The 52,900-nt window shown below is 43.6% G+C and overlaps 1 protein-coding gene and 1 pseudogene across 5 annotated transcripts; one reads left to right on the forward strand and one right to left on the reverse strand.

Annotated features, from left to right (window-relative positions):
* Positions 1-1,919: 1,919 nt before the first annotated feature.
* Positions 1,920-52,664, reverse strand: DCP1B (decapping mRNA 1B). 5 transcript variants are annotated; one of them, XM_047787904.1, is made up of 9 exons: positions 52,507-52,664; positions 48,717-48,757; positions 44,753-44,880; positions 16,552-16,618; positions 14,078-14,231; positions 7,250-7,378; positions 6,275-6,958; positions 4,274-4,450; positions 1,920-2,147 (listed from the first exon to the last, which is right to left on the reverse strand). In XM_047787904.1, exons 1-9 carry the CDS (start codon positions 52,651-52,653, stop codon positions 2,067-2,069), a joined length of 1,608 nt encoding a protein of 535 aa, XP_047643860.1. In that variant the 5' UTR covers positions 52,654-52,664; the 3' UTR covers positions 1,920-2,066. The 5 variants fall into 5 exon arrangements, with proteins under 5 accessions (XP_047643860.1, XP_047643859.1, XP_047643862.1 ...); XM_047787903.1 differs by having other exon boundaries at positions 4,274-4,522; XM_047787906.1 differs by lacking the exon at positions 4,274-4,450.
* LOC125131384 (MOB-like protein phocein) lies at positions 26,498-27,083 on the forward strand (annotated as a pseudogene).
* Positions 52,665-52,900: the final 236 nt, after the last annotated feature.

Genomic DNA, 52,900 nt, shown 5'->3' on the forward strand with positions numbered 1-52,900 from the left:
GACTGCAACCAGCCACATGGAGGAGGGTGTCCGCGATGGTCTCAGAATTTGGGGTGAGGTAGGAATAGGGGAAGTTCGTTTCTATGTGAATTCTAATTCTGGGTGCTTAGATAACCCTGCAATCCACTTCCTGGGCCTTCTGGAGAAAGGTCTTGTATAAAGCAGCTCTCATCTGCTTCCCACATGGAGGAAACAAGCTGTCTCCCAGTGCCCATTGAAAGAGGGACTCTGTCTTTGGTCTAAATGAATTGGGCTGTCACTTTTAAAGTGATTCATTCCATTAAAGGATGGAGAATTCATTTTCAAAACAGATCACCTGGTGTTGACCTAAAAAGGCCCAGTGAAGCCTGTGGTGTAGGTCTGACCACGCCGGGTGTGTGTGTGGGGGGGTTCCTTCCAGCCACAGCAGAGGCGTATCTCTTCACAGTAGGTGCTGAAATGATATTTTTATTTTATTTATTCAAATAAAGTAAAAAATTACATATTTCAGAAATTAGCCGTTTGCTACCACAAGTATATTAGAAAAATCTTCAATGGAATTCATTTCTCCCCAGCTAGAGAATCAGCTCTAAACATGTAATTAAGATCAAAGATACGTGTATGTATTTTAAAGGCTAGCCAGCGGTTTGGGTGGTTGATTTTGTTCCAGTGTGAGTGTGTGCTGCTGAGGTGAGCTGTGTGTCACTGACCTGGGGAAAATGGGTCCATCTGTGTCTCTCCTCCACCCCCACACTCCTTACAAGGACCCTGAAATACTATACATGAAATCATGAACTTGAAGTATTCTGTGGGAGTATCCGTTGTTAGATGTTGTTGGGGAAACAGAGAAAACCATCCCTTCCTGACACGGGAAACAAGAGCAGGCTCCTGGCCTCAGGGTGCCTGGGCTCAGCAAGGTCAGCTCCTTTCTGGCCTCCTCTCCTCCCTAGAAGGGCATGCTCCTGTGCCCACTGGAGACCCTGGCCTGGCCTAGTGCCTGCATCAGGGCTGAGCCTCAAGCCCACATCCGGGCATCAGAAGCTGCAAGGACATCTGCTTCCCCCGCCTCCTATGACCTCTAAGATGAGAATGAAGCCGGCTCCTGTTGCAGGCAGCTAGAGATCTTTTTATGGTCCAAGAATAAACAGGCCATGGAAATGGAAAGCTTCGTTTATCACCAAGGCTCAGCAGGGGATAATTTCCAAGCCGACTCCTTTTGGCGAGGGCTCTCCTGCCTTCTCCAAGAGTAAACGCCTCATCTCATCTCCGTGAACTGAAGTCCGTCTGCTACATGGCTTGAAGAACCTTCTTCGCCGAGCCCAACAACCCACTGCCTCTCCGAAGGGGCTAAAAGATGGCTTTAAAATCTTCTGTGACTTTCCTCTCAGCACGTTTTGCTGAAAATGACAAAATGTTCATTTGGAAGCAGAGGCAGGCTTCTGCTGGTTGGGTCCAAAAGAAATGACAGGAGCTGGGATAGATGAAGTGTCATAGAAATCTGGGCCACTTGTGGACTCCTAGAACAACCACCCCCTAGGAACAAGCTATAAATACCTTTAGAAATTATTTCCCTTCAAAGGCCTGGGGAGAATGGGCCAACTGATTTTTACAAATGAAAGGTTTACTTTCACTTGTTAGGTGCCAGGCTGGTGAGGCTGGCGAGGCCTGTTGGTGGTCTCGGGGCGACACTGCCACCTGGTGGTCAGCACATTCTCCAGGTTCCAGAAATAACCAGAGCTGCTAATAAAAAAGAAACCAAGTTCCCAGAAGAGCCCTTCCCATGGAGAGGTAACTTGTTTAGAAATGGCCGAGTATGTGTAAAAAAAAAAAAAATCATTTAAGCTTGGCATTTACTGTGTGATATGAGCAAAGGACTTTTCCTACCCACTCAATTCCTAGTACCAGGCGCACTGAAGGACGTAATTTAAAAAATGCTTGACTGAAAAAAGTCTGAAACATTTTACTTCATATAATACATACTTTTCTTTTTTTTTTTTAAAAACCCAGAAACATTTAGGGTAACAACATGGATATGAGAGAACCTGCAGCTGGAGGACTTTGAAAATCAGCTTTAAAATGTTTTGCTTTCACAGAGTCTTTTTCATGGCCGCTTGTGTCATGCTGAAGAGATAAGCTTCGTAGATTATATTTAAGAAGCTGTCGTCATTCTGGAAAATAAAATCAAGAGACCCAAGGGGATGTGATTTGGTTGGAGGAAACCAGAGGCTTTGTCTGTCTGGAGCTGAACTGGCATTTTGATCCTAAGATGCTCACCTCTACCTGTTTGTGCGAGCAGCTGGTGGTTTTTGATTGCATGTGTGAGCATTAAGTGGGGTTGCAGGCAAGGCCAGACAGGGTCAACTGCTGGTTCTCAGTGGTCAGCGTGTGAAGCAGCCAGTGCTCATGGGCTGCACAGAGCAGGGCTGGCTCCTGAGAAGCCTGGTCTGCTTTGTGGAAGGACACGGTGCTCGGAAGTTTGCATGGGGAGGAAGTGATCCGGCTGAGTCCTCTGGCCTGGAGAGGAGGGTGCTGGTGGCTCCAAATAGTCCCCTGAGTCCCCTACTGGGGTGAATTTCATTTGGGGCGTAAGTTAAGATTTCACTTGGGGTGTGCTTTGCTGACATCTCATCAGAGCCAGTGCAACCCCCTATGGTTATGGGAAGCTCTGGCCTTAGCCAGCAGGCAGCCCTTAGACGGTAGGCTTGGGCTCTCATGCCTGACTAGGGGCCGAGGGAACCATGGGCTCATGGGTTGTTTTCTGTGTTTGATGCTGGAGCCGTCTCCCTCCCACCCAATTCCTTAACGCTCTGGCGATTCACCCATGTCTCACACTCTGGCTTGGCCTCCGCACACAGGGCCAGCATCGTTCTCACGCAGGGAGAGTCTCAGGCAGGGAGAGGGAGCCACGCTAGCCTGGTTTTCCTACATGGTCTGTGCATGAGCCTGTGTCCTAACAGCAGGTGGAGACTAAAGCAGAAGGCTTGACTTTCAACAGCTCATCTAACGCGGGGAAAGTAAAACGCAGATCGAGGGGAGGGAACGCACATATGACCTCTAACTACCAAGGTCCAGGAGTCTCGGTTCCTGCACTGAGATCTTTGGAACAGTGTTATTTAAGTGGAGTAAGCCAGACAAAATATGGAACTTTCACATTCAAATTTAAGGGGTTTTGTTTATTTCTCACAAGAAGTTTACAGATGTCATCCGTCTGTGCTCATGAACTTATCACAAGTGGCTTCTAGGAAAGGTGGAAAACGTCATTCTTTCTGAGCGAGCATGGAGCGACTGCCACTCTTTAGCAGACTGCCACTCTGCTTTTCACACTCAGAGGCTGAATTTTGGGGCCATGCCTTCCCTTCTCTCTGAAATATGTTATCTTTAAAGAAATATCCTTACTAACAGAGACCCCTGTTTCTCTGAGTAGGATGAGATGCTGGGAAAAGGCTAGCCTGCTCTCTCAAAGCCAAGCAAAGTCCCACACAATCTTAAAGGCTGTCTACCTAAAAGATACCTAGCTACGTGAACTGATGCGTGGGAGGTGTGTCTGGGTACAAGCACCCACTTTTCAGGGCCTCTCAGTGTGTGGGGTGCACTTGGCGTGGCCTGCAGTCACTGCACTTCTGTACGCAGTGGGGAGGGCGCTCAGGAGCCAGGCTGGCCCCGTGACCTTGGGTCAGTCACTCAGCCTCAGTTTCCTTTTCTCCAAACAGGGCAACACAACAGGGCTGCTGTATAAGGATTTCTACACAGGTAAAGCCTTCAAAACAGTATTTGGCACAGAGCTCCGTGCAAGTGTTACTGTTTTGTTACTTCCTAGGGACTAGGGAGGCAGGTGGCTGACAGAGATGTCATCCCACCCTGCCTTCACCGGCAGGTTTCAAAATGATCTATAAAACGTGCTCTTTGTTGTCACAGCTGGTACTGCCACCCCAGCCAGTTGCTGCCATGGGCTCAAAACACCTCTCACCTCAATATGCGTCTAGCTCCCAGCAGCAGTGGGCTGCTTGGGGGCCCTGCAGACCTGGAGCCTCCTGTGCACTTAACTGCACAGTGTCCGCCTCCTTCTCTGCTGACAGGTGGCAGCTGGAGGGCTTGGTCAACCCTCCGAACTACAACCCCCTGCGGGCCTGAGAGGCTCAGAGCCACAGTCATTCCTAACACTCACCAGCAGCTGAGCCCTGCAGCCCTGGGTTCAGCCCCGTCTTACTCTTGGGAAGCACTAGCTGGCATGGCTCACACAGCACCTCAGGGCGCCAGCGGGTCAGCAGCTAGAGCAGGAGGGAGGGGCTCCTACCTGGATGAGATGCAGCAGAGCTTCCTGGAGCTGTAGCTTGGTCAGGGGGCTTCTGGGGGTCCCAGGAGGCTCCGGGGTCTGCAGAGGCAGGAGGAGGCTGCTGGGGGTGGCCACTGGGTCCTGGCTCCCTGGGGGCAGGAGCCCACTGCACCTCTCCTGTGGCGGGGCCCAGGTGGGCTGTGTGAACACCATGGGGGACATGAGCAGAGATGGGGCCACCGCGGCTGGGATGCGCTGGGGCAAAAGGACCTGCGGGGGGGCAGACATGGACACGGTAGGGTGAGGGGCAGAGGGTGTGGACATAAACAGGCTTCTGTTCACAGCTGCTCGAGGCAGCCGCCAGGCTCCACGATCCACCACTCTCCCTGGACGTCGCCGGCAGCCTCGCGCCTGCTGGCCTGACTGTGAGCCACTGCCCTGCCAGGGCCCCACATTCCTGCTATGAGAGCCCCCCTCACCGGGCACGGGAGGGTGTGGGGGCCCACTTCGCCCCGGTTCCAGATTCTCTGCCTCAGGTTTCAGGGGCAGCACTGGGGTGACCTGTTTCTCTGGGTGGGGCTGTCTGCCTCTCTGGGGCACCAGACCTAAAACCGAGTTTTCCAATAGTGTTTCCAGATGTTCACGGGACAGCTGACTCCATGTGACCCGTACAGCCACCTCTCACATGTCTCCAGGTAAGGTGAGAAGAAAGAGTGTTACTGTCAGGCTCCGAAGCCCCAGAGACCTCAGGAGAACAAGGCATAAAGGCCGGTGAGCTGGGGGCTGCAGTAATTTCATAACCACTCCCTCGGTCTCTCCCAGGCAGGAAGTGGCCAGGAGGAAGGCGGGTTGTCTGTTTAACTGTCCCCCACTGCTGTTTTGAGGGGAAAAGCTGAGAACGCTGGTCCAGAGGAGGGCTTGCGGGCGCTCTGGGAGCAGGGCACCGGGAGGGTGTGCGCCCGCAGAGCACGAGACCAACCACGCACCCCTACTTTCCTGTGTCCCAGCTATGAAAGAGAAGCAGCAGCGAGTGCGGCATAGCCGCTGTCTCTGGGGCAGCAGGTACTCACACCGCTGTGAGCTCTTCCTAAAGGTGAGGCAAGAACTCTGGCCCCTGGTCTCACAGATGCCAAGACTGCGACCCAAACTGTGCATCTTGTTTTCACAAAGTGAAAGATTCCGGAGGCACCTCTCTAAGCTACTTGCCGGAACACAACAGGAGGACCGATAACCATGTATACTGAAAATAGGGGGAACCTCCTAATTTTTGAACCTGGTGCATTTTCAATGAATTTGTACCAATCCTAATGGAAAGGGAAGCCAGTCAGATCTCCAGATGTTACCCAGTGGTGATCACAGATGGGAAAGTTCTGGCTTTCTGACTGTTCTGAGCTACCAGCGACCACAGAGAACCATCTTCCCTGCAGGACAGAACATTTCTAAAAATTACAGTATTTCCCCCGCTCTGGCCATCGGTGTGTGTGTCAGGGGTCAGCAGCAATTTCTTCTCCCTCTCCCGCTGCCATTCCACCACACCCACTGAGACGGAGGGGAGGCTGCACCTCCCGGGGGCAGTGACCTGCTTTCCTGCTGACTTCTAGCACCAGGGCTGAGGCTTCCGTGTGGCAGGGCACCCAGCCCCACGTCTCCTCAGCCTGAGCAGCACGGCCTGGCACGCGGTTAGTGCTCGGACACTTACTGGGTAACAAACACGCAGTAATTTACTGTGGACCCAGGTAACCAGATGAGGTCAGAGCTGGCATTCTAGAAGAACCTCAAAACAGACCCTAGGTTTCTGAAGTCAAAAATGTGGGTTTTCCCCACATGCTTGTCCACACCTTCAAGCCTTGTAACACAAAGACTTGACTCTAGGAGAGAGGTATCTCTGAGGGGGGCTCCCGGATTGCTGAGCAAAGACAGATTCTCTCCCAGGCAGGAGGAGAGGGAAGGAGATGCGCAACCAGGCCCGCAGCTGCACACATAGAGTCCCTGGCACCACCTCCCACCTCTACAGACACCTACCTGCAGGAGCGGAGCCTGCTTCTCATTGCAGGGGGTCTGGTCCCTCCAGGACTCCAAGGGATTTGGAGCTCGGGCGCTGGAAGTGGCCAAGGGAAACTTCGCTGCCAAGGCAGGGCGGCTGGGCACTGGCGGTTCCTGCTGTGCCCCCTGCAGCTTCCGCAGCAGCTCCCGCGGGGACACCTCGCTGGAGCCCACTGCCTGACTGCCAGGCGCGGGCGGCGCTGGGGCTGCAGGGGTGGCGGCCGAGCTGGAGGGTGCAGGTGCAGCAGGATCACACCTGCTTGCAGTCCTGGGGCTGCTCTGGAGCTTTTCCAGCAGGTTCTGCGTCCTGGGGGCCCCGAGTGTGCTGCAGGGGGACCCGGGCTGGGCGGCTCCAGTGCAGGATTCTCCATCTCTGCAGGGCCGGTTCTCTGGCAGCTCCGACAGCGGGTGCAGGTCTGCACTCCTGACCATAAGCTTCTGGATGGCGGGGCAGAGCTGCTTCTCAACAAGAGGTGAGTGTCTCCGGGGGTCCTCATAGGACATGGAGTGTACGACCCCCTGCTGGCCCTGCTGAACCCCCTTCTCTTGCTGCAGCTGCTGGTGAGGGGTCTGTGGAGGCCCCACAGTTTGCTGACACGCAGCTTTGTCCTGCTTCCCAAAGAGAGCCATCAAGGACAGGTGCTGAGGTTCGGGGTCTAAGGTCTGGAAAAAGTGACCACGTCATTTGGTTATACTGGGGAGGGGGCAATGAAACAACTTACCTACCCGATTTCTTTTCTTTACAAAGAATCAATTAGAGAGGATGAAAAAGCTTAGTCATAATACAAGTGACAATTACAACCCCTTCCTAGGATGAGTAAATTAATAATAATAGTAAAAAAAATCTCTACTTTGAAATATCTCTTTCCTGGATTGGCCTTAGAGACCCTGAACAGCATAGCCCCACCCCCACCCCCAACTGTACCCTGGGCAAAGGGTTATCAGGAACCCCACCTGGCTGGGTTGGGGGATGCGCTGCTGCCGGTTTCCACTGGGCTTCACTGGGATGGGCTTGATGAGATTGGGGTTGTTGTAGATGGCAGATGAGCTGGTGATCTGCTTTGGCTCAGAACAGGTTTTACACTGAAATGGAAAAAAGAAAATTTGAATCATTTTTTGGTGTAAAGAAAGCTTTAATCTTTTATTTTATCTTTTTGACGTTTTAGGGCCGCACCCATGTCATATCGAGGTTCCCAGGCTAGGGGTCTAATCCTAGCTACAGCTGCTGGCCTACACCACAGTCACAGCAATGCCAGATTTGAGCTGCTCTGCGACCTACACCACAGGTCACAGTAACTCTGGATCCTTAACCCACCGAGTGAGGCCAGGGATTGAATCTGCATCCTCATGGATGCTAGTCGGGTTTGTAACCACTGAGCCACGACAGGAACTCCAGTTTTAATCTTTTAAAAAGAACATACCTTCCTTCTGTTATTTAGTTGGTATTTAAATAGATTTCCATGGACAAAGGAAAAGCTCTTCTCCTCTGATATGAGCTATGTTTGAGCATAAATCAAATTCAAACTTAATTTTTCTTAGTTGCACAATGCAGTGCCCTAAAATACTACCCACAGTGTCAGCCTGCAGGACCTAGGGGGGGTAGGGGGGCTAGGGGCCCTGAGATGCTTGAAGGTGTTAAAGGCTGTGGGTCCAGCAGTTTAAACACAGGGACTCCTGCTCTTTAGCAATAAACTGATGGGATTGCCCCTCAACGCCTCGTCTGGGTCCCTCAGGCTCTGCTCACCATCAGCTATTGACTTAATACTGGAAAGCTGCACCCTCAAAGCGACTAGTCGTTTTTGGTCTTTATTATACAGCTGACTCAAACCACTGATTTAAAAATTACTAAATCATCTTTATTTAATAAATGGCTCTTTGCATAAATGGAATAATTCGAACCTGAGTATTCTGAACCACTCAGTACAAATTAGAATTTCACAGAGAAAAAGAACACGTCTCATCATTTCAAATACTGAATCATTATCACACATTAATCTAACCAACCATGCAATTGCTCACACAGTGGGATTCCTAACAGACAGAGAGCAGTGATGTCCGTGAATCCCTCATGGAAACACCACACAGAACTGACTGTGAAAATGCTGCCTTCCGCACTGCACACTCTCTATGGCATTGTCAGCTTCTACACACACCGTGGCCTCGGGCCAGAAGACACCTCTCCGTGTCTCTGATGGGGAGTGAGCTCTGAACCCAAGCTTGTCCCTTGGGACCCTGGTTCCAGTACACTCCACCGTCATTGGGCTGTATTTTCTATTTGAGTGTGTAGGGATATGGGGCAGATTACCACCGCGCTCACCTAGGTTTGCAAAGGTAACTGTACAAAAGACTGTTTTCCACCAAGAATCCTGCCAATAATTTGCATACCTGGCACTAGTATTAAATGGCATGTGAAGTCACTTTATGTTATTTCTAATTCTTTCTTGGTGAATGGTGACTGCAGGACCCACTGGCAGAGTTTTCAAGACTTGAATCACCAAAGCAAGACAAGAGTACAGCCTGAGACATGGCCATTGAGCAGAGGCTGGCCGGCAAAGCCTTCGCCCCTGCTGGCTGCAGACTTCACGTTGTTGGCAAGGGGCTCTCTCTGTGCTCAGGGCCTCTATGTTGCAAAAAACTCCCCTCTGCACAGGTGCATCTGGGCGGGAGGCTGCGGGCTCCCCTTGTGCGCGCACAGACAGCACTCCCCAAGGAAGAGGCCAGAAGCTGCTTTCTGTGTCACCACAACTGACTCTCAGCCCAGCAATGAAGCTTCACTTTCATGTTGTAACTGCTCAGAACTAAACACCACTGACCTCGATCGTTTGCAGCTCATTTTCCAGTTGTTTAATTTTCTATGCTTCTCCCGACCCAAAATAACTTTAAAATACTTGGAAAAACACACAGAGTTGGAAAAAGTGCATAATGAATTCTTCACTGGGAACCTGAGGCGCTTCTTGAAAGCCTTAAAACTATGTCACATGGGGAGTTCCCGTTGTGGCACAGAGCAAACCAATCTGACTAGTATCCATGAGGATGCAGGTTTGCTCCCCGGCCTCACTCAGTGGGTCAGGGATCCCATGTTGCTGTGGCTGTGGTGTAGGCCAGCAGCTGCAGCTCTGATCCGACCCCTAGCCTGGGAACTTCCATATGCTTCAGATGCAGCCCTAAAAAGCACAAAAACAAAGAAACAAATAAAAGAAACTATGTCACATGATCGATCTTGTTTTATCACACGAACACATCTATCTACCAGGGGAGAAAAGTCTGAAGGAAAATGAACTAAAAGTGCTAAAAGCAGACATCGTTGGGTGACAGGATTACGTGTGGTTTTGTTTTCTTTCCTATACTCTTGAACTTTTCTCATTGAATATCAAGACAAAATCATTTCTCTAATTTCATAAATAAGTCACAGCTCTACCTAGAAGACAACTATTTATCTCTCCTTAAATGACAAAACACAAAGTGGTTTTAAGTGTGGAAGTATTATTTTGTTTTATTGAAGTAGAATTGATTTACAACGTTGTGGTAGTTTCAGGGGTACAGCAAAGCGAGTCAGTCACATATGCATAGTCTTCAAAAAGGTCCACTTCTGAAAGCTCAGCACTTCAGTCTGCAGCACAAGACCCCCCGGCCCTGCGGCCCTTCCTCCTGAGTTACCCTCCTGCTCACCTGGCCACCAACTACAAGGACACCAGGGAGGAGGTGAGGGAGATGAGGCTCAGGTTCACATTCCTGCTACTTTATAGCAGATTCATAGAAAGTTATTTCTTTGGGGGAAAAAAAAATATTGGCCAAAACCGGTTTTCAAAGTATTAACCTTATGTAAAAAGTTGTATCTGGTGTCACAAGGATTTACTTTATCAATATCATCTACCTCTAGCCCCAAATGTTTCCTTCTCTTCCTTTTCTGGATTTTCTAGAGGTTTAGGGTTGGAGAAGTCACCCAGAGGTCATTCTGTTCAATGCTCATCCAGAGATGTGCAGTTCTTAGGTAACAGTCCCAGCATCAGCGCTCTGTCTCTTTGTGAACACTTCCGAGAACGGGAAATCCATGTCCTCACAGCCAGGGTGCTGAGGGAAACGGTGTTTCCATGTCCCCGTCTGGTACATCGGCACCCCCTTACCCCCGTCCCCATGTATTTGGACATGTCCATGTGTGCTGGGAGCAGATGACACAGACGGAAGGCGAGTGCAGAGCAGGGCTTGCCCTGCTCAAGGGGACTTCCTGGGGCATTTACGGCTGGTGGAGACCAGAAACAACACAATGGACAGAGAGCAGGAGACATGAGCCTTCGCAGACTGGACCTGCCGACAGGTTAAGGAAAGGGCGGCCTGGGGAAAGGCACGGAGGCGGCTCAGGAAGCAAATACTGCTCAGGTTGGGAGGAGATTCAAATATCTGCAAGGGTGGTGGGAGGAGAAGGCAGGGAGGCCTGGGGCCGGCACTGCGTGGTAAGAAGCCGAGAAGCATGCGGATCCAGGAGTACTGAGCACGCAGGTGCTTCTGGACGCTGACATGACAGTGCCTGGCTGCCCATGGCAGAAGGAATAGTTTCTTCTGTTATTTATCTCACAGTTGGAGCAATTAACACTACACAGATAACATGTATTTGATTTTACAGGAAAGCACTGATCTAACACCTGTCGGCACTTCCTGTCAACACTGTAAGAAGCAATCCACAGGGAAATGAATAGAACACTGTTTCCACCTCAACAAGTTTAAGGTGCAGTGGGAGAGGTTGCTGTAAATATAACAAATGAGGAAGAACAAAATTCCTTCCAAGGAGTAACTGACTGGCGAGTTCAGTGAAAGAATAATCAGTTCGAATGAAGAGATCTGGGAAAACGCCATCTAAGAAGTGGCATTTTTACAGGGATCTACAGGAGATGGAGATTCTGAAGGCCAAAGAAAATGAGAGGAAAACACTGCAAGTTGTGGGTATGGTACAAAGGGGTGGCCCAAAGCAAGTCTCCAGGAGAGAAGCAGAAAGCAAAAGTGAGGGGAAGCAAGGCTATAGCCTCTGTTGGGGTTTCTGCACCAGAGGATTGGCTGGTCTCAATAGTTTCAGGGGCTGCAAATGACATGACTGGCCGTGAGATGATGGTGCAGAGGGATACTGCCTCCAGGCACACTGGCAGACAGGAGTCGTGTTCCAGCTCACAGGTGTGCTCCAGCTCTGGCGTGGCCCTGGACCATCTCCAATAACTGGCTGGTTGTGGAGGGGCAGTCTCCCCAGTCAAAATGTCATAAAATATAAACAATACAGTAAGTGTGTTTGTGTGTGTATGTCTGTGCGTTTAGAGGAGAGAGGGAGAAGAAAGAAATTAATTTTTGTTCAGTGTTTGCATTTCTCCTCTATCGGCCATTTTTATGCTGTCTTCACAGAATTTAAGTTCCCAGAGGGCAAAAATGTCACCTTTAAGATTAATTAAAAAAAAAAAAACAAAAAAAACCCCCAAAACAAAACAAGATGGAGTTCCCGTTGTGGCACAGCAGAAACGAATCTGGCTAGGAACTGTGAGGTTGCAGGTTCGATCCCTGGCCTCACTCAGTGGGTTAAGGATCCGGCGTTGCCCTGAGCTGTGGTGTTGGTTACAGATGAGGCTTGGATCTTGAGTTGCTGTGGCTGTGGTGTAGGCCGGCAGCTACAGCTCTGATTCGACTCCTTGTCTGGGAACCTCCACATGCCCCAAGTGTGGCCCTAAAAAGACAAAAAAGACAAAAATAAAAAAGGAAAAACTTTAAGGAGTTCCAGTTGTGGCTCAACAGGTTAAGAACCTGACATAGTATCCATGAGGATGCGGATTCGATCCTTGACCTTGCTGACTGGGTTGAAGATCCGGTATTGCCATAAGCTGTGGTGTAGGCTGCAAATGTGGCTTGGATTCCACATTTCTGTGGCTATGGTGTAGGCTGGCAGCTGCAGCTCTGATTCAACCCCTGGCCTGGCAACTTCTATATGATGCAGGTGTGGCTGGAAACAAAGATTAATATCTAACGTCACAACTACTAAAGTATAACTAAGTCACTGGGATATCTTTTTTCTTTTTTTTTCTTTTCTTTCTTTATTTCTTTTTTTTAATGGCCGCACCCACAGCATATGGAAGTCCTCAGGCTAGGGACTGAATCTGACTTGAGTTGGAGCTGCGACCTATGCCCCAGCTGCAGCAATGCCAGATCCTTAACCCACTGGGCCAGGCCAGGGATTGAACCAGCGCTGTCAGAGATAACACTGGATCTTAACCTGATGTGCCACAACAGGAACTCCATGGAATATCTTTTAACGGCTGCTGAAGAATTAAACAAACTAAAACATGGATCCAGAGCTCGTTGTTCCTGATGGAAGCTGGGGAGAAGGCATCCACATCGGGGCCCTGTGACAGGCGGAGGTGGTTTGTTCATGTTCATTCAACAGCCTTGGGTTGGTGCTGGCCATGTGCCAGTCTCTGAGGGTGACCTGGGCACAGAGGTGACATGGGAAGCTCCTGTCCCCCAGGAGCGCACCTCTAACCATCATGTCCAAGGCCGGTTGCAGAAGCCTGGTCAGCTGTCCTGACTGCTTCCTACCTGCCTGATCCCCTTGAGTCAGTGCTACAGACAGACTCAGGAGCAGCTCCTTTGCCTAGCACATCCTGAAGAGGTGCTGAGTACCTGATGTTACATGGTGGTGGGCAGCTCGGCACGTTCAGCAGGTGGTCAAGTTTCCATCAACCCTTCTCAGGGCACTAACATTATTGATCATCTTCGTCCACGTCAATTACTTCACTGGGAGTTTAAGTTCTATCGTTCCATCCACATGTAAGAGCTGGAGGTCTTGGGCAGAAGGCCTTTCCCTCATCAACCGGGTTAGGTAGTGCCTCTGGCCAGGCAGGATAAATGCTTGCTTCTTTCCCACTGACCAGCAACTGTGAGAGGAAGAGGCTAGCTCTCCTTCCTACTTCTGGTGTCCTAGTACCTCCAAGGACAGCCAGTAAATATTTCATACAGGCTGTGTTCCTTTCTTGTTCATTTTACCCCAGAGCATTTACAATTTTTTTTTTAATTAAAGTATAGGAGTTTCCATCGTGGCTCAACGGAAACAAATCTGACTAGCAGCCATGAGGACGCAGGTTTGATCCTCATGTGGATTAAGGATCCAGCGTTGCTGTGGCTGTGGTGTAGGCCAGCAGCTGTAGCTCCAACTCGACCCCCAGCCTGGGAAACTCCATATGCTACAGGTGCAGCCCTAATAAATAAATAAATAAATAAGTAGAGTTGATTTACAATGTTCTGTCAATTTCTGCTGTACAGCAAAGTGACCCAGTCACACACATGTATACATTCTTTTTCTCATGCTATCTTCCACTATGTTCTATCACAAGTGACTAGATATAGTTCCCTGTATTACACAGCAGGATTTCATTGCTTATCTATTCTAAATGTAATAGTTTGCATCTGCTAACCCCAATGAGAGCATTTTTGTTGGCATGCATTAGTTCCTGGGCCAGGGATCGAACTGGTGCCACATCAGTGACCTGAGCCACAGCAGTGACAACACTGGATCCTTAACCCACTGTGCCACTGGGGAACTCCCCCAAAGTATTTTCTATGAATTTGTTGATACCGTCAGCGAAGTCTTCCAACACATCTTCTGAATGGAGATTATTTGTATACATGAAGGCTACTGATTTCTCATGCTGCCTTTTAATCCAATTAAAACCAGTCTTTAGCCTATTAAATGCCAATAAAGACTTTATGGTGTATAATTTTGTCTGGCTTGGTGCACAGGGGAGATGGACTCACCTTTGTGTACTCGTCCCTGGCCTTGGTGAGCATTCGTAGGATGTCCACCTCCCTGCTCTCCCCTGAACCGAGGGTCATCGTGGGGCCTCCTGCTCTGGCTGCTGCTCCTGCCCCAGCTCCGTGGTGGGCTTTCAACTGTTCATACTGAGTTAGGCTGTTAAAACACAGGGGAAAGCCACATAAAAAAAGCCAATTCAATTCAGTGCAACTGTTTTTTTAAACCATCCAATTCTCACCCAGTTATTATCTTGTTATAATCATGTTAGAAATAAGCCTGCTTAGGAAGTGAGAGAAGGAAAATGGGAGTTGAGTTTTGAGTACACTGACCACATGGATGAATCTGGAGGGGGTGGGGCCCAGCCCCTGTTTTCTATGGCAAGTTAACAAGGACACCTGTCTATGCATTGTCTGTAGGCAGGTGCCACATAGTCAGGGAAGGGCTGAGTGGCTGAGACAGAAACCCGGTGGCCTTGCAAAGCCAAAAACAGTCACTGTCCGGTCTTTTTCAGAAAAAGTTTGCCAGCTCCTCATGGAGGCATTTGAAAGGATGCAGTATTGCTGAGGAAACCCAATTCAGGGCTGTCAAACACTGAGCAAGCTGTGTGGCAAAGCGAATTTTTGCCTTGGTCCAAAGTGCCTGGAAGTCAAAGCAGGGATGATCCCAGATCCTCTGATCCCATGTCCCAGCCAGTTTAGAAACACAGTGAAGATTCAGCCCAGAAGAAGGGCACTGAAGCAGCAGCAAAGAGGAGTGTCTGCGTTTTCGGGAAAACAGCACAGAGGGGAGGCAGACTGCTCCTGCAGGGCACAGGCACACTGAGAGGGACTCACCCTCCCTCTGAGCTCCAACTGCAGCTGAACCTCCACTAAAACTGCCCTGAAGTCTATGGTGACAGGTGACAGTGATGGGGTCTGAGAATTTACTGAGAGGTTCAATGCTAACAAGAACAGGCTTGGAATCTACGCAAACTGGAGGCTCATTGCTCAACGATCAATTTCCTGCCCCAGCTGTTGAGTAATCCCTGCAGATGCTGAGAATTTTTCCCCGCCCGGGCTGAGCCACAGGGTATTTTTTAATCTAGATGAAATCCTGCTATTATTATCCATTGCAGTTTACAATACCATGAATGTTCTAGGAACCGGTTGTTATGGTGGTAAATATTGGTTTGAACACACTTAATCACCAGCTGCAGCTTGAGCTAGTTACCTAAAATTAGCTATCACAAGCTAGGTTTTCCAGAAATCAATCTTATTTATAAAAAAAGTGCTCACCACAGTCCATATTTTGGGGTCACTTTTCAGCTATTTCATTGATTCAGGATTTAAAACTGAAAAATGGCTCTTTTGCAGATGGAGCCACTCTGTGTTCAGACGAGTCCAGTTGGCACAGATACAACACAGGCAAGAAACACATTTCCTTCGAGGCACTAAACCATCTGCGAGAATGCAGGGAAAGACCTGCCTCCCTATGAGCTGCCTTGGGGCTCAAGAACTGGTCAGAGCTGACAGACCCCACGGGAGACAGCGTGCTGCCCTGGGCCTCCTTTCAGTGTCATCGGTGGGGCTGACAGTGGGACAGCCAGATGGGAATTTAAGTTTCCCCAAGTGCAGGCTGGGACTAATCACAAGGCATCATGTGATTAACAGAAAAAGAGACTAGTCACGAGAGAGAGATGTCTACTGATCCCTAAACTGGTATTAGCTCAGGGATTTCCAAAAAATTGAAAACACAGACTCTCCTCAGCACTAGCAGAGTCTGAGCCTCACAGGAGCAGGTAGAGGAGAGGCTCAGGGCTGCAGGAAACAGGGCAGCCATTTAGAACGGCTCTGGACACTCTCTTCACTGACGACACCTCGAAGGAAAAAACTGCTAATTTACAAATGAGGATAATATTAAGGAAAAACTGCCATTTGGAAAAAATTCATATAACATATTTCACATGTGCAGGAAAAAATGAGGTGAACCATTCTATAACTTTACTTAGTGGAAATATAAAATGTCATCCTTTTTATTGATTGATTGATTGATTGATTGTCTTTCTCTCTTTTTAGGGCCATACCCTCGGCATCTGGAGGTTCCCAGGCTAGGGGGTCCAGCTGGAGCTGTAGCTGCCAGCCTACGCCACAGCCACAGCAACACAGAATCTGAGTGAGCCTCGTCTTCGACCTAGCCATGTCTGCTGACCTAGCTGCCAGCCATAGGTCACAGCAAAGCCGGATCCTTAACCCACTGAGGGAGTCCAGGGATCGGACCTGCGTCCTCATGGATGCCAGTGAGGTTTGTTAATGGCTGAGCCATGATGGGAACTCCTATTTATTTTTTATTTATTAAGCAATAGTGACTGTTTTGCTAACCACTGTGAAAAGGACTGCTGTAAGAAGTGTATGCTGCTAAGATGACAGTGTGGTTAACACACTTAGAAATACAAACAAAAGCACCAGGTCCTGACAAATACTTAGCCTGCAGCACTTACTTTTTCATAAGCTCTGCAATTCTTTGGCATTCTTCCTTGTCATAAAACCAAATTCCATATATGGACACTGCAAAAAACACATCCAGCAAATTATGAACATCTTCAAAACTACACGATGCAAAGAAACTTCCTTTCCATCTTGAAGGAAATACAAACTCACTGAATAAATGAAACCAGTCATTCGAGTTAAAGCTTGAACACCTCACACTGGGGCTTTTTAGGCCCACGGAGAAGTCTATAGAGGGTCTATGCACGCTTATGTGTGCGCACACGCACATGCCCACATGTGAGCATATTCCACTTTCATTTGTTTTTTCTTTTTAGGCGTTCCCTTTGGCATATGGAAGTTCCCAGCTAGGGGTCAAACTAGAGCTGCAGCCGCTGGCCTACAGCTGGATTCAAGCCAAGCCGCGTCTGTGATCTATGCTGGTAACACCAGATCCTTACTCCACTGAGTGAGGCCGGGGATTGAACTTGCATTCTCACAGAGACAACGTTGGGTCCTCAACCCACTGAGCCATACTGGGAACTCCTGTCTTTAAAGTTTTCGGAAACCTGATGTACAAAGTAGGCCTGGAAGCGGAGAGGAGCCCTCCTCTTTCTCCCAGAGGGGGTTAACTGAAAGACTAGCTTTGTAAGCCCTAAGCGAAGATAGGGAGCAGGAAAAACAAAATTCAATAGGAAACCTCTGACTTCAAAACGTCTGCACAGAATATTTACAACTGCTGAAAGATTAGATATGGTTATGACTTAATGACTTTGTGATGAAAGAACAATGTGGTGTAATATAGCTGCTATTGATGCATGTAAGAATCTTCAAATAAATTATATACTTTAGCATGTGCCTATCCATGCCATTTTTACAGCAAAGGCTAAACAGTTCCAAAACACACTGATAAATATCCGGTTGTGGGTCTGGTGGTATTAATCATATAAATAATACATTAACTACAAACACATTTAAAATAATCTTCACTGAAAATAGCTGCACTGTTAACATGTGGTGATAAAAACCAACAAAATATATTTTTAAAAGGAAATTATTTTTAAATGTAAACTTGCAAAATATTTAATTATGTGAATATTATTTGGTCATTAAAACAGCTGTAATATTTTGACAACTTTTTTCCCCTGCTCACCTAACCAATGGTTCAGTGTGGCATTTCTGCGTCTTGTCCGTAAAGATTCTGATATCAAAAGGTACAGGAAATGTCCTTTTGGTGCTGTTTTAAGCAGATGTCTTTAACAGGAACCTATAGATCTGAATTACCAGCCTGCTGACAGGTGGCAATGGGGTGTAACTCTTCATGTAATTAGCGCACCAGGAATCTTTTATCTTACCTACATGTGGCGGGAGAGGGGGGGAATGGGAAAAAACCCAGCTTTTTCTTGAATGGGACTGTTGTACCTTCCGAGAAATACGTATGCATACTCTCTGATATACTGACATTTAAAAACAGAATATCTGCGTTGGAAAGCCTATGTGCTGAGAGCCTCAATATCACAAAGAAATTCTTTCATCCCAAGATCATGAAATGAGTACCTTAGAATTTGACTCAAGGCTGCCCTGGTCCATCGACACTAATTCCCAACGCTGGGTGTCTCCACAGATTCCCCTAGGCCGGCCCACATCCCCATGTTCTCCTGAGTGGGTGGACTGCATCACGGGCACTTGGCCATGAAAATCTAAAGATGATGTGCGTCTTGGAGGCTTTAATCCTAGTTACAAAACCAGGATCCTGCTCTATTCTTTGGTTACAGTGAAAACTTCCTTTCCTTGGAGAATGAATTTTCCAAAACTATCAGAGGAGAAGAGTGGTAGCAGGGGAGAAAAACACGTAACTAAGAGATTTGAAACCCAGTAGCAGGGAGGATAGCCACTTGTGTCTTATCAGTAGAAGACAGACGCAGAAATATTTTGGGTGCCATTGGGGGGATGTTACACATTTGTGGCCTTTGACATAAGGAACTAGCTTTCTCATAGGAGAGGATGCCAAGGAAACTGCTGATACAAAGAGAAAAGCAGTTTGAAGAGGTTATTACCACGGGGAAACTGACAGGGATGGAAGGAGGGAGATGGCGGTGAAACACAGCTTTCACAAGTTAGGCAGGATGAAGCGGAGCCTGGGTGTGAAGCAGCTGGTTATCCAAGACGCTGCAGAGATTTCCTTAGCACCTGACCACTTATCTCTAAAGCAACACGACTTTGACATTAAAATGGGATCGTTTTCGAACAGCTCTCGTCATCCCAGTTAATACATAGTTTGAATGAAAAGTTAAATTCAAGGGGGGTGAAAACAGATTTACCAACAGTGCTGCCTACTGATAGGTAGCACCAAGATAAGATATTGAACTGGGCCTAAATTTTCCTCCTTAAAATAGTTTTACGACACGAGCACATTCCACGGGGCAAGGGCGGTGAGTTGCCCTGGATAAACTTATCACTCTCCTGCACCGGGGGAAGGGGGAGGCATCAAAGCGGCTGGTGGTGACTATGAAATCCAGAGCCCGTCACCCCCTGGCAGGTGATGAGCTGACGGCTGACAGAAACCATCACATCTCACTCTCAGTTTTCCTGGGCGGCCACAAGGTGAGGCCAGCCTGGTGCAGGCAGCGGGTGCCGAGGGAAGAAAGGAAAAGACCAGGTTAAAGAGAACCAAAGAAGGTGTGGTGTTGGAATTCTGAAACTTGAAGTGATTGCTGTAACCTAAACCCTGAGATATGGGACACAGGCTCATTGGGCACTGAGATGTCACAGCAGGGACAGTTTCCATGTTTTAGAAGGTGATCAAGAGAGAAGTGCACAGCACGTCCAGACCGGCCATGTTTCGAGCCTTCATCCCGCCTGCAACGGCCGGGTACCAGCCGCTGCCCAGCCGCTTGGCCCAGAGCCAGGTGGGCTTTAAGGGCACTTTGGTGCATGAGGCTCAGCTCGGCGCTTCTTATAGCTCTTCTGAAGGTAAGAAACCCCAAAATGGAGTCAAGACTTGGAAGGCCCTGCTGAAATTTACTCTATGACAGTCTAATAATGCTGGAACTCGACTCCCCTGTGCTAAGAACACATCTTCAGGGCAATCATCCTCACATGGATGAGCTGCAGGGTTTGCAATTTTGCCTAAAACTGCACTGCCCTGGTTGATGCCATGCTTTGGAAATTCTCAGTTGAGAAAAGCCATGTTTGAGGCAACAGGCAATGTAACATCGCCTAGACAGGTCTATTAAAACATCATGTATTAGACACTGTCTACTTTCCTTTTAATTCTTCAAGAAAGATTAGGAAAGCAAAATTTCCATGTTAGACCTCTTGTCTGAATATTGTAGGTACAACAGAGAGAGAGGGAGGGGGAGGGAGAGGGGGAGAGAAACAAGCTAGTGGGATGTGATAATATTTTCTAATTTCTCCAGCAAAAAAACCTAAAGCTGATCAAATTTTAAGAGGCTAGTTGAGCGTTTATAGAGGGAATATCAAATGTCCTCAAATGTACACTCATTTGGAAACTGTTGATTCTCATTAGCATGGTGCATGGAATTCATTTTGGAAGTTCTTGGGAATTTACCTTGTGTCTAGATTACGTTACTAATGAATATTTCTATAAATCTATTCTCTGAAGACATGTATCATTTGTTCTATATTTGACCCCAAACAACTTTCAACTCCAAATCATGAAGATGGCCTGCAATCTTTCAGTAAAGGATTCACTCTAATGTTTGTGCAACTTTCAAGAATAAGGCATATTTCCATATAGTTGGTAGGTAGATAGGCCACAACTGCAGGGGTGAAGGTGAAGGAGGCAGGGTTAGGTGTTTGATTCGGGGTGCTCTCGTGCGCTTTAAAAATAATCTAAGTTCTCTTATAAGGATAGGAAATATATATATATATTAGTCAATATACAGCAAAGGAGATGTGTAAGTCCTCTCTTTTTGCTAGGAAAGCCATGGAAACCAGGCAGTGTAAATGACACAAACCTCTCCTGGGCACTTAAAGATAAGCCAAAAATTGAAAAATTCCTTCAAATTCCATTCTTTCCTGAAGTCTTTCACAAATGAGTGGAACAATGGAAGGAGCAAGAACATCTCATCATATATTTGGTGTGAACACTTGTTTTGAGACTTTGCTTGAATACAGAACTTCTTGGATTATTGTACATTTATCCAGTTCCAGTTTTACAGCTTGAGCCCAATGATGGTGACTGGGCACTGGGTGTTCAGTAGGAAGCACACACACACACTGCTACTAGCCTTCCGAAAGATCACAAGCTGGTTAAACACTTAGGAAATGGGGCGGAGGAACGCTAGAGCTGGAGGCGGTGCAGGGGTGCGGATCAACGCCTCCCCCCTTCCCGTCACGAGTTAAGGAGGTCTGCTACAGCCACAGTCATGTGTCCCAGTCCGATCTGTCTCCATAAAATATGCCCCTCTCCCAGCCTGACAAGCGAAATATATAAAGAAACAGCAACACAATTTTCACGTTTGATTGATTTGTAGGCTTGGTTATCAGAGATAGGAATCTGACTTGTTTAAAATAAGGTTTAAACTCTCAAAAGGATGCTGGGAAGTAGCTGGGCACGAGAGGCCAGGTGCTTGGGGTGCTGGGGGTGGGGTGCCTGGCTGGGTCTGTGGGCAGGACCGCAGTGCCCAGGCTTGGCTGGGGGGCTGCTCGGTACTAACTTGGTACTTCTCCCCATCTGGTTGCTCTGTGCTGAGGCCACGATCCTTCTGCACGTTCTTTAATGCCTTCAGAACAATGTTCTTTCATTCACCGTCTGCCTTTGCTTCACTGTCCAAACACGGACACGATCTTGTAAAAGGAAATCTGCACTGGCCCCCTCGCGTCTACATAGCACTGTTATCTTGGTCTGGTTCTTTTCACATGACATTGTTTTACTGCACCTCACAAATCAGTGGTCCCATGACCTCCAAATACTGGAAGGTACACAGGAGACGAGAAGCAGTTTCTATTTGATGAGTGACTAATACTCATGAACATTTGGGGGGAAACAGTAGAAAACCTAGACAATCTGTGAAGCAAAAACCACCTCCCCTTTGTGAAATAAATTAACTTCATTACAAAATTAACATCATAAACAACAGCAACAAAAGCAGCCTCTCTACTAGAGCAGTACATTACTTTGGATGAAATTAATATGGATCTCCAACTATAAATGAGAAGTTTTATCATCAAAGAACAAGATGGATTTTTCCTTCAAAATGTGCTCATTTGTAACAAATGCGTGCCACCACATAACTAGACCAAGATCCCCCATGGGAATCTTCAGGTCCACCCCCACCCCCAGGTTCATGAAAGGTTTCATGGAATCTTCCTCATTATACACTAACTTTCTAATTTTATTTATTTCAAGGGAAAGTAGCTTTAGTCTAAGAGGTTTAACAGAGTATAAACATTTAAAAAATTAGGAAGTAGGAAAAGTCACAGGTAACAGTAAATACGAATTGGAACAACTCATTCTGTTTTGTTGGCCATTTAAGTTTATATCTTCATTTTGTCCATAACCTTGTTGGCTAATCCCCAAAGCCCCCAGGGTGCAGGGTCACGAGCCTGTGCTCCCTAAGGCATCTTCCCTCCCCAGATCTTCTGCTCCTTCAAGGCTCCTCTAGGGGGAAACGGTCTCAGATGTTTCTTTGCTCCCACGGTTTTTGGTACACCCTCCCCAGCTAGAGAAGAAGCACATGACTGAGTGTTTGCAGAAGTGTGCCCTCCACTAGACCTGAGTCCTGGTGGGCAGGACTTGAGCACATGATGTCCAGCATGTGGCAAGTTCAACAGGTGTCTGCTGACCAGAACAGGAACCTGAGATGTCAAGATCTCGTGGCACGTCTATGACAGCGCTCACTGCTCCGGCTTAATTAAACGTGGTCACCGCCCAGATGCTCACAGCGCGGGGTGCTCCTCATGTTGTCCTTTTTATTCTCCCCACCCAAGTTTATCTGATAATCTTGGGCTTAAGCTGTGGTGGTGGGGTCTTGTCACCAGCTCCCTAGGACTGTACATTCCATTGATCTGGCACCGTGCAGGCACTGGTGTCATTTTATGTGTATTAATTTTTGCAATATTTCTTCCAAATACCAGTCTTCTTGATGGACTACCCGTGAGGCACTGGGAACTAAGAGCTCAAAGAGCGTGCAATTCATCTGCAAAATCACAAGCATTTCTCTCCAGATTATAAGTAACAGTACTTTGATCCAGCAGAACACTGATATTCATATTCCAGTCAAGTCTCACGGTGGTATTCTACAGCTTATGTGTGCAGGTCCTTAAATTATCTTAAAGTATCACATGCAATGTCACTTACCCCAGCAACACATGAAAATTATCTGACGTGAATCTCAATAGAGCAAAGTGAGTCTTGTCTCATAGAATTGTAGTTTGTGAGAAATACATGCTTAAGTTAAACAAAATAGTGTATTTCTACAGGTCAAAAACTTGTCCCAGTGAAAAACAGACTTCCCCATATTTGAATCAGATTATTTAATCAAGGGTTTACTAATTACAAGAATAGCTTTGCTGAAATACCCTAACTATAAAAATACATGGGAGTTCCTGCTGTGGCTCATCTGGTCAAGAACCCTACTAGTATCCATGAGGGTGGAGGTCTGATCCCTGTCCTGTTCACTGGGTTAGGATCTGGCATGGCTGTGGTGTAGGCTGGCAGCTGCAGCTCCAATTTGACCCCTAGGCTGGGAACTTCTATATACTGCCAGTGCGGCCGTAAAAAGAAGAAGAAAATATATATATATATGTGATTGCTGAAAAATTTCTAAGATTTTACAGTGGTTTAGCAAAGAGCCAAATGCTACTTCTAGAGCCAGACTTTCTATACTTTTCTTATTTTGACCTTAAAGTGTAATTTTGGATATAGCAGACAAAAGTCCTTTCTGTTATAAATAGTTAAATCATGGTTTGGTTCTACTACGAAATAATGGCCCTAAGGTTGAATAGACGATAATTCTAACACCAGTTCTTGCCTAAAATTGTTTTCTTCCTCCACAACCCCTAAGAATATGAAAAAATTGTAATTTTTCCTTCTGTGGGTTAAGAAGTAATGATCCAATCGCTTCAAATTGATTACTTGCAACTACTTTCTAAGTAATTTTTGGACAAAAAACAGTAATATAAAAAATAGACTCTAAAAGAACACAACGAACACTCATTGCAGCCATACTGAGCACTTCCCACATGCAAAGCACTGTTAGGGAAATAAAAAGATGCTCACTCATTTAAGCATTTCAGAAAATGTTTTGGAATCCAGTTTTTCTCTGCCAAGATTTAGACTTCTAACATATCAAGCTGGGCTCTTAAAAAACGAAAGATAAAAAACAGTCATCTACAAGCTGCAAACGCAGTACATGAGTCCAAATAGCATTACGATGCATGTTTCCTGGGTAAGGATGAGAATGTTAAGTCTTTATGGTCCAGGATAAAACAAAGCGACCTCTCTTTAACTTTACTCTCACATGGTGTCTGTCACCTGACATGATGCGCTGCATGGTCTGTCTCATGTAAGCAGGCCAGATGGTTAAGTTAAATAAGCTCAGAGAGAATACACATTTCCTGTCTAATTCGAGAGAAGGTCCTGCCTGCACTGAGTCCCCTGATCACAGATGATGGCGTGTGGAGGCTGTGAGGACGGCATGGTCAGGGCGACAGCACCATGGACCCAGACTGTGTGCTCCAAGGTGCTGTCAGGTGTCACAACGCAACACAGGGGAAACAAAGGCCCTAAAGTGAGACTGCTTCCACCAGGCTGTGAAGAGCCTTCTTTAATTGCCAGGATACTGGTTCTGTAGACACAGAATTTAGAGCGCTTCCTTTCAGCATGAGCTGAACACTGACGAGACAGCAAGAAAGCAATTCTGGGCTTAAGGTCAGAGAAACAGGGATCATCACTCACGCCCCAGCAGGTGCGCAACCTCTAATCACAGATGAAAACACTTTAGCTTCTAGGATGGCTTGTGGTAAACAGGCCAGTTTTTCAGTTGGAACAGCAAAGCAATGACCGCATTACCATTTTAAATTTCAATTGTCCTTCCTTCTTTCTAAGAAGCACAGATGGAGGCGGTAGAGAAAGTCCTGAAAGGGGGCCCACTGACCACTGCTCTCACACATGGTGATGAGCCTCAGATGCACAGGCACCTCTCTGCTTGGGCGGGAAATGTCGAAATCCTCATTTCCCATTCCACACCGCGCCTGATTTGAAGGAGTTAAAGATCTTGTATTGCTGGGCAGATCCTCAACAGAATGACATTCTGTTGTTATTAATAAGATTCTGTGTAGTAGTAATGTCAAGTATTTTAAGCCATACAATTACTTTTAAGATTTTTTTTACTCTAGAGGGCTTCAGTTCAATACACAATCCCCTAAAATGGTATGTGAAATGGTGTGTATAGGATTTTTGAGGTGGGGAGGTATGGATCAGAGCCCCTAAAACAATGCTTGGCACACGGCAGGAAAACAGAAACTATCTGAGGGAGGGGGCAAGGGAGGCCGGCAGCCAGGAAGTTCACCAGATTCTCAAAGGGGTTTGTGACCCCTAAAGGTTAAGAACTACTATTTGAGGCTATCAGCATACCAGTAAATATCTCAAAATGGAAAAATAAACTCTCAATTATCTGTGGGCAGATAACACGGCTTTCATTTTCTTCGTAATAAATTTACACAGGGCTCACTTTTAACCTTTCAAATTGCTTTTGTAATAATTGCCTGAATTGACTCCAAGGCTAAGAAAACAGATGATAAAGGCTCAAGGTTTTAGAATTTGTTAGAAGACTTTTATTGCTCCCAGGGGCCTGAGGTCGGGGAGAGGGCTTAACAGCCCCAGCAAACCCTTAGCCTCCTTGGCCTCACGCAACTTTGGCTACTGAAAGGCGGGGTTTTTGTTTCAATCTTCATCGTAAGGAAGTAAGGAAGAGGGAGGATTTTAGAAAGCTGGGCGACTTTGTGGCTCTTTCTCAATCACCCCAAGAAAAATATCTTCAAAGTGGACATACAAACATCAGGCATATGGACATACACAGCAACTCTGGCATTAACATATAAACAGTTTCATAATTACGTCATATCCAGAGCTGTTCACTTTCTGCCTTTATTTGGTGCCACAGAATACAAACATAATATATGGTTTCTGCCCACCAGGGGATTACTCTTGCCACTGCTTTCTGCATAGTCTAGGAAATCAATAACCAATTAATTAACAGCAGTACAACGGAAGAGCGAACATCTTAAAAAATGCATTCTCAGTGAGCAATGCTGATTCCAAATTATGACCTATTTTTGTTTCCAAATTTGACATTCTCACTGCTATTCTGGTATATACTGTATATACAGGTATATACAGGTAAATTTCCTCTGGAGCTTTGGAAGAAATTAAAGCATACACCTCATAATGTGTTCTATAAGAGCCATCAAGAAAAGACTGTATTTTAAAATCTTATGGTTTACATATTGTTCTAGGGAAAGGAATGCAGAATAGATGCCAAGAGTTCCCTCTGTTACAAAACGGACTCTTAAGAAAGAAGGGAAAGTTATATCCTTCTACTCTGGAAAAGATGAAGTTCCACAGGTTTTCATATTTGTAGCAAAAAGGAAACCTTTCCTCCCTGAAACATATGGAGAAAGCAGTTTGTGCTTCTTAATCTCCTACCCCTATTTTGCCTCTCCCTGCTTCCCTCTCCCCACTGGTAACCACTAGTTTGTTCTCTGTATCTGGGAGTCAGTTTCTGTTTTATTGGATTCACTAATTTATTTTTTATACTCCACATATGATAACATACAGTATTTGTCTTTGACTTCTTTCACTAAGCATGATACTCTCCAAGTCCATCCGTGTTGTTGCAAATGGCAAAATTTCATTCTTTTTTATGGCTGAGTAGTAATCCATTGTAGGTCCCCTACATCTGGGTACTGACTCCAGCCACCTGGACTCTGGCACTATGGTCATGGCGGAGGTGATGGTTGTGCTGAGGGGGAACAGGCCAGGCACCAAGGCTCAGGATTTCTCTAATTGGACTGATGAATCCTTTGATGAAATGGACAGTACCCTAACCAGCAGTATATTCAACAGAGCATAAGAGCATATTGTTTCAATACTGACAACATTCCTGAACCACCTGAAAGCCAAGAATGAAGGTGTATGGAAGTATGAACATTTAAGAAAATTCTGTCTTGAGCTAAATGGACTTGCTGTCAAATTCAGAGTGAATGCCATCTAGGTACATGTACTCCGATGATAGCAAGTGAACAATGGATTTTTCTTTGTACAGCTCATAAAACTCCAAAAGAGTGTCCTGCCATAGACTATACTAGATATACACTTGATGGTGCTTCATGTCTTCTGAACAGCAATAAATATTTTCCCAGCAGGGTTAGCATAAAGGAATCATCTGTAGCAAAACTAGGATCTGCATGCTGTAGGATCTACAGAATATTTTCTCACATGCTTATTTTCATCACAGGCAAATATCTGATGAATATTAAAATGAAACATTTTAGGGTCATCAATTTTCTAAATTTGTGATGAAACATAATTTGATGTTCAAGGATAACCTGATTGTTTTATTTTATTTTTACTTTTTAGGGCCACATCTGTGGTATATGGAGGTTCCCAGGCTAGGGGCCCAATCGGAGCTACAGCTACCCGCCTACACCACAGCCACAGCAACATCACATCCAAGCTGTGTCTGTGACCTATACCACAGCACACAGCAATGCCCGATACTTAACCCACTGAGAGAGGCCAGGGATCGAACCCACAACCTCATGGTTCCTAGTTGGATTCATTTCCACTGTGCCGTGACGAGAACTCCTGATTGTACCAATTTTAGAAGATGAAGTTCAGAATTCAGTTTCTGGGGAAAGTGAAGTATGAAGAAAATCATATAGAAAAAATATACTGATGAAATAATTAACTTTAATTATGTAATATACATATATCATTTTAGACACATCAATCATATATACATATTATAGCTTCTTCGTTTATAGACACATCAATCATGTATCCATATTATAGCTTCTTTGTTTAGTATAGGTTTTTGTATGCTGAGTGTTGCATTTTAAAATGGGACATACTTTAAAGTTATTCATTGAGCTCTATATTCACCAGTGTGGCACTTGTGGTTTTTAAATAAGATTAGTAGGGAGTTCTCGTTGTGGCACAGTGGAAACGAATCTGACTAGTATCCATGAGGACTTGCAAGTTTGACCCCTGGCGTTGCTCGGTGGGTTAAGGATCTGGTGTTGCCGTGAGCAGTGGTGTAGGTCACATATGTGGCTTGCATCTGATGTTGCTGTGGCTGTGGGATAGGCCGCCCACTATAGCTCTGCTTCGACCCCTATCCTGGGAACCTCCACATGCCCTGGGTTAGGCCCTAAAAAGACAAAGAAAAAAAAAAAAAAGATTAGTATTACCTGTTTGTAATGCCTGTTAATAAAAGAATTTACAGTTTGGTAAAATTGCTGCTAAGCAATCACTGGATCACAATCCTCACCAAATCAACCCATCTATGAAAAGATGAGTAAGCATAAGGTTTCACATAAGCTATCTGTTAAAGAGATAGTAATGTTTTCCTTTGGTTTTATACCTGAGTTTAGATGTCTTAGAAAATTCCATGGTACCTATATAGTTGTCTTAACTGTTAACTTTTCCAAAATGAGATAAAAGTGTTTTAAAATTCTGTTTGTAGTTGTTGCTATACATACATAATTATGTGCATATTCAAATGTAAATGCAAACGAAGCATTAGAAATACTTAAATAATCTTACTATGCTACATAAAGCATATTTTAGATTAGCATCCTTCGAAAGGATTTATCTTTCTCTACAGTGGACTGTTATATATAAGACTGTTATATATAAGAGAATGATAATGATAAAGTGTATAAACAATGTTCCCACCGGAAATCTGCCCTGTCCTTCCCTTCTCTTCACTTCCCTTAACTCCCTCCTGCAACGACATTTAGCTGAGAAGCTTTTTACAGACTGATTTAGTGGTGGCTTATACCTATTTATATCTGTATTAATTGCTTACAGATTATCCCTCATATTAGCAGTTACATTACTTTTTGGAAAAATGTATCAGCATGGGCTCTTGCTTAGCTTGGCTTTGTGAAATTGTTCTAACTACTTGGAAAATAGTCTTTAAAATAGTTTGACTCTTCCTGTTAGTAATATCAATCTTTTCATGTAATCATCTAGGCAGCATTTAAAAAGATTTGAAAAATATTGTAGTATTTATTTTACTTTCCTTCCCCACACAGTTTATGTTTGAATTATATGCACATGTGAGATTTTTTTTTTTTGCAGTAAATCACAGCTTCCAAAGTTGTTGATGTATGCTCATACATTTTTTTGGACTTTGTTGTAATTCAGTGTCTTAAGGATTCAACCACAGATTTTATAATCTTACCTACTGACTGCAATTTTTAAAAAGCACTTGAGGTTTTATTGATAACTGGCTGTGAAGAGGCACTAAGGGCAAAAAAAATTGTACATATAGTGAAGAAAATATTTAAATCCATCTTTTGAACAGAGTAACATGAGGGACTTATTTTTCATTTAAACGGGCTATTTTGAAATGAAGATAAACATGTAATCACCTTGACATTTTTTCCAAATTGGAGGAAAATTTTATACCACATTATGAGACAAGTATGTATAGCAAAATCTGGGCAACAGTAGCGTCCTGAGAGTTTGTACATATGTTTATGCCTTCCCAGTTCTGCTAATATATCTGGCTTTCAACAATGCTATCCCAACAGCCAATTATTACTTTACCCCAGCCCACAACTATCTTTTAAGAAGTTTTATTTTCACAGTGAAAGGAATGTTGACTTTGAAATTATGCATTTGTATTAACGTCACTATGAACCAAAGGGAAAACTAATTTTTACACAAACTTGCTAAATATTGAGAGACTAAACTACTAAGTTAATAAATTATATATAGCAGTATAGCTATTCTTTCTAGACTGTCTCACAATGGATTTCCATTGCTTGACTATTTTCTTAGGGAACATGAACTAAGGCAGTGCTGGAATTGGTGATCTGGCTAAGTATTTTGAAACATACTTTGAATATGACTTGGTGTTGATGGGGAAATAGGATTTTTTTTCTTACTTAAAAAATAATCCACTGTAGATATGTACCTCATCTTCATCCACTCATCTGCTGAACTCTTGGGCTGCCTCTATGTCTTGGCTATTGTAAGTAATGCTGCCATGAACATTAGGGTGCATGTATCTTTTCAAATCAGTGTTTTTGTTTCCTTCAGATAAATGGGATCATATGGCAGTTCTATTTTAGTTTTTTAAGGAACCCCCATACTGTTTTCCACAGTGGCTGCACCAATTTACAATCCCATCAACAGGGCATGAGAGTTTGTTCCCTTTTCTCTACATCCTCGCTGACATTTGCTATTTGTGGCCTTTTGACGACAGCCATTCTGACAGGTAGGAGGTGCTATCTCATTGTGGTTTTGATTTGCATTTCTCTGATGATTAGTAATGTCAAGCAACTTTTCATGTGCCTGTTTAGCCATTTGTATGTTTTCTTTGGAAAAATGTCTATTTTTGCCCATTTAAAAAATAATTTTCTTGATGTTGAGTTGTATGAGCTGTTTACATATTTTAGATATTAACTCCTTATTAGTCATGTCATTTGCAAATATTTTCTCCCACTCAGTTGGCTGTCTTTTTGTTTTGTTGATTGTTTCCTTTGCTGTGTAAAAGCTCCAAGCTGAATTAGGGCCCATGTGTTTATTCTTGCCATGTGTTTATTCTTGCTGTTGTTTCCTTTGTGTTAGGAAGCAGACCCCAAAAAATGTTCTATGATTTATGTTCTTCTGCCTATTTTCTTCTAGGAGTTTCACGGTTTCTGGTCTTACATTTACGTCTTTAAATCCATTTTGAGTTTATTTTTATATATGCTGTTAGAGAACATTCTAATTTCATTCTTTTATGTGCAGCTGTCCAGTTTTCCCAGCACCACTTATTGAAGAGACTGTCTTCTTTTTCTGATGTAGATTAATTGACCACAAGTACCTGGGTTTATTTCTGGGCTTTCTATCCTGTTCCATTGATCTATATGTCTGTTTTTGTGCTAGTACCATACTGTTTTGATTCCTATAGCTTTGTAATTTATTCGGAAGCCAGGAAGTGTGATTCCTCTAACTCTGTTCTTCTTTCTCTAGATTGCTTTTATTATTTGAGGTCTTTCATGTTTCCATACAAATTTTAAAATTATTTGTTCTAGTTCTGTAAAAAAATGCCTGTGGGGACTGCACTGACTCTGTAGATTGCCTAGTGTAATATGATTATTTTAACAATATTTATTTTTCCAGCCCATGAACATGATGTACTCTTCCATCTGCTGTGTCATCTTCAATTTCTTTCACCAGTGTCTTACAGTTTTCCAAGTACAGATCATTTAACTCCTTAGGTAGATTTATTCCTTGTTATTTTATTCTTTTTGATAAAATGGTAGATGGGCTGGTTTTCTTAATTTCTCTTTCTGATAGTTGGTTGTTAGTGTATAGAAATGAAACATATTTCTTTGTATATTAATTTTGTACCCTGCAATTTTTCCAAGTTTATTGATGAGTTCTAGTAGTTTTTTGATGGCATCTTTAGGATCTTCTATGTATAGTATCATGTCATCTGAAAACAGTGAGTTTTACTTCTTTACTTCTTTTCCAGTTTGGATTTCTTTTTTTTGCCTTATTGCTATGGATTTCCAAAACTATGTTGAATAAATGTGATGAGAGTGGGCATCCTTGTTGTGTTCTTATCTTACAGGAAATGCTTTCAGCTTTTCACTGCTGGTATGATGTTATTATTATTAGCTGTGGGCTTATCATATATGGCCTTCGTTATGTTGAGGTATGTTCCCTCTATGCCCACTTTTAGGAGAGTTTTTATCATAAATGGATATTGGATTTTGTCAAAAGCCTTTTCTGCATCTATTGAGATAATCACATGGTTTCTATTCTTCAATTTCTACAGGTTAATCAATGTGATATACCACAGTTACCAAACTGAAGAATTGGGGATTTCGTTTAAATACACTGTACTTATACTTCTTATCCAGATCTGTTCATTCTCTGTGTTTATTTGGTACCACAGAATATAAACAAAATAAAATATGTGGTCTCTACACAAAAGGGCCCTGTAATCTATTACCCATGCCTCTACTTTCTGCATAGTCTAGGTAATCAATAACCAACGAATTTATGGTAGTATAATGGAAGAGCAAACGTTTCACAAAATGCATTCTTAGTGAGCAATGCTGCTTCCAAATTATGACCTGTCTTTGCATATTTGACTTTCTCATTGCTGTCACTCTATTATGAATGAGACTGCTATGAAGATTTGTGTAAAAGTCTTTGTGTGAACATATGTTTTCACTTCTCTTAAGTAAATACTTCTAAGTGGAACTTGCTGGGTCATATGATAATTACATGTTTAATTATATACGAAATTGCCAAACAATTCTCCAAGGGGGATGCACCACATTTCCCTTCCACCAGCAACGTGTGAAAGTTTCAGTTGTTCGACATCCTCATTAACACTTGGTAAGGTCAGTCTTTTTAACTTTAGCTATTCTAGTAAATTATGTGGTATTCTCATGCTTGTTTAATTTATATACCTATCCAGTGTCCAATGAGCATATGAAACAGTGCTCAACACAGTTATAGCAAAATGCCAACGAAAACCACAATGAGATATCACTTCAGAACTCCCAGAACAGCTTAAATTAAACAGAGCAACAGTACCAAGTGTTGACAGGGATCTGGAATAGTGGATTTCTAGACATCACTGGAGAGAATATAATTGCGCACAACTTTGGAAAACTGTCCAGCAGAATCCACAAAGCTAAACAAACCTACACAGTACATGAGGGGCTGGTATAGACCCCAACAAATAAGTGCATGCCCACCTAAAATCCTGAGCCAGAATGTTCATGGCAACTTGACTCACAACAGTTCAAGACCAGAAATAATTCAGATACCCATCAACAGAGAATAGTTTAATAGACTGGATAATGGATTAATAGACTGATGCTATAGTGCACTGCACAGCAACACAGAGGAAGAGACGTCTATGGGACACACCAACTCAGAAATCCCTGACGATTAATGCTGAGCATCTCTTTATTGGCTATTTGTTTATTTTCTTTTGCAGAGTGCCTGCTAAACATTTTTCCAATTTTTAAATTGGATTTTGTCTTTCTAAAATTGAGTTCTAAGAGTTATTTATATATCTGGGTATAACACTATGCCAGGCATGTGTGTAATGTGTGTGTGTGCACGCGCGTGTGTGCGTGCGCACGTGTGTAGTGACTATTTTTTCCCAGTCTGTGCTTTGCCTTTTTATTTTTCTAAAGGTAACACACCTTTAGGTATATAATAGAAGAACGGAGGTTTCTAATATGACAGCAGTTTATTTTTGATGAGGTACAGTTTATCATTTTTTTCTTTTATGGTAAATGCTCACAAGATTCTATTTAAATCTAGCATTTGGTTATACTATACCATACTAGTTCTTTGTTTGTTTAGGCGGTACCCATGGCATACGGAAGTTCCTGAGCCAGGGATCAAACCTGCACCTCAGTAACCTGAACCACAGCAGTGACAATGCTGGGTCCTTAACCCCCTGAGCCACCAGGGAACTCTAATACTACCTGTTTTTAACTATTTTTAAGTAGTTTTTTTTAGTTGCTTCTACAAAAAATGATAAAAACTTTCTTATTTAATTCTCAGATAAAATACAGCACAAGCCTTATTGTTTAAACCATACAGCCATGGTTCAGCAGAATTAAAATACCAACTTTGTAGCAGTGAACAAACTTCTTAAATATCAAATCAGAATATTTCAATAAAAGTAGAATGATTTGAAAGAAATTTCTATAAATTTTTTTGTAGAACTTAAGTTTTATAAAGAACATTCACACAGATGAAATTAATACTTTCCCACGTTAGGAGTTCCCATCGTGGCTTAGTGATTAATGAACCCAACTAGGATCCATGAGGTTGAGGGTTCAATCCCTGGACTTGCTCAGTGGGTTAAGTGTCTGGCGTTGTTGTGAGCTGTGGTGTAGTTCACAGACATAGTTCGGATCCTGCAATCTATAGCAGCTACAGCTCTGATTTGGTCCCTAGCCTGGGAACTTCCATATACAATGGGTGTGGCCCTAAAAAGACAAAGAAATTTTTTTTCCCACGTTATATATCTCTTCCTAGAACTATGAAATTTCTCAAGATGAGGATGTGTGGTATTCTCACAAGTTACAGTTATTTCAAGGATCTTTTAGGTAAATGCAACAAAATTCTACATAAATTCAGCCTTGAGGAACAGAGTAATGCCTAGGAAAGCTGCTAAAATTAGTATTTTTAATTTTTACCATAGTATTTTGAACTTCTTAACCATATAGTGCTTAAGGTTTTGCTTACTGTCTGGTGACTGATGCCCCTAAAGAAAAAAGACTGAAGATACAGTTGTGAAAATTTTGGTTAAGCTTTATTGGTTGCCTTGAATAAAGAAACCTAACAAAAAAACAACTCATTGCAAATGTTTAATTCTACAAGGAGTTAAGTGCTAAAGGGCAGTAGAAAGGTACCTTGCCCTGAAGGAGCTTGCACTCTAACAGAAAAACTAGGATAAATATTATATTAAAATATAAGTACTAGTAAATGCCTGTTGTCTAGTTCTAGCTCAGCATTTAGGATATCACTGTGCACATATTTGTGCTAGAAGAGTGCACTATAAGAACGAAGAAATGCATCTTAGTCATTACTGGGCACCCCAAACCCAGGACACAATCAGTATCAACAGGCAAGAGTTCAACAAACACTTAGGAAAGTCAGCATGGGAGAGGCAGGTGCTGCAGCTGGAAATCCCAACTAGACAGAGAAAGGATGACAAAAACACTAGGGGGACAAGTTTCGGTTGCTTCTGAAATATGAGTAGAATTTATCTGGTAGAGATTGGTTGGGGTGAAGAAAAAAATTCAAAGAAAAAAAAAAGAAGAACTACGTTTAAAAGCACAGAGATAAAAAATTAGAGTATTCTGGGAAAGTATAGAGTAGTGTTTGGTGAGAAGAGAAGAAGGCAAGTGTATAAAATTCATGGTCAGCCTGTCCAGACAGGTAACCTAGGACCTGACTACAGCAAGCTTAAATGTCAGGGGGGAAAGTCTACTTAGGAGGCATTTAAGATTTTGAGCAGGAAAATGACAATCAGACTTGCACTTTAGGAAGATACATCCAGCAGTGGGTTTGGATGGAGGGGATAACCTGGATGCAAATGATACAGCAAATGGTTCAATTTGTTAGTATTTCTTTTGTTGTGTTAAAGTGTAAATAACATGAAATTTACCATTTTAACTATTTTCAAGTGTACAGTTCAGTGCCATTATGTACATTCATGATGTTGCACAGCCATCACCACCATCCACCTCCAGAACTTTTTCATCCTCCCAAACTTAAAAACTCTGTCCTTATTAAACACTAGCTCTCCATTTCCTCCTCCCCAGTCCCTAATAATCACTATCCTACTCTCTGTCTCTAGGAATCTGACTATTCTGGGTACCTCATATAAGTGGACCATACAATATGCGCCCTTTTGTGCGTGGCCTGTTTCACTTAGCATGGTATCTTAACAGTTCACTGCTGTCACAGCATGTATGAGAATTCCCTTCCTTCATAAGGCTGAATAATATTCCAAGGTATGTCCACACCATATTTTGTTTATCCAACCATCATCGGTGGTTGCTTCCACCTTTTGGCTCCTGTGAATAATGCTGCTCTGAACACTATTTTGATAGTGTTTTACTGAAAATTTTTTATACATATATTCATGAGGGATAGTGGTCTTCAATTTTCTTCTAATGTCTGTCTTGCTTTGGTGTCAGGACACTGCTGCTCTCGTAAAATGAGATGGGAAGTATTCTTCCCTCATCTATTTCTGGAAGAGGCTGTGAAGAATTGATCTATGTCTTCCTTGAAGGTCTGGCAGAATTCACCAGTGAAATTGTCTGGGCCTGAATTCTCTTTGTTAGAAAGCTCTTAACTACAAATTTGATTTCTTGAATAGATATGCTGCTGTTTGGGTTATTCCTGACACTGCTCATTTGCAGTCTCTCTTTTTTCCCCTTGATCAGTCTGGCCAGGGATTTATCAGTTTTACTGACTCTTTTGGGTTTCATGGATTTTCTCTATTGTTTTTCTAGTTCTTATTTCATTGATTTTTGCTCTTTTATGATTTCTTCTACTTGCTTTGTGTTTAATTTGCTCTTCTCTTTCTAGTTTCTTAAGGTGGGACCTGGATTACGTGTTTGAGACCTTTCTTCTTTCCTAATATAAGTATTTGACGCTATAAGTTTTCTTGTAATCCCAACTTCAGTTGCATCTGACATGTATTTTCTATTTCATTTTTTTGTACACGGACAAACAAAAGACAAATATTTTCAACTTTATTCAGTTCATTTTCTAATTTTCCTCCCTCTTTGACACATAGGTGATTTAGAAATGTTATGTCTCATTTCAAAATATCTGGGGATGTTCCAGCTATCTTTCTGTTACTGATTTTTAGTTCAATTCCTTTGTGGTCAGAGAGCACACTGTATGATTCCCATTTCTTTAAAAACCTTAAGGCTGATTTTCTGACCCATGATGACGTTCACCTTGGGTCCTGCTCCACGAGCACTTCAGAAAAGGGTGTATTCTGTTGCTGATGGGTGGAATGTTAGACAGATGTCAATTACATCAAGTGAGCTGACAGTGTTGTTCAAGTCTTCTAAAGCTTTGCTGTTTTCTAATTATTCTACCACTTACAGAAAGTGAAGGACTGAGGCCTCCAGTTACAGCTGCAGATTTGTAATTCCTTTCAGTTCTATACCTTTTTGCTTAGGGTATTTTGAAGCTCTGTTGTGAGGTGCATGCATTAATGATTGTCATGTATTTTGGGTGAACTGATCCTTCTAGGATTACGGAATGTATCTCTTTATCCCTGCTGGTTTTCTTTGTCCTGAGGTCTACTTTGTTTAATATTAACTTAGCCACTCTGGCTTTCTTTTAATTAGCATTTCCATGGTATGCCTCCTCAGCTTTTTGCTCTGTTGGTATCTCCTTTCTTGCCTTATTTTGGATATTTGAATTTTTTTTAGTATTTCAATGTTGATTTATCTACTGGTTACATCTCTGTATTTTTTTTTAAGTGACTGCTCTGGGAATCCTATATACATATCTAACTTTCCCCAGTCTACTACAGCTTTTATTTGACCACTTCAAGCAAAGGCTTTACAAGTGTGGAGATCCCTTTTCCCTCCCCCTTCCTGTTACAGTTGTTCATGTATTACACCTACATACAATGAGCCCCGTCTCGACAATCCTATAACTTTTGCTTTCAATAGTCATTTGCATTTTACAGAATCTGACGGTAGGAAAAAAGTCTTCTCCACTTACCCACGTAGTTCTCATTTCCATTGCTCCTCCTCCATTCTCTGGTCCCACTCTTCCCTTGACACCACTTCCCTTCAGGCTGAAGAACTTCTTTTAGCATTTATTTCAGAGCAGGTCTAAGTTCATTAAATTTTCCTTCACCTGCGGATGTTTTTATTTTTACCTTCATTCCTGAGGAACATCGTCACTGGGGACAGAATTCTAGGCTGACAGCTCTTTTATTTCAGCACTGTCTCCCAGACTCCAAGGTTTCTTAAGAGAAATCTGTGGTCATTCAGAATGTCATTCTCCTATACGCAATGTATCGTTTCTGGCTGCTTTCAAGGTGTTTTTGTTGTTGTTGTTGTTGTTGTTTTGTCTAAGTCTGTTTTTCAGCAGTTTCATTGTTTAATGGGCATGGTTTTCTTTGGGTTTATCCTGTTTGGGACTTAACTAAGTTTCTTGAATCCATACATTTGGGTCTCACCAAATTTGGAAAGTTTTCAGCCATTAATTCCAATACTTTCTCTACACCAGCCTTTTTCTTTTATGGGACTCCAGTGACAAATTCAGACCTTTAGATACTGCCCCACAGGCTCTTGAGGCACTGCTTTTAAAAAATCTTTTTCCTGTCTGTTCTTCAGGTTGGATACTATGTATGGTTGTATCTTCATGATGACTCTTTGCTATCCCTGCTCTGCTATTACAGCCATTTACTGAGCACTGTATTACTCAATCCCTATGTTCCATTTGGATTTTTATACCATCTCTCTGCTGAGAGCCTCCATCGTCCCACTCACTTCTGTGGGCTGTTTTGCCTCCCCAAGCACAGTAACTGTCTTAAAGCCACTGTCTTACAGCTCCAACAGATGGCCATCTGCCGACTGACTCTTCCCGTTGAGAGGTGGTCAGGTTTTTCCGGGTTCTTTGTATGATGAATAATCCTTACTTGTTTCTTAGACATTCTGTTTACGTCGTGAGGCTGAGTCATCCTAAAGCCCTCCGGAAAATGCTGGTTTTATTTGAGGCAATCGGTTTGTTCGAGTTCAGACAGGGAGTTCAGCCCTGCCTTTCGTGGGCAGCAGTTCCCATGTCAGTTCCGTTTTCAAAGCCATGTCTGCCCTAAGCACATACCACTTAGGTGCTGGCCTGCAGCTTGGGTGGTGTCTGTATCACAGGCTAGTTCTCAAAGCCTTGGCTACATGTGTGTGATGCTCATGGTGAGAGGACTCGTGTTAGCTCACGCACAGAATCGGCATCTGCTCACCCAGCTCTCTCTCCAGCGCACAGGGGTCCTTCTCCCCCAGCCTTCTGGCCTCAATCAGGGTTTCCCTCAGTCTTAGCGTCTCACACTGTCAGGCAGTGCGCGTAGCCTGGGCTGTCTGCAGGTGAAGCAAAGAAGTATAAATTAAAAAAAAACCAAATATATAAACTGGGATTTTCTATACACTCTTGAGACCACAGGGGCTCTCGTTTCCAGCTCCTCTGGCAGAACAGGCTGTTCCTTGGCACCCTCCTGGGCCTGTGCCACCAGCAGCAGCAGCAGTGCCCAGTGGGAGTAAGGTTTGCAGGGGGCTTCAGGGTGGGGCCAGAAAAGGACAACGGAGTGATTCTCTTCACTCTGCAGCTCACAGGAGTCCATTCTCCAGGCCTTGGTCCACAAAGATGTCTCTCTTGGTTTTTGTTGTTTTTGTCTAGTCCTGTAACTTGGCCCGCTCTTGAGTCAAAGTCAGGAGATAAAGAAGGAGAGAATAAATCAGGAAACACACCACCATACTGGTTGTTCTTCAAGTTCCAACCTCCCTCCCCAGTATGCTTGTTATTGTTTACTTTCAGAATCCTTGGGGTTTGTTTTGTATCCTGTCTAGAACTTTTAGTTGTAACCACTGGGAGAGAGATGTGAACTTACTCTATTTGGGCCAGTGCAGGAAGCTTAATCTCTTGTTCTTAGGAGTTATGAACTACCCCGTGTAAAACGTAGTACAAGCCTGGGCTAGAATAGATGTGGGCCTGGAAGGGAGAAGAGCTGTGGAACCGACACAGAGCTGAGGCTCAGCGATGGGCTGTGAAGACCTCAAGAGCCACTGCAACACGCTAAAACGAATTTCACAGGAAGGCCCAGCCTCACAAACGATCTGTTAGTGTAAATGTGCACTAGAAGTCCTCTGCCTTGCTGCTAAGGTTTTACTTATGGGGTCTACCCAAGTTGTACTTTTTTTTTTTTTTTTCGGTCTTTTTAGGGCTGCACCCACAGCATATGGAGGTCCCAGGCCAGGGGTAGAACTGGAGCTGTAGCTGCTGGCCCACAGCCACAGCAACGCCAGATCCGAGCCACATTTGCAACCTACACCACAGCTCAGGGCAACGCAGGATCCTTAACCCACTGAGCAAGGCCAGGGATTGAACCTGCGTCCTCATGGATACCAGTCAGATTCGTTTCCGCTGAGCCACAATGGGAACTCCAAGTTTTACTTTTGAATTAATTTTCCCACAAAAATAATGCTATACTTACTTGTGCCATATTTTATATTACATCACTATGTTAATGCCTTATTCTTAGCTGACTTAGAAACCTAACCACCAACTAAAATATTGCTTTTATGAATATATTCTGATATCCAATTACACTTTTTAATTTAAATTTTTATCAAATAAAACATAATTTTAAATATCAAATACAAACAGGAGAACTCTTTAGCCATCACATTCCTAATTACTACTCCCCCAAAGCAACCTTTTTCCATAACAAATTATTTCTTCTCTCCATTTTATTTCTCATCCAACTTTTCTTCTGGTATGTAAATCTCTTTTTCTATATATTATGTACACACTACTTCTTGATTTAAAAAAAAAAATCCATTGAGAAGGATTTTGTTCTTTGACAATATACGCATACTCTCACATACAAACATACACACCTTCTCCATCCTTCCAGTGTGGGTATAACCATTTCAAATTTCAGTGTTTGTCATTTAATTATGATCAGCAGAGCCATAGAGTGTACTATGATTATATGCCCTTTCTTGTATAATATTTTGTTTTCCCAGGAATAAAGAGTTGCTTACTTTTGTTGGTCTTTTCCCCTCAATTCTTAATGTTCCTATACCATCACCAAACTCACTTAAAAAGGAACTGTAAATGTCCCAATAAATTCAAACTATTAGTTATAAATTTCTTCTTGGACATGCTTCCTGGATCTTTCTAGGTTTAATTTAGACTAACTCACCCTTAGTTTCACCAGGGTCGTTATGGAACTCCTCTTTACCACTGTTCTCACAATTCCTTTACCTCCACCCTGTGTTTGGATCCCCCCTTTCCTGGATGGCTTATGTATCTGTCACAATAACTCAAATTATGCTGCAGTAACAATGACCCACAAATCTCAATGGCTTACAATGACAAAGGTTTATTTCTCATACATATGACATGTCCATCATGGGTCACCTCTGTGCTATATCTTCATTCCAGGACCCAGGCTGACAGAGCATCCTCTGCCTAAACACTGCTAGTGACCATGGCAGAAGGAAAGAGTCATGGCCAATCAAGAGCTTGTTCTTAAAGTGTCTGCTCAGAAATGACACAAAACACTTCTACCTCCATTTCACTGACCAAAGCAAATCACGCAGTCAAGTCTGACATCCACAGAGCAGAGACACAGTCTTCCGCAGGGCGGCAAAGTTAACGACTGTGAACAATGATGCTATGGTAGCAGGTCTTCCTGTTCTTGTACATTCCATCTTTTTCATGAAATTCATCCTCCACCCTCTTCAATTTATATCTTTTCTTATTCCTTTACTGTCATTTCAGTAGCTTCAGAAGTGTGTTCAATCTGCCATGCTGAGCCAAAAGTCTACCAACCAATCACTTCAAAAGGACACTTCTAGGACATGGTCTATTTGAAGGATGAGGACTGTATGTGATGATTTTTTTCATTCAGTGTATCATTTTCCATTTTTCCCAGATCCTACAAATGTCAGCAAAGGATTTAAACTGTATTTCTCTATGAATACAAAACTGCCCAATATGGTAAATTCGCTTTAAAATTGAGGAGGAATTTTCTATAACAACTTTGATCTTAAGTATCTTGACTCTTGCTTTTTCTGATTTTCTCTAAGCGCCAAGCTTATGTCTGTGATGAAATCAAGCTGCTCAAAACAATTTCATTTAATCCTGTAACCACAGATGATAATATATTTGACATGCTGGCCTAGCTCTGAAATCTACCTGTCATTGCTATCTGTAACTTATCTTAAATATGATATATTTGGCAAAATACAGTTCTAAAATATATTTCCATATACCAAATCTAACTTAGTTTTAACTTAGTTTTAAAGTGGCACACACAGTAAAGTTACCAGAGGATAAGAATACACAAGAAACAGTCAAATTCCACTTTTTGTTACATTAGTTTTTATTTGATATTCTCCTTTCTAATAACTGCGATATAGGAGATTCTCAACTTAAAAACAAAGAAACTTACTTTTTAACTCTGGAGTGTACACTACAAGACCAAGTATTTCTTAAAAGGTAAACCTCACTCAGACCCATCACTCATGCGTTGGCGGTTCCACTGCTTGGGCCTGGAAGTTCCCAGGCTAGGGGCTGAATTGGAGCGTAGCCATTGGCCTACGCCACAGCCATAGCAACGTGGGATCTGAGCCCCATCTGTGACCTACACCACAGCTCATGGCAACACTGGGTCCTGAATGCACTGAGCGAGGCCAAAGATCGAACCTGAGTCCTTATGGTAACTAGTTGAGTTCGTTACCACTGTATTAGCACAGGACCTCCTGGGCCTGAGCTTTTGAAGCTAGGCTTTCTCAGTTCTAGTGCTCTTTCTATCTCAAAATAGGCACAGAACTTGGTAAATTATGTAATCCCTTTAACGTCAGATTCCTCATTTATAAAGCAGGAATAAGGGGACTTCCAAGAAAAAGTTATGAGAATTAGACACTATAAAGCCTTGACATAGTGCCTGGCAGACAGTAAATGCTCAGTAAATGTTTGTTGAATAAATAAACTTCCTGTCCTAATTTAACAGCTACCTTATTTACTTTTAAAGCTTATACAGGTCAAATTCTATGACAACAAAGTTTAAACATCATAAATCCTTTAATAAACCATACTGTAATAAACCATACATTTTGTGTTTGACAAAAATTCAAATATACTTATTTGTTAAACATCTTTTTTTTTTAATTAAATGAAGAAAGTTTAAGATTTTCACTTCTTTATTAGGCTCTTCTAAATCGACCCAATTCTAGAAAGGGATGGTTATCTCCTTAGTTTCAAATTCTTTTAACCCAGTAAATCTGAAAAACTCACCACAAACCTGCATCAACTCTGCCTCTTGACATGTCTCTTTCTGGCCTGTGACATATACTGTACATACATGTGACATGTACATGACAAATGTCAGGACTACATAGAGATCCTTGCTCTACAGATCTCGAATCACTATAGAAAACCAGTCCTGAGTGAAGCTGGTTCACTGTCCAAAGGATGATGAATGAATCTATATTCTACAGCATCAGAGAATATACAGACCAGATGCAATTATTGCATAAAGTATCACAATTATTTTAAAACATGTGAAAGGTATCTAACACCCTGAAAGCACCTGGAGTAAAACTTTCGGAGAACTTCTGATGTCAAAAGCTGAAAGAGTTTTGTAAATAAACTAAACTAAAACCAAATGACTATGGCTGCAAATACCTGTCAAGCCATGTCAGACATTAAGGAGAAAAGAAAGCAAAATAAACTGTTCATTTCTTTCTTATGGAAACACATTAGAAACATTTTACTATGCACCCCAAAGGCTGCCTTCCATTTGCATTCATGTTCAACAGCAGAGAGGGTGTGGCCAGTGTAAGAAAAGCAATGGATGCGAAATCAGAACGTGTGGGTCTGGCAGGGTTGCCTCCACACCGAGACTCAGTTTTCTCATCTGCAGAACAGCAGTGAGAATGCCCACCCTTCAAACTTGTGAGGATGAAATGTGGTAAAACACACCAAAGGCCTGGAACGGTGTCGTCCAGTGGAAACATACGGCGAAGCACAACTGTGAACCCCGAGTGTTGTTTTAAGTCAAGAATCAAAAAGAAGCAGGGAAATTAATTTTGATAATATACTTTATTTACCTCAATATATTCAAAATATTACCATGCCAACAGGTAAATCAATATAAGACTATTGGGATTTTTGACATTCTTTTTTTTTGGTATTAAATCTGTGAAAAATCAGTGTGTATTTAACACTCATGGCACAGCTCAAATCAGACCAGCCAGAGGCCAGGTGCTCCACAGCCCTGTCAGTCTGCGGGACCATATCGGGCAGCACAGGCTGAAATCGAGGTGAGGCTGAACACAGGGCTACTAGATCCAGCAAGATAAACCCTATGAGACCTAGTAAAGTTATTTTTTTAATCAACCACATCAAAGCGAGTTCGTATTCTCATACTTTTGATATAGTACATAATATATAATATTGTAATAAGAATTTGAAATATTATCTATACCAACTATCTTATCCAAAATAGGAACAACCAAAAATTATCATAAGCCACTGATATTTATTTTATATTTATTTTTGTGGTTATTTTATTAGGATTTAAATTATATGTTAATCTGACATAAAGTCTAATAATCTCAAAAAAGATAATACAACTGACATAACGATAAGCATACTAAAAATTCTAATGACTACTAGCTACAATTGACTAAACTATATCTTCCAACAAAGAAATAGGAAAACTAAGTATTTCTCTATATTACTAAATTTTTCACTTCATAGGCCGTACCATTAGAAAGTCATGTTATAGTTTTAACAGCTTTCTCATACTTTTTTCTCATAAAAATTTAACTGTATTCTCCAAATAGGATGACCACCTATTAGGACAACTTAGTCATATGTGAAGATCCTTTTAAGTACACGTAGCATTAAAATGGTGCTATATTTACTTCAAAATAATTGTGGGGTTGAAACATTAAATATTACTTGTATTACATTCATTTAATTACGATGACACTAAATTGTGCAGAGTAGGAAAATTCCTGAGCTCAAGGAGTAGGATGGGAAATATGTGGAAACCATTTCTTACCTGCAAGGTCTTTTGGGAGGCATCATGGAGCCCAGCACCTGTGCGCACACACGTCTACACAGTCTCCGTGTGGAGGGGCTCCTGCAGTGCCTCTCATTTCCCTCCGTTTTTTTGTGGGCTGCCCAGCGGGCCAGCATAAGTGCCAGATAAGACAAAAGAGGGAAACGGAGACAGACTGCTGGGCTGCTATGTCATTTCAAACCTGATAAGGGCCATTCAGTTACCTAATAAACCTCAACTCTACGAAGTGCTATGAAGTTCTTAATGAACAAAACCCTCTGGACTTTGATTTTTCACTTACTATGTATAAAAGATGGTCCTTCTGGAAGACAGGTCCCTCCCTCCCTCATGTCATCAGAGGCCCAGCCAGAAGTCACTTCAGCCTAGTCACCAACGTAGGTCCTGCAGCAGTACTGCAATACCCCCTGCAGCCTCCTGGCTGAGGACTGCTCCCCGGCCTCGCCCAGCCTCACACCACAGAGACCTGGCTGCTGGAGGACGAGGTCCAAACACACATCATCACACCACACTGTCTCCACTTAGAGTCCCCCACTGAGGCCTGCGTTTCCCAGTTCCCAGGGCTGACCCCCCAGCATTGCTGACACTAACAGCAAGGAGAGTCACACAGTCTCAAACACTCGATCAGACTCACATCTGGCGTTCCTGTAGAGGAGGAAGGGGTCCTGGAGCAGGAAGTCCAGGTCTTTCGTGATGGGCTCCGTCCTGTTCTCCATGCTCAGTCTGTTCATGATGGTGAAGCCGTGCTTGGGAGAGGCAGACCTAGGGGTGGCCGGAGGTGGGGACAGAGACAAGCCATTGAGAGCAGAGCGCTGAGGACATGGCAATTGGATGCACAGCCCCTGTGTTCTCTGCGGGCCACACCTCATGTGGGATGCGTGCTGATGCCGTGCTAGATGGTGCTAATATGTCACTTGTGTGTGTGTGCATGTACACACAAATACGGCTTGCCTGCCTATCTAGGCTGTAAGTTCCTTTAAGGCGGAGACATAACTGCTTTTTAAAAAATTACCAACAGGTACTGCTAAAGCTCTGGATGGTTAATACAGAGTGTACATCACAATCGTATGCAGAAATTTTTCCTAGAAAGTGACAGTGTTGGCCTGCAATGGAAAGCTGCATAATTTCTTAGAGAAATGACATGACTCTGGTCAATGAACCTGTGAGGAGATAGAGTATAATTAACAATTTATGCAATTTAAAGCAAATAGCAGATACGTGGTTTTCCTCAGTATAAAGCAAACAGCTTCACAGTTAAACTACTATAAAAGCTTTTATCCATAGAACTGTGGCATTTAGTAATTTTTTAGCTTTCACTTCATTCAGTAAACCTTCAGTGCCTACTCTCTGTCAGGCAGAAAGAATCCAAATTACACAGAAACTGACAAGTGCGTGTGTCTACCCTTGGGGGACAGCCAGACACCAACTCACTGTGCAGCTTCTGCTGACGAAGGACTACTACATGCTCACACAGTGACCTGGAAACAGGCAGCCATGCCCCAAACTGGGGCACAGGGTAACAAGCCCACCGAAATGCTGTGCGCAACACCAAGAAAGGGGGTTTATATCTGAATTTCGTCTCTAGCCATTTGAGGCTGATAAAGAAGTGAAATACAGCTGCATCACCACCTACAGTTTTGAAACTCCAATTTTAAAAATGCTGAGAGGCAAGGCTTGCCCAACATAGTTTACTAAGTGGTAAAATGGTGTCTGGCGTATAATCAATACTGGAAATAATCATGATAATCATTTCAACTTAAATTCTGGGCAAGAATGGAGAGTTATCTCTGATAGGGGGTCCTCTGGAAATCAGAGTGGGTGTCTACCGGTGTGTGTGGCTCTATTGCAGAAAGACAGACACTGGAGGAAACGAAGAAAGGACATAATTTACAAAATAGCATTGAGTGTTTTTTATAAGTAATCAGAATATTCACTTTTCCAGTACTTCATTATCACAACAGGCTCTCACCTCTCTAATGGTACAGTTACTACACCACCTCAACATTTACAAAAGAGGCTCAGCAGATAAGTGTGCCAGCTGGTCTAAGCAACATCTCTAAGCCACAATTTGTGGCTGCAGCTCCATCGCCTGTACCCAAACTCCCTTGTGATTTCCATGAGCTTTCTGTCATTCCCCACTCAGAAAAGACCTCATGTTCTAGAACCTGGTATAGGATGGGGGTGCGGGGAGTGGAGAGGGGAAGGGCTTCTGTTCTTAAGGAGTTAGATCCAGAGAAGAGATTAAGGAATAGGAAGCATTTCCTTCTGAATTTAAAGGTTTGTCTAACTGACAATTCCACTAGGAACTCAAGAGTATATTACGAAGTACCTGAAATACAAAGCCACATTTTGCTTTAGTACAAAAGAGAAAATACCTGTATAATCGGTTACTCTTCTCATTCAAACAAAGGGCCTATAAAAACCCCGAGTGCAACTCAGCACACCTTTCCTTCAGTTCCCGGCATAAGGGTACTGTAAGAAGTGAATGAGAACTCATACAGGATGCCTGGGATGCCTGGGTGCCTCCCACCTCGGGACTCCAGGGGCAGTCCACACTCCCCTGAAGGCTGGAGGGGGGCATGCCCTGGTGCGTTTGGAACGTTCTGGCACAGGATGTAAACCAATCAGCCAGCAGCTCCCTGGCACACCCATCATTCTGTGAAGAAGCCTGCTCCTGGGTACCTGCTGGGCCCTCCCTCACCCACTCCTCTCCTCCCACCCCCACAGAGATGGCCCGCCCCTGCCCCTCTCGGTGCTGCTTTGGTCCTGCCTGTACCTGTGGTCCTACGTCATTGCTGGCCTTCTAAAGGCCCCCGTTAGCCCCCATCAGTTTCCTCTCCTTCAGAGAACACTTCTCTCCCAGTCCTAACAACCTACTTAACACAGGTGACTCCAAACCCTGCATCCCTGCCATTCCGAGTGTGTGGGTGCCACCATGGGAATGCCCTGCCATCACTCCAAAATCACCATTTCAAACTAAAATTAAAACTATCTTCAAACCAGAGTCGCAACCTCCTGTCTTTCCGCTGTGCTCATGATTCTGTCGTGCTGTCTCAGTTTTCCACTTCAGAATCTCACCCACCTTCTATACTTGCGGCCTTCCACCAACCCTCTCCACTTCAGCTCTTTCTTCTGTTCTGCAGGTCCTGGTCACACCTGCCCACTGCACTCACCTTACCGGTGTCCTCAGATGCGAATGCACTGACTTTCCCCCACATTTCTCAGAACTCTATTACTCCCTGCTTGTAAACCTTCAATGGCTCCCTACTGCTAAGACAGATTTCAAAATCTTCAGTCTGATATTTCAATCCAGCAAAACATCTTTACCCCCACTATCAGGTCCTAACTCCCATCAGCCAATACAAACTGCCGGCACGAGGCCCCCCTTACTGGGCTCTGCCACAGTAGGGTCTCCCCATTCTCCTGGGGGGTTTCCCCTCCCCCTCCTGCAGGTTCAGCTCCACCTCATGCCAGAGGCCGACCTGCCACCTCTACCACAGCCACAGCCCATTCACTGCTCATCACTCATCAACTGGCACCCGGAACAGTCTGTCCATATCATGCTTCATCCTCAAAGGGGAATGTGTTTGCGAAAATAAGAGGGTATGTGTGCACACACACACATGTTTTCTGACTGCCCAATGAGACCATTAGCTCTGGAAGGGTCTGTATGAGGCCTCTGTATCTTAGCTTTGTTACCGATAATGGTGATGGGCTTTAGCTATGATACTTTATGTGAATGTTTGTGAATTCAAACTTTGGCTATTAAGACAACATACATACCGTATATCTCTGTGTACACGTATTTACAATATCTGATAAAAATTACCAAAAAACATGACCCTCTTAAATCTATCCTGAAACATACACTACTAGGTCTATAATGGAGGACTCAAAGACATCTCTAATTTTGGGTCATGCTTTTTTAAAGAGTCAAGGGTGGGGTGACAAATAACACCCTCTTCCAAATATTGATTAAATAACCTAACATTCTTAATAGCATACTCCTAGCTTCTTGTCGATCCATTACTTTCAGGCACTTTGGACCATTCATTTGAAGTAAAGAATAAATATTTGGAGTTCCTGTCATGGCTCAGCAATTAGCGAACCCGACTGGCATCCACGAGGATGTGGGTCTGATCCCTGGCCTTGCTTGGTGGTTAAGGATCCGGTGTTGCTGTGAGCTGTGGTGTAAGTCACAGATGTGGCTTGGATCTCATGCTGCTGTGGCTCTGGCATAGCCCAGTGGCTACAGTTCTGAATGGACCCCGGCCTGGGACCCTCCATATGTCATGGCCTTAAAAAGACAAAAAGACCAAAAAAAAAAAAAGAATATTTAATACTGTTTAAAAAAAAAAAAACCCCACAGATTTAAGTTTATCTATGTGGAAGTTTAAATTATATTCTGAAATGAGTACTCAGCACACTACACAGATGGCATTACTCAGTACTTCCTTCCTTATGTCAGCTAATAACTTGAAACTAAGATCCAGTTTTTTCACTTCTCTGAAATGAAACTACACTTAAGAAGGGTGACACAGAGCTAAGGCATTACTTCAAAGACTGTCCGTTTCTTTACAAAAGTAAAACACTCTTACCTTGTGTAAACAAATAGGGTTCCTTCCACATCAGTCTTTTCCTAAAAAATAAAAACAGAACAAGCAGCAAAATGGGTATATTCTCTTCACGAACAGGAAACACAGAGGACAGAGAACATAAGCTTCTTAGAGAAAAGGAACTGGATCCAGTTTCAAGTGGGACCAAATATATGTAATAGGCGGGGCATTTCTTGGGAAAAGGAGAAAGCAGATTTTCTACCAACTGTGGCCCGGCTGACCAAGCAACAGGAAGCATGCTTTCATCATTTACAAAATAAGCCATCGGTATCTCTCTTTACCAACACACCTCTGGCTGAACAAAAATAAATAAGTATGCTCCACATATCTCAGAAGGTTGAGATACAGTTAAGTATGCTATCTTTCCCTCCAGCCCCTGAACTGGGGCCACGGCAAGCTGCACAAAGCCCTCATGGCTGCACCCTGGTCTCCTTTTCTTTATTTTCTGGTTTCCTATTCTCTTATAGTATCCTGTCACCTAGGAGGGCAGGTGATCTGCAATAACTCCACTTTGACTCCTATGCAGAAGGCCGAAATAATGCTGTAGATTTCAGACAAAGCAATCACCTACTTGGTGCAGACTATTGAGAGTCAAGTCTGGTCTTTGAAATAAAGTTAGACAGAAGCAGGACCAAGCTAGGACTCAAGACATCTAGAGGAACTGGGGGAGCTGTAAAGTTAAAATAATCAACTATCATTTCAATTCACTGGGAAAGACTCTTTTCCATCTCTAGGCCCTGATAAGAATATTCAGCTTATTAACAAAATTTTTAACAATCCATTTGTCTGATTAACTAGTCATCAGACCATTGCAACTCAGAAAATGTATTTTTTGCTATTCACATGGCTTAATTTCAGCATTGTATTTAACCTCTTGACATTTTGTTATTTATATACCCATTAGCAAAGTCATTCAAAGTGTAAGTGCTTTGTAATTTTGGTGAAAAACACTCTCTTTAAGAAACAAAGGTGTAATACTTAAATGATAATTCTGAAAGGCACACAAAAAAATTGGAAGTATGATCCTTTCTATGCTCAAGTAATTTTGTCATCCTTAAACTAGACTATAAAGTAAAGTGATCACTTGCTATGAGGACAAAACAGTATTTGATCCTGGACTGTTTCATCCCAGAGATCTGAATCAGGACGCTTATACAGATGAGCACACAGAAAGCCAATAGCTTCTGACTTGTTTCCTTTCTTCCTTAATGAAGTAGTAACAGAAGTTACCATTTCCTTAAGGGAAAAAAAAAAAAAAGCCTTTAATGCTCAAATTTAATTTTAGAAAATCCAGAACCAGAATTATAAAAGGCATGCTTCTCCTGAAATTATTCTCTAATGCAAAATATGCAATTCTTAATTAGTTTATCATCCTGTCTCAGCTTCTCCACTCAAAAGAGATAATCAGCTTACACCACCACTCAGATCTTTTGATGAAAAAGCATATTTTTCACCAAAGGTTCTATGACACCTAGATTAAAAAAAGGGCTTTGGAAATCTAAATTTCTGGTCTATTATGGCTGAAACAGCTCAAACTCATGCATTTTCTTTGTCCCTCCACAATTATTCAAGGGTAATCAGATTTTTTTTCCCTCTGGGCAAATCCCAGGTTTGAGGGTGTGAGGAATAGTTAAAGCAAGATTTTATTAGATCCTCTTTAGGTTCTCCAAGTAAAGAAAGACTTATACGTTTAAGTATTAGTTCACAGTTCTGGGGGATTTCAGCTTAAATTTTAGAAGTACGATTTAATGATTTAATGTTACGCTCTATTATAAAATCTAACAAGTACTCCCAAATTAAGCAAAATTTAAAATAATAAAATAGAATGTAAAACAGTCCTAGTTTACAAATTATTGGAACTTGGCACACTATTTGACACTTTTGAAAAAAACTCAGTGCAATCTATATCTGATTATTCTTTTAAAATGATGAAAAAAGTAAATCTCCATTAACCCTCTAAATTTGTCTCTCTCAATCATGTTTGTAGCATCTGAGTCCTCTAAGAAGCTTTCAACAAACATCAAATGCTTGGGCCTCATATCCAGAGATTTTAATTCAGTGGGTTGCACTTTTTAAAACTCCAAATGATTTTGACACACAGACCTTAGAAAATCACTAGCTAGAAATAACAACGGGACACTAGTTACTCCAAGGCAGTTTCTTTTGATGTTTGGGGCCAAATAAATCTTTGTTGTGGGGCCTGTCCCATGCACTACAGGATATTTAGCAGCACCCCTGGCCTCTACCCTCTGGATGCCAGTAACAAGCTCCCTCTCAGAGTGATAACTAAAATTTTTCTCCAGACCCTGCCCATGTTGGTCAGAGGCAAAATCAACTCCAGTTAAGAACTACTTCTCTTCAAGGGCTGAGAGGTAAAAATAGCACCAGGATAAAATCGACACAGGTATTTTTAAGGAGTGGGCTTTCCAGGCAATGGGAAGTAAATCTAGTTCCAAAATTCTTCCTCCAGTCCTAACATACTCCTTCTCCATCCTCCTTTAAAGCAGCTCATTTTCTGTCCAACCTTCATTCCTTTTTCCTCCTGCACAATGACTGAAGTCATCCTTCATCTATTTTCAGTGTACCAAGAAGTCCCCTCCTGGAAGGCCCACCTGTGTATATTTTCTCCTCTAAGCTCAAAATTTTTCTGTATAAGTTTGTCAGGCTCATGTTCAGGAGCCCCCATCCAGAAGCCCTGAGGGGGGGGGGGGCACCTGGAGACCTGTGACAATTTGTTTACCCCAGCAACTGCTCTGCAGCTAAACTAGGTTTCTCTCTTTTTTTCTGGCTACCACAGCCTTGGAGATCAGCACTTTGAAAGAATGACCTTTCACGGAATGACTTATGCACTGTCCGAAGGCAACAAGTCCAGGAAGCAGGAAAACATAACTCCTGTAAATAATGTCTTGTGACAATTGTGCCTTCCGATGAGCTGTAGTGGAAGGGCCTGGTGGGCTTCCATAAGACTCCGTCACTGTGTTAACAGGTACCTGTCTCAGAGATCGCATCCAAAGCCTGGAGGAAACTGTGCTTGTTCATCTCTAGAACTCCCCAGACTCTCGCCCTGGCGTCAGGTCAGTTCAGAGAACTATACGCCCCTGTTCCTCATCTCTGCTCCGGGATTTCCTCGCCAGAATTGGGACACTATGCCTTTGGTATTTTCCTATAGGGCAGCGTAACAGCCACATGTAGACCACCTTTGCATTTTTACAGGGGCCATTGACGAAACTGTCCACTGAATCGTTCAATGTCCTTTATACAGAAATAAGGGTAACACATTCCCCGGAAAACCAGGAGAAGCAACCTGCCTCCTGCGCTTGGTCTTCCTCCCATAGAACCACGCGGGCGGAGGCGTCCCCACGTCCCTCCAGCTAGCGGACCCCATTCCCGACGCGTTTCGGTGAATTTCCTCAGTTACTAACTTAGTGCAAAACCGTTCTCTTCTAGCCAACTTTAGGACCTGTTTCTTAACATCTACTTTGGGAAATGGGTTAGGAGTGGATTTTTAAAGACTGAGGCCGAGGAGACCAGCAGGCTGCAGGGACGAGGCAGGGTGATGATGTGCTATCCATTCCCCGGGAGTTTTCCTCACAGACGGAACGGGTCAGAGGAGTGTGTCTGACCCGCTCGGTGCGATCAGTCCCGTCAAAACCGTGGGACGCGCTTCGGCAACCGACGGCGGGTGTCGCCGGGGCTGGGGAGACCCTTGGGAGGGACAATCCCCGCCTGCCCGGCCCCTCCCCCAGCCCCGCCCGACCCCGCATGCACGCACCCACTCATTGGCCCGGTGGCCGAAGGTGTACAGGGCCACCTGGCTGGCCACGTCCACGATGTGGCTGATGTAGGGGTCGTGGCGCCGCAGAGCCGCCAGGCTGATGTCGCGCCCCTTCCCCGCCCGGCCACCAGCCGCCGCCGCCATCTTCCCGTCCGCCCGCGGGGCGCGGCAGCCCCGTCAGTGGAGCGCAGAGCGCGCAGGCATCACTGGTCGATGGCCACGCCGCGCTCTCCCGCGATCGTTGCTAAGGCAACCGCAAGCCGGCTCCTGAGCGGTCCAGCCAGCATCCCGCAGACCCCAGAGTGGCTGGATGCCTGACGCATCTTCTTCTCCCGCGCGCTCGGCGGTCAGACTTACAATAAACACGCCTTGAATGTCTATAACTGAGCAG

This window comes from Phacochoerus africanus, chromosome 7, assembly GCF_016906955.1.
Source record: "Phacochoerus africanus isolate WHEZ1 chromosome 7, ROS_Pafr_v1, whole genome shotgun sequence".
Taxonomy (NCBI): domain Eukaryota; kingdom Metazoa; phylum Chordata; class Mammalia; order Artiodactyla; family Suidae; genus Phacochoerus; species Phacochoerus africanus.

What these genes read in the sequence shown, in the direction of transcription:
- DCP1B (XM_047787903.1), bottom strand. Translation starts at nt 52,653, where the DNA reads ATGGCGGCGGCGGCTGGTGGCCGGGCGGGGAAGGGGCGCGACATCAGC. An exon ending in CCTCTACAGGAACGCCAGAT is followed by an intron (nt 16,619 to 44,752) that starts GTGAGTCTGATC and finishes TGTTTTTTGCAG; the next exon opens with TGTCCATATATGGAATTTGG. An exon ending in ATTGCAGAGCTTATGAAAAA is followed by an intron (nt 14,232 to 16,551) that starts GTAAGTGCTGCA and finishes GTGTTTTAACAG; the next exon opens with CCTAACTCAGTATGAACAGT.